The 72,089-nt window shown below is 35.0% G+C and overlaps 2 protein-coding genes across 2 annotated transcripts in view; one reads left to right on the top strand and one right to left on the bottom strand.

Moving 5' to 3' along the window:
• The window catches only part of LOC113233799, a 19,147-nt gene extending 15,160 nt beyond the window's left edge, over nucleotides 1–3,987 (top strand). Inside the window, exons 2-4 of the mRNA XM_026469005.1 lie at nucleotides 1,361–1,481; nucleotides 2,767–2,866; nucleotides 3,056–3,987. Coding sequence (XP_026324790.1) covers nucleotides 1,361–1,481; nucleotides 2,767–2,866; nucleotides 3,056–3,170 — 336 coding nt within the window. The 3' untranslated portion in view covers nucleotides 3,171–3,987. The remainder of the gene's footprint in view (nucleotides 1–1,360; nucleotides 1,482–2,766; nucleotides 2,867–3,055) is intronic.
• Nucleotides 3,988–26,546: 22,559 nt separating this feature from the next.
• LOC113233788 (extracellular serine/threonine protein CG31145) lies at nucleotides 26,547–58,784 on the bottom strand. The gene is made up of 10 exons (XM_026468989.1): nucleotides 58,443–58,784; nucleotides 48,491–48,733; nucleotides 45,812–45,936; nucleotides 43,952–44,030; nucleotides 34,341–34,433; nucleotides 33,178–33,421; nucleotides 31,530–31,610; nucleotides 28,073–28,185; nucleotides 27,250–27,390; nucleotides 26,547–26,862 (listed from the first exon to the last, which is right to left on the bottom strand). Exons 1-10 carry the CDS (start codon nucleotides 58,649–58,651, stop codon nucleotides 26,679–26,681), a joined length of 1,512 nt encoding a protein of 503 aa, XP_026324774.1. The 5' UTR covers nucleotides 58,652–58,784; the 3' UTR covers nucleotides 26,547–26,678.
• Between the last annotated feature and the right edge of the window lie 13,305 nt (nucleotides 58,785–72,089).

Raw genomic sequence — 72,089 nt, 5'->3', positions numbered from 1 at the left:
AATTAATTATTATACATAATATACGAAGTACTAATTTTATGTCAATATTTTTATGTATACATATATGTAATCTCTGTGATTTATGCAGTTTCGTAAGAAAACATAGAATATTACTATTTTACAAACTGTTTTTGGAATTACAATAAAAACTATGATAGACATCAGCATTTATGTCACCGTAGACCTGTTCTGGGCACTTCTTAGTTAAGAAATTTGCTAGTTTTTAAAGCAAACTGCGTTATGTGCGTAGATAAAAAAAGCTATAAACTAAAAAAAACAATTATTGTTCCGAAAACGGATTTTTAAATGATACTTTATTAATTATCTGAAAATTGTGATAAAAAGAGATAAATAATATAAAGCAAACAAAATCACAGTATTAAACTTTTTACTTTATTTCCATTTAAAAATTGAACATAGAGGGTTAACAGTAATTTTAAAATAACTAGTTTTGTAATTGTTCAGAATTAACGTAACTAGTTTTGCTACAACACAATGATAACTGGCTAGTTTTGTTATAATAATAGTAAAAAATACAACTTGTATCTAATTTTAATTTTTCTTTAGACCCTTAAATCCACGTCGTCAACCATCAATGTATTTTCATTATCTGTCAGTTCTCCGTCTTCGGCCACATTTGATTGAATTTGCCCGATAATATGAGTATACAATTCAAGAATTTAGTATGTAAGCCAATCTTCTCCGAAATGTTTGACGATCAAGTTTTTAATAAATGAACACGAAGGACCTCTCGGATGACAAAATAATAAATAGGAAAACAAAATAACGGATTTTGCGCGCGTTTATACTCAATAGCGCTCCTGTTTGCAGGTTGACGATAAAATGGCAACTTTTGATTAGTAAAAATAAGAAAGATAGAGGCTTTTGCAAAAGTAGTCAACATTTGACACTAATTTGTTCAGAATTTACCAAGATTTGGCACTGTATTGTTGAAGTTAAGTTAAAATAGTTACTCATCCATTTCACGCAATTACTTAAAAATCATTCTTAATGTCACATTGTGCTGTTTGCAAGTGGACTACTCAACTAACGTAATCAACATTATTAGCGAAATTGAGTTATTAACATATCTGTAAAAAGCGAAAGGAGATATGAAATTCCCTTTAAGCGGTATTTTTATATCTTATTTAGTTTCAATTTATTTGTCAAACAAAATCAGCGTAGTGACATTTTTCAAATAAAAAAAAAAAGTTGCCAATGTCTCGAAAGTTAATAAAATGGAAGTTATGTTAAAGTTAAATTATGACTAGTAGTTCACAGTTTTTTAAGCAATAGTTTCTAAAGACTGCAGGAGATTAAATAACTGATGTATTTCAACAATATTTTCTTATTATTTCAGGCACTGACATGTGCCTGTGTGGGCATCCACTACCACAGCTACAACTCGGAGCCTGACATCGGCATGCTGGTCACCGGTACCTTTGTCGGATACCTCATCATCTTCGCCGGTCTCGCTGCAGGTTAATTTCTTAATTAACTATGTTATTTTTAACGATTTAATGCCATTTTATTTACAAAAGCTGTCGCGTTGTCATAATCCCAAGTACCTAACTTTATGATCTTATAATGTCTGAGATCATCATTTTATGTCTGGCATAAACGTACAAAATTTAATTTATTTATCTCATAGCGAACTTAGGATGGACGTACTTATTTTGTTTTACATAATATTTTGTGTAGTAAAAAAAAACAAGATACGAAATCCACATAAAGATTAAGTAGTGAAACAGTGTTACTAAAACAATACTATAGTGTCAAACTAAAACTCTGCTAGGTTCAGTACAGTGTAGTGTTGAGTAAGGGAATAATTTTCATTTTGAAAAATTCATATTTTTCAAAAAAATAGATATTTTTTCCAATATTTTAAAATAAAAAAATACTTTTTCTAAATTTTTCCATATTTGACAGTTGACACCTGTCAAAAGCTGAAGATACTGAACGAAAACCATGGAGTCATTATAGAGATTTTATTTACATACGATTCTATTTTTCGCTGTTGTCCAATCATTTAAAACCTCGTTTTACTTTAACTTTCATTTAGCCATAAAATTTTATTTTATAATTCTAAATAAATAAACTTCAAAAGATATTTCGAAACAGCCTCAGAATTACATATTTCCGTTTTTTCAAAAATTTTCCGGTAAATTACCCAACTACTAAACACTGTACTAGTGTTTAGTAGTTTCATTATAACAAGAATCTTTCGGATCTCATATTTCGAATCCTGGCGTTTTGTAATTAAAAATAACGATATTTTCTGATGTAACAGATCGAATTAGCTAAAATTTTGAGCAACGAGGTAATATAAAAAAGCTTAATATCTGAAGAATATTCAAAATATAATATATCATTTTCTCAAGTTTTGCTTTCAAAACACTCAAAAATCGTGAATATGACCGTAAAATCGTGATTTTGCAGATAACCGGTTACTTTTTGCAGTTGAAACATTGATTCACTTTTCAATAGAAATATTATAAGTAATTTAAATGTACATTTTTATGTTATTAATCCCGAAAATTCCAAACCACCGAAAAATCCTTTTTGCAGCTTTTTCTCGTAATGTTGTTTTTAATATTACTGTGTTTTGGTTTGACACAATACAATAAATGTACAATTTAACATACCCATGTAAATATTTACTTATACTATTAAATACTATACTATTAAATACAATAACTTGTACTACTTACATGTATAGAGGTATGTATATAGGTACCGTATAAAAACTACTCATACATTTTCCAGGTTTCGTAATGCAGACGCCGTCACACAAGCGCGTTAATATTTTCTTCTCTCTGGTTGGTGTAGCTCTCTTCGTGGCGAGCGGGGCTGTTATCATTGACCGGTAATTAATAATTTTATTTATTTACTTACATATAAAATTTTACGTTATGTAAATTATAAAGTAAGTAATTCGTATTTTTTTCTTTCTATTTATATGGATTTAAATGCCCACAAAAAACATTGAACGACTGGTTGATACATACTTCCATAGAGATTTGTTTAACTTAATGATAATTCTCAATATTTCCAGTTACCAAGGCCAGACTAATGACCACGGCAAGAAAAACTTAGCAAAAGCTTCACTGGCCATCATCAACGGTGCGATTCTCCTAATTGACGCTGTGTTGACGCAGCGCGGTGGCTAGATGGCGCCGTTACACTACATTTAAAGTAATACTACGCAGTACCACCAAGTACCAAGAGATGACGCTGAAATTAAGTTATGACTACAATAGGGTGTAATGTCTGTTTATCCCATTCCCTCACGTTTATTTATTTATGGTCTTTTGTTGTTAATAAGTAAGTTATGCAACTCCTATTTATTGCTTTTATTTATACACTACAAAGAACAAAGTAATTAATAAGAAAACTTTGGACATTTCTCTATCGTTACTGTAATGTTGATAAAAATACTACGATTCCGATATAATAATGTGTTCAAATTGTAAGAATATTTACACAACTTTACAAAATAGGTACAGTTTTACTAATCGTTAAGGAATTACAAGCGAAATCGAATTATTACAAGGCTTAATTACACGTTAATCAAATATATTTGATACTATATACTTGTCTTTAAATGATTTTACTATAATCATCGAAACTGACTAAATATATACCAATAATCTTAGTGCCTACGCTAGACGACACAATTTTATTTAAAATAGGATATCTACTGAACGTTTATAATGTGCGTGTATTTTGTAAAATATTGTACATCATTCGAAAGCTTGACAGAATCATGAAAGAGCAAAAAGAGAAGCTTGACAATTTTGTACTGTTGTTTATTTTAAGATAGCATAAGATTTTTTTTACGTGTCTCATAAATATAAATCTCTGATAAATCTTTGAAATTATACAATTTTGAACTGCTAAGATATTTGTATCGACTTATATTATATACACATTATTAATATACAAGTGTATATTTTAATACATAACCATTGACTTACAATTATATGGACGTCGGGTCCGCGCTAAAAAATGTCCGAACTTATAGGGCGTTAAAATCGTATACAGAGCGTCATTCACGCTTTAGTCTTCGTTTGTTCGACTGACAGCGAAGCAAGCAAAATTAGACAGTAATGCGATGACATTACAATTTAAATTCAACGTTTTAGCTTTTTCATATTCCTTCACATGTCACTACGTTTAAATAGGTTGACTTGGGACATTTTTTTCGTGGTTTTTGTATTAGACCCGTCGTCCATTTATTTGTAAGTCAATGTACATAACTCAATTTAAGTTCAACAGTAGGTACCGTATTTGATCAATACTTTTTTTATATAAATTATATAAAATAATTTTAACATTGTTGTTTGATTTCATTAAAACAATTACTTAAAAGATCAGTTCACAAATACTCGAGTTATCGCGTAACATACGTACAAAAAAAAATACAGTCGAATTGAGAACCTCTTCCTTTTTTTGAAGTCGGTTAAAAATATGAATGTTTGGTGTTAAAACCAAGGAGCTTTTTTATTTTTCATCTCATATTAGCAGGTTTTGCAAATTATAGCTGGACGCTGGAATAACGCTGCAATGTTATTTTCTCTAAACTGCTAAGGCCCTGTGTACATACATCTAAATGTACAGACGGCAGCACATCAAGCTACGGATGATTGACGGATCTTGTTCTGTCGCGCTGGAGGGGTATTCGAACAAAAGTGTATGGTAATTCTTACAAAATCTCGAAATTCTTGCCCTTTAGGTTTATAAAAAAAGTTATAATTCAAATTTTAAAATTATAATTCAATTGCTACGTATGCCTACGTAAAATATTAAAATATTGTATTTAATTTAATTTAAATACTGCCTCCGTGGCCGAACGGTTACCATGCCGGACTGCCACGCAGAGGTCCCAGGTTCGATTCCCGGGCCGGGAGAAATGTTTGTATGGCCTACATTTATTTCTCTCGTGAGTTTGGGTGTAATTTGTGGTTGTCTATGTGTGTGTCCATGGCACCCGCGACACAGGGTTTCCCTAGTGCGGGGCTATGTTGAGTGTGTTCGTTATTTATTTATTTATTTATTTATAATTATAATATTAATATAAAAAGTCCCCAAAATGATTCCCTCACTGTGTCCCAAGTTCAATAATTAAACACCTCGTATGTTTTAAATTACTTAACACATTTAACAAAAATAATAACCTTTAAATTTTAAACATTCAATCAAATAAAATATGCTTCTGCGAAATTAAAGCTATCCTGTGTTAAAAACACGATTAATAAATATAAAAAAATGTACGTTTATTCATGTCTCAACTCTCAACTAATAAAATCATTCCCTCACATCATATAAAAAGAAGTTAAGCATTTAATTTTATTACTAAATTTATACACTCAGATGAGTTATTGGTAGCAATAAGCTTACATAAAATATTAAGTCTAAAAATAAGTTCATATTGCTATTTTTTCTTGGTTTATTTTGATTTCGTCATTCCCTCACCGTAATTCCCTCGCCATGTTGTTCTGACACCCTATGCTTTTTCAAAATTAATTTATTTTGAGGACCACTATATCATCGAAAACTATTTACATAAGCACTATGAAATTTACAAATAATAAATACAATTTCTTCCCAATAATTTGCATAAATATCGAAAGCACGAATTTCGGAATTTCATAAGAACTGTCCGTATAAGCTTGAATGTATATAATATGTGAAGTGATTCAGACTCCAGACAATATTCTTCCTATGATCACGTAAACGCTCAGTGTACATTAAGATGAAAATATTGCATTTAATTTTAGCGTTATACATATATTCTATATTAAGGGTATCCAGAACAATACGTTAAAAAATGGGCCTAAAGCATATATTTGGTATATTTTAACAGTATTGGGCGTTTAGAGCTTTTCCCACTGTAGTTTGCTGAGTCATAGAGGTTAAATTACGAATGGTATCTATAGCGAATTGACGATATATTAAGTAAACATTTTTATTTTCGTTTTATTAATTTTTTTAATCAGCTACCCCTTGCAATACTAGTCATAAATCTAAAAATCCATAGATGTGACTCGCATTTGATTGTATTTTTTTTCGATAATGAATTGAGATTTGACCTCATTATTGTAATCCGTCAATATAGCCATCATAGCGTGCCAGTACATACGGTCATCGCCTAAGCCAAAATGTTTGCTTAATTTTTAAATTCGGAAAATGTAAAGATAATCATAAGGTTGAAAAAGACGCCATTACATTTTAAGTTAAAATAAATGAATTTGATTTATGTGCTTTATTAGGAAATTAAACATTTTTTCTCATCTATTCGCGTACATTTGTTTTTTCAAACAAACCAACGATTCAGGCGCTTTGCCGGTCCCGTGGTAACGGCTTACTAGTTTATTTGAAAAAAAAAAAAAACCAAATATACGTCATTAGACCCGAACAAACTATTCATTTCCTATGTGTAACATTCGCAAAATCCTAAGAATCTGTTATATGAAATGTGCTAGTGAAATCACAGGCACATGGGATTTGTCAGTTGTCAAAGAGTAACGCAATGGCAGTCTCAATCTTTGCGATTTAAAGCTCTGAGCGGCATTACAACTGCTATGGACTAGCATGTCGCTTGCCACAAGACGCAGGATCTGTTCGTTCCATCACTTGGTATCATAAAAAAATATGCTTTAGTCGGTAGATGTATTGATTTAAACTAATGATGTTGGTTTTTGACTAATTTGTTTTAGTTTGCCGATCTTACTTTTTCAAAGGCAAGTATAATCAGTGTAATATAATATTTATGTTCTAATAGTGGGCGCTGAAGAGTCCTAGGGGGAATGTAGGGGCCTCGGAAGCAATTGCCGGGCGTTGATGCTGTCCAGGATGATCTTTGTGATTCACACCACCTACCACAGGAACACGTTAAGACGGTTTTGCGACAGAATGGATACAAAATAAAAACATTTAAACCAATACACAAAAGGAAGAAACAAATTGACGTACAGAGACTACTAGTTTTTCTGCCCTATGTACAAGGGGTGACAGATAAAATAGCCAGGTCGCTAAGGAAGTTTTCCATAAAAACTATTTTCACCCCCTTAACCAAAATAGGAAAAATATTACGTTCACCAAAAGACCACCTTCCTTTACAAACACCGGGTGTCTATAAAGTGAACTGCAGTTGTGGGACCTCGTATATCGGTCAGACTAAACGAACAATTGTCGATCGTATGAAGGAACACATCCGAGCAGTAAAAAACAATGATTCACAGAAGTCGGCTATAGCACAACATCTCACAGACTGACACTAACCACTGGATCGAGTTGTATAGCCCCCAGGTACTCTCGACAGAACGTCACTACATACCACGGTTGGTACGAGAAGCCATCGAGATCACGAAGTACAAAACATTTAACCGTGATGATGGTTTTAAACTGTCCAGTGCATGGAATCCGGTCCTTAGTGCAGTAATAAAAACAAAAACACCTCGAGTTCAGTTTCGCGTGTGGATACAGTGAGTGTGGTTTGTGTGAAAAAAGTGAGTGACAGTGGTAACGCCACAACAAATCGCGATGAAGGTAGTCGTCGACAGCGCAAGAGGGTAGACAGATATGTCTGCTCATAAAGCTGTCATCTGCCGCCGTCCAGTCAACCCGTGACCATGGAGCGTGCAACCGTTCCGAAATATCGGGAAAATAAAAAGAAGTCATACCGTGGTAAGAAACCTGATACTAGTGATAATCATTTAGTGACTTGTTTGTTTACTTTTTGTTCAAAATGGATTAGTAGTTTGTGAAATGGATTGAAACGAAGTATAGTAAACACATATATGTTCTACAAAATCTGACAAGAATAATATCACAAAAACCTGCACTTTGTACTATTCTGGGGAAATGCTGCTGCAACACATATGCCACTATTTAAAAGCCAGAAGAAATGTGTCAGGGCCATGTTTGGTGTGGATCAGTGAGAGAGTTGTGTGACCTTACTTTAGGAAACTAAAGATATTAACCCTACCTTCGATGTATATTTACGAGTTTTGTGTTTATGTGAAACAAAATCTAAGCAATTTTAATATAGTCAAAATTAGATATCCTAGAAACACAAGGAATAAAATAGAAATACGGCCCAAACAACGTCCTAATTTGGAATTTTACGGTAGAACGATGTTCGTATTAGCACCCAAATTATTTAATAAATTGTCGGATGCTGTTAAAGAATTAAATTGTAGACAATTTAAAATGAAATTGCATAATTTGTTAGTTACTCAATTCTATTACAATGATTTTTTACTTGATAATATAATAATGTAATATTTAACAATTGTAATGTTATATTTCTGACTTCTTATTTTCTGGTTAAATTCCAATTGTTGTAGTTTGTTTACGCTATTGTTTTAATTTAACTTTAATGTATGCTACGTCTAGTGAAATAAGTATTGTGTGAAATATTCGCATGACAAGTTTTGGTGAAATGTACGATCTAATATAATATATTTTAGGACCTGCATTGTTAACTACATTTTTTAGCTAATAAATTTCTTGTATTCTTGTATTCTGTTCATGCATGTAGCTTTATACAAGAGCTACTACAGGCTTATATAATAATACTTATATTTTACCTTTTTCAAGGATTCACTGATCGATCATCGGTGATTTTGTTTTTTCATCTTGTTGTTTGTTTTATTCAATTGTCATCGCAAAAGAACAAACATGTTGCTATATAATTTTAGTTTTTAAGTTGGAAGAAATCTCTTTATGGGATAAGCTCGCCTTTGTACACAAATATTTAAATTGTTTCTGAAAATTTGTAAATTACTTTGTGGTACAATAAAGTGTTTAAATAAATAAATAAATAATACTAACATGGTTTTGCAGAATAGTAGCTCAAAGCACATAATAATTTTTATATTTATTAGGTACCTATAGTCAAAATTTGGTTTTCCAAATGAGGAGATGAATATCTACTTATTAAAATGTCTTTGATAAGTAATTCGCATCTTGATTTTATTTTGTGATATTATGTAATGAAGTTAAGAAATCTTTAATCATATTTATTTGCGTAACTAGTCATTAAACTCGATGATAATCTAAAAAAGGGCAACCCTTCGATATTATAGATTTATTTATAGACAAAAATATATTTTATTGTACAGTTGCACTAGAGATTGTGGTCCCAATAAAGTAAGTTACTCGTATGTACGTATGGCCTGTCACACTGCGGTTGCCTGGATATTTTTTCTCCAGTGTTATTATGTATTTTTTTTTATAATATTAAGTGCCGGGATGAACAAGTTGAGCACCTGATGGTAAACTACACGTCTGTCCATAACAGTTGCAGTGCCACTCAGAACTTTAAATCACAAAGATTTGAGGGGCACTGCCTCTGCGCCCGTCACCCTGGGACATAACTTGACAAGTCATATTTGGCTGTAATGTTAACAATGTATTGGTTCTATGGTGCAATAAACACGATTTGTACTGCACTATTTCGTAAATTGTGTATTCAAGTGTGGCACATAGCTACTAGACTTTTCAGCAATTAGTTGGTGTGTCGGTGGCGATTTGAGCCAAAAGCGCTTGTCAATTATTCCATTTGCGTGAAAATAGAGGTGTGGACCTCTATAGTGTGGTCTTTATTATACCCATCTCTAAAGACTGTAGTTATATGCTCTCATAATTATATAACAATTGTGTTAGAACAAATAGTAGCTTCATTTGTTGCCACATGACGCCACTAAGGCATTATTTTCAGCTCAGGCAATCAAATATTTAAGCGGCCAGTCTGCTGCAATCTAATTGCCGTGTGTTTTGCTAGTCATTTTTCTTGTACATAGACAGGGAAAATATACAGAAATGTTGTTTGGGTTGATTAAAACTATTTGCATTTGTATATTCTAGAAATGCCTACTTATTATATACTCGCTTATCGATACTATGAGAAAGAAAAAGAATAAAAGTCAATTTTAAGAAAATGAACTACAGTTGTGGTTCAATTTTCAAGATTTTGATCTGTTTAGACGAATGTTGAGCAAAGCACGGCCTGCGCAGGACTTTAATCCGTCCTGCCAACGTACCTTCTGCCCTCGGAAATATACTTTCTGAGTTTCATCGATATCGACAGAAAAAAATAAGACAACAATACCACAGTACAATCACTACAACAAGAAAATGCATTTTTTTTAATTTTCGTAACAGTAGAGCGCCTTGTGAAAGAGTTGGTCGAGGGAAGTACTGCCACTTTACCTGTCTCTGCCGCCAAACAATAATGTTAGCATTATTGCGTTCCGGTTTTAAAAGGTAAGGGTACTGGTGAAATTACAGGCAAATGGGACTTGTCAATTCATGTCTCGGAGTGACGGGCACTGCGGCAGTGCCCATCAGATCTTTGCCATTTAATTTAAGTTATTTGGTGTGAGTGGCACTGCATTTTTTTTATAACATCAATTGACGGGACGATCAAGTCGTGCGCCTGATGGTAAGCAACACGCCTGTCCCTAACAGTTACAGTGCCACTCAGAGCTTTAAATTGCAAAGTTCTGAGGGGCACTACCACTGTGCCCGTCGCCCTGAGACATAAGTTGACAAGTCCCATGCGCCTGCAATTTCACCAGCACCCTTACCCTTCAAAACCGGAACATAGTACTGCTGACATTACTGCTTGGCGGCAGAAATAGGTAAGGTGGCAGTACTAACCTGGACAAACTCTTTCACAAGGAGCTCTACTGTTACTACATATGCAATTGCTATGGACAAGCGTGTCGCTTACCACTAGGCGCAGATTTCTTCATCCCATCATTTAACATCATTAAAAAATCTGGTATTCTGTGAAATTTCTTATGTTTCTTTTGTTTTGGCTCTAAAGAAAAAATTTTGTTTATCCCTGATTTAGATAAATAAAAATTTGCAAAAAAGTATAACTTTTATGTGAAAATAGCTATAAACATTAAAAAGAAAGCAAAACTACTCAAAGTATATGGAGAGAGAAAAACGCCTTGAATTGGAGAATAGCAAAATCAACCATTAAAATAATTGCTCCTTAAGTAAAATTTAGACGCTATTTATAATAATCTCAGCACAGAGTACTAAAAAAACCGACCTCAAAAGTACGTGGAATTGCGTCTATTTGCTAAGTTTTATTGAAATATCCCCTAATTCGCCACTATACAGGACTTGACACTGGAGATAATAAAAATCGGTTCTCACTACTCAAAGTATATTGAGAGAAAAATGCCTTGAATTGGAGAAATAGCAAAATCAACCATTAAAATAAATGCTCCTAAATTAAAGTTTAGGCGCTATTTATAAAAATGAATCTTTTTACGTGAACAGGAAGAAAATGAAATGGGACACTATGGAAGTACCCCCTTTCCAACAAAAAAAATCATGAAAATCGGTTCACAAATACCTGAGTTATCGCGTTACATACATACAAAAAAAAGAACATGCAGTCGAATTGAGAACCTCCTCCTTTTCTTGAAGTCGGTTAAAAATAATAAAGGGAAATAAATAATTCTATTCTATTCTATTTCTTCTATTCTATTCTATTCTAATAATAAATTGGGACTTAATGTATATGAGAGGCCAGTTTTCCTAACTTTGCAATAGTTATAGTTGTATCTGTGTACAACGCAAGACCTCTTGGAGCTTAGATATAATCAAGCAAATTGTGTCAGACACTCAATCGGAGCATAGAAATTGGCAAACATCGAGCAACCCCATTTGCCAATGAAAAGCAAACGGAGTAACCCCACCTTTGATCAGACTGTTCTAAACTTATACTACGGGCTGCGTGCATAATTGAAATTGCAACACGAACCTTCAGAATGGGGTTGCAAGTTTGATATCTTCCAGTTTCAACCTTTGATTTGCAATTGACCGTTCAAGCATTTAAACTTCACATTATTCCGAGTAAAACCTATTTCGGAATCAAATATCCAAAAATCGATGATAAATGTTTTTCGTAAATACGCCACAATCTAGAGTACAAAAAAAAAACAATTTGCATAAACTATATAGCTGTGAACTATTATGTTACATAACTAATTTCAGCCTTCAAAAACAACCTAGTTTAAAGCACACTTTTATTTCATTTTCGGATGCCAAAACCGGGTGAATATAAATTTCTTGTTAAATCTTTTCATATTTTCTTTCGTATCAGTGCAACGAAAATGAAATTTACATTTTGACCGCAAGAATATGTAGATAGCTGTCCATAGTCGTATTGTCCACAATTTATATGCAACACTGTGTATTGAGACGTCTTGAGGGCCCAATTGTAAAGTCGGTTTTCGTGATTTGCTAGAATAAATTGCTAAAAGTAAACGGTCATAATCATAATTTAATTACTTTTGTAAAGCTTAATATTTGAAATTTATATCTCACTGATTATTTTCACCATGATTTAGAGTTCGAAAACTGTTGTACTTTTCTTTATTGTAATGTATTGTAAATATTCATTTGTATTAATTACAATGATTAAATCATTCTGAAAATCCATTATGCTAACTTAATACTCACTTCACATTTTAAAGTACTCGTAATTTTGTTAAAACTTTGTCGAGATTTCAGCAAAAATTGCAAGCGCCTTTTCTCGGTTCGTCCGTTTGTTGGAGAATCTGCATCGCCCTCGATAACCGTAAATCTGGCCATTCAGTTTGGCCTGACTTGTGATTTTTATTTCAAATAGAGTTCTAAGAGAACATGAGTAAATATATGGGAAGAATAATCCGAAACAAAGCGAAAACTTTTTAAAATTTTTTGATTATCTAAATTTTTATGTTTGAATTAAACATATATTTTTAACCAACTTAAAAAAAAAGATTAAGATACAATTTGACTGTATTTTTTTTGTGTATGTGTGTTACGTGATAACTCCGACATTTGTAAATCGATTTCGATGATTATTTTTTGGTTAGAAAGTCCAATTCTTCGAAGAAAATATGCCATCTGTGAGGGTGACAAATTAGGGGATGAATCCTATGTACTGGATTTCATGATTTCACTCACTTTCCGTTAACCAATAAAACTTGGCAAACAGATATAATTCCAAAAACCTTTGAGGTTTTTGGTAATTTTATATAAAAAAAAATTATAATTAGTCGTTTTGCGAGAAGTGTGGACATGTGGAGGATGGTACATACTTGCTTAGAAGATTTTTGTTCACTCTCATTTTAAAAGTATTCAGATTGTGTCGTTCGGAAAATACAGACAGAAATTGAATACGAACAGTAACGGAATTATCTGCTCGGGCAAGACACGCTATTATGCATCAATGCCAAGTAATACATACATTCAGGCGATCAAAGGGCGAGGGCACATTTCCATGCAAATGAATTTTGTAGCGGCGCGTGGTATCTCCACCACGTATCTTTAATAACCATAAATCTACGAATCGAATCGGTCAAATTATTTATGGCCTAGAAAAAAACCTGGATCCCATTCCAATTTTCCTGCCTGAGTAATTGATTGTTGTACGTCAAGTTTATTTTAAAATCGATGCAGTCTACGAGAATCTTTAGTACGCTTTTTATAACTTTAGCTTCGAATTGTCACTGAAGCTAAATCAATGTAAGTTTTAATTGAGCTAATTAAGTAGTGTTTCTAGTAAACTGCTCGCTTTCGAAGGAATAAAAAGAGGTCGAAATCGGAAATGGGAAATTGCTGGTATACTTCAAGTGAAACTGAATTGCATTGATGTCCGAGAAACTCGGTAGTATAACAAAGATGCTGTAAAAGAACATAGCAAACGTTTTACGAGTACTAAAGGAAAAGATTTTATTTTATTTACAAGAATGAGTACGGCTGAATGAGTGTGGATGTGAATTTTCTGACAATACAATACAAAAATTCATAATGCACACAAAGGAACATACAAAAAAAAAAATTAAGTAAACACAATGAACAATGTATCCACCAATTCAAAAACTTACAACAAGAACTGGAAAAAATTGAGCGAAAGTAATCATAAACATCCTTAACAATATAATTAAATATCTATTTCTAGAACATAAATAAAGTGGTTCCATTGAAAATAACGTCATTCCCGACAGTCCCGACAAGAGCCGGTAATGCAGCACAGGGACATGCGACTCGTGACAGTATGGGACAATTAAAGCGCCCGGGACGTCCTTCGGGATCAACCCTGATTGCATTGCATTGGAACTAATACAGATTTACGAATTATTTCTCGACTAATTAAAATCTAAATAGTATAATCAATTAACGTATATAAGAGTTGTTTGTCAAACAGCGTGGATTACGTTAAGATTGAGAAAAAGTGCTATATACCGGAACAAAGGACAACAATGCTGATGACTTTAAACAGATAAAAAATAATTCACAAAATACTTTCAAATAAACAGGAATTTGGAAAAAATTTACAATTACGTTATAATTTTTCACATCACTTAGTAAAATTAAATTCAGCCGCTGCTGTCTGAAAGTACCACAAGGGGCCGCACAATGTTAAACTTTCCTGAAACAATTGACTGGCGAGTTATATATTAAAAACGAAAGGATTTGTGCAACACAAATAGCACTAGGCTAGGTGATGTACGATCGGTTTCATACAAGTCATTTTCAGTGCATGCCTCATTTGTAATAGCTGGACAATGGCACGCGCCGTCAATGGCTCGTGTTGTGTCCCGGTGAATTGTTATACCGGACTCCTCAAAGCTGCGTTACGATACACACAGACTAACAAGTTATGTGTTTCACGAGGTTAAATTTATGTGGGCCATCTTCAGCGCTTGCACTGTGTGATTTGTTATATGCCTGACAACGGCACGTTATATTCTTATGTCAGCGGGAATCGTTAAAATATCAGCCTGCGGACCTGTATAGTGGTAGGTACACTGGAAACTGTTAATCACATAGAATAGCAGAGAAATTAAAACTAGTGAAATGCTTTACTAGGACAGCCGAAAATCGTCGAAATTACAACTCTAGCTAATCCTTATCACTTCTACTTCTCCAGTCGACTCAAGTCAGGTGGTGTGTAGCGTTGTAAAACGGAATCTCCTACAGGGCATGTGATAAATCGTCCAAAAACAATAGCGCATAGCCTGCCTATACGTCGCGTCGCGCCATCGGACATACATAAATCAGCTGGTTTACTAACGCGCCCCGTATTGTATGGACACTCGACATGCTCCCACCGAACTATATGCTACCTAAATATCAATTTTAGAGGGTGTTGATATACGAAGTTTTGCCAAATTTGTCGTGTTATACTATACTAAAATTGTTATTATATGATTACTATAGTATATATCAAAATACAAAGATAATACGCGTTTAATTTTCATACTTTACGTCGCACACTTGCTATAAAAAAGCAACATCTGCAAAATTATAATTTTTCTGGAGAGAGATTTAAGGGATTTTAGGAAGGAAACTCGTCGATATTTTTTCTTATAAAATTTCACATGTACATAGTTTTTGTTTTATGTAGATCGTATTATTATTATGACTTTCATATGACAAAAGTTAGTGTGACAAATGATTACACGTGGCTTTATTGTCCTCGTAAGTCCTTGTGTACGACAAAATGTACATAATATGTATGTGAAATGATTCAGACCCAGACAAAAGTATGTTTATGATCACGTAAATGCTTAGTGTCACGTAAACATTATAAAGAAAATTTCGCGTTTCACGTGCGCGACCACATACTTTTTGATATAATTTCTTAGAGGATGGAAAGTATAATTTATAGCTTTATTTCTTTTAAATTTGTATTCTTTTTAACGTTTTTTTTGTTAAGTCAGTTATTATGTAAAATAGATGGATAAAATGGTTCCTTAAGATCCCAAAGAGTTTTTAATTGTATTGTCATTCTCCCTCTATCTAAAATCTACTAGGCAAGCGTCTCGCCAACTTCTGGTTTTAGCGCAATATATTCTCTATGACCATAGGGTATCCAAAAAAACACTTTGGAAAATCCTGGTTGCGCTTTTCATACAAAACGGAGGGCATACATGCTTGGGCCATAAAGCCATGATATTAGTACATTTTGTTGTAGGTACATACATTGGTCGTTTAGCGCTTTTCCCGTAATAGTTTGATGGGTCTTAGGATAGGAGGTTACACCAAGGGTACGACTTATGTCGCATGTAAACAGTAGTAGTAGAGCTTCTTGTGAAAGATTTCATCCAAGAAAGTACTGCCACCTTCTCTGTTTCTGCCATCCTACAGTAGTGCTCACATTACTGTTTAGTTTAGAAGGGTAAAGGTGCTGGTAAAATTACAGGCACATGAAACTTTTCAACAAATGTCTCAGGATCACGGGCTTAAAGCTCTGAGAGGCACTGCTCCTGTTATAGTTATAGTTATAGGCGTGTCGCTTACCATCATGTATACGACTTAGTCGTTCTGTCACTTGTTATCATAAAAAATGAAATACTGCTAAAACTGCCTCCGTGACCGAACGGCTACCATGCCGGACTGCCACGCAGAGGTCCCAGGTTCGATTCCCGGGCCGGGAGAAATAGTTGTATGGCCTACAATTATTTCTCTCGTGAGTTTGGGTGTAACTTGTGATTGTCTATGTGTGTGTCCACGGCACCCGCGACACAGGGTTTCCCTGGTGCGGGGCTATGTTGAGTGTGTGCGTTTAGTGTGTGCGTTATAAATGATGGCGAAGCAAGAAAAATTCAAATCTTGGTATCTCTACGTCACTAACTCAAAATAACGAAATTTTATTGATTGCTAAAACACAAGTCTTCTCCGCTCCACTTTGGGTAAGTAATGGGTGTATGTGTGTCTAGTATTGCAACAATCAGAAACTATAGTCGAAATGTTTCTGGCGTTGGCAGGGTTAGACTAACTGTAACGTATGTTGAGTTGCACGTAGTTGAACTCAGTTACACGTTGACTCCCAGTTGAGCGCTGTCGAACTGTTTAATGCTTGCTTGTTTACTTCTACTCGTGTTCTGCAAAGAACATTAGTTGTGATCATCGAGTATATAACCAGATACAGAGACGAAATGTCATTTAATTTGTTTGAAAACTATTCTGCCAAATAATTACGGTGACTGCACTCCGATTGGCCAGCCCAAATTCGAAACAACTGACGGGTGTCGTCAATTGTTTCATTTCAAATCGACCAGTTTAACATGAGCTATGCTGTAATGAACGAAAATTGAAAAATTACATATTTATTATTTAATTACCGATGAAATGTGATTCCGTTTGTTTTGTGATTAGATGTTTTGTTGTTTTTCCCACACCACCGAATAGAACAATCCCTAAAGATAGAGATATTACCTTTATTACAATCATTACAGAATATGTTTGGAATATACGGAGACGCGCACTGTCCTCAGAACGGAAAAAGGCACAACTGCTGTATAAAGTACGCACAGTTGTGCTTTTTTTCGTGTCGAGGGCAGTACACACAGGGCAGTTTTTGGCGCTGTACTATTTCAGCTTTCTAATTTGTGATTTCAGCGCAAACGAGAGTTGATATTTAAAAGTGATGTAAGGTCCATTTGCCTGATGAGTTGCCAGGGATGGACTTATTTCGTTTCTATTTATGGTTGGTGGTGGCACATACGTAACTTTGGTGCAAAGGTCCTGATCTCGTTCCCAAATTTTATTTTTGTGTTACAAATTGATTAAGAACCTCCGTGGCCGAACGAACGGTTACCATGCTGGACCGCCACGCAGAGGTCCCGGGTTCAATTCCCGGGCCGGTAGAAATATTTGTATGACCTACATTTATTTCTGTCGCGAGTTTGGGTGTAACTTTTGGTTGTCTATGTGTGTGTCCATGGTACCCGCGATACAGGATTTCCCTAGTGCGGGGCTATGAATGTATGCGTTATTATTATTATCATCATTTTCCCGTTTTAAAGATAAGTCAAAAACCTTGAATGTGGATGAAATGCAATCCGCGAAAAGTCAAGATAAAATTATAGGACTGCCGAACATAAATTGGATCAAATACCATCTTCGTTTAATCGCTCATTTTGAAGAGTCAAATTTTAATAGAACTTTGAATGTAACTAGATTACATGATAATGCAATTCCATCGTTATATTTACCAATCTAAATAATTTTATATTTAATTAGCGATAATTTATCATTATTATTCACGACACGATTATATTATGAGTTACGAACTTACGTTTCAATAGTTGAAAGACAAAACCGAAAATCTCGTAGAACTCGGTTTTTGCTTAGCTGAAAACCGTGTTCGAAAGTGGACGGTTAGTTGGTTTTCTCTGGTAACCGAATAACTGAATTGCATGCCCTAAATGTGTGATAAATTTTTTTCACAATTTTAATTGATTGATTTGTTTAAGAAAACCGGTAACGTGTATACTAGAGTCACAAGAAACTCGAATAGATTTGTACTTGACAATATTCCTATGACTGCTATACACAGCAAAAGTCATTATTAATATAAAGATGGAACACTTAGAAAAAACTGCTATAATCCGGCTGGATTCGTCTTGCCGCAAATCGTGCCAGACGCCATGCCAACTAAGCCACAGAACGAACTGGTGGACCCTACGAATTTTCCTCACTTTAGTGTAGAGTGAAGAAATAGATTTCTCACTGATGGCGCTACGGCAAAAAAGTGTGAAAAACCAAAAACAAAGATCTGCAACAAGCACAGAAAAATTCGTAAGGCCCGCTGGTTCGTTACGCGGATTAGTTGGCATAGTGTCTGTTACGGTAGACTGGAAGACGTTGGTTCGAATACAGCCGGATCGTAGTAATTTTTTGTAAGTGTTTGATCTTTAAGAAAGTAGTGGAGCAATTTCACAAAAATAATTTAATATCATGATGGTTAAACATCGTCACATTCAATCGACTTTAAAATTACAGAAAAAGGAATTTAAAAATGTGTGTTGACATGTATAATACAATACTACTCAAGATTAAATTATTAGACTCATGTTGTTTACAACGAAGTTATATAAGTGATTAAATGATAACATTTTTCTGTTATAAACGAAATATAGGACATAAATAAGATGTAAAATTTAATCTTGATTTTAATAATTCTTGGCAAATTTAATTTGTAACTTGTGACCATTTGTTGTGACATTTTTATTGTTGTCGTAGTTTAATATACACTTATGTATTATAACATGTTTGTACTGACACTGTCTCTTACTACATCTTCTGTTATACCATGTTTTGGGCAAATGAACGTATCTATTATTAATATTTTATCTGGTTTTATGATTATCGATAACGTTATTACAATTATATAAGTAAGTAATTTTATTTATTTCAAAAATTAAATGGAAGTGTCAGATTCATCCAAATCAAAATCACTGATTAATACCAATACAAAACAGCTTACACTATTTGGAAACCTTTAAAAAATGTAATGTCAGTCTTGAGATAGGAAATGCATAGAGATCTCCAGATTTACATTACTTTTCGTAATATGTGAGCATTTATAAATGCAAAATAATAATTTCAAAATCTCCTATGACATCCCGGAAATTCCCATATGACAAAACATTTCCAAATGAAATATTGATCTACTTTAATTAATCGTTTTAATCATACTTTGATTACAGTAAACTATACAAATTACAAAAAAAAAAACAATTTCAACATTCAAGCCTTACATTTGCAAGTCGATATTGGCTTATCGATGATTATAGTACAACACTAAAGAAATCCACCATTTGTGGTGTTCAATTTTTGTTCAAGTGTGCACGTTTATTCCGTAGATAGGGCAGCTCCTTTCCTTTATTTTTTTTCCATCCTCTAAGCGTATAACATACGTTTATGGACATAGGTATTTCAATTTCTGCTCCTGAATAACTATATGACACTTTTATTGACAGGATGTTCCGTTTTAACTACAGTCGTTAAATTTTTATACACGTTTTAATATATTGTACCTATACGTACCTTAATGGCGTAAAATAGTTTTATGGACAACCTATGCCATTAAATTGATAATTTCAGTTTATACTTAACTCATAAAATATGTATTGGTTGTGTCGCTGCTTGTTCTATATTTTAGTTGTCAAATTATTGTTGACAATAAATAAGAAGTAATCCGTACGTGTATTGTTTGCTGTGGAAGTTTCCGCAATTAGTTTTTTTCATAATACCAAGTGACGGGACGAACAAGTCGTGCGCCTGGTGGTAAAAGACACGCCTATCCATAACAGTTGCAGTCCCATTCAGAGCTTTAAATCGCAAAGATCTTATAGGCACTGCCATTGCGCCCGTCATTCTGAGATATAAGTTGACAAATCCCATGTGCCTGAAATTTCACCAGCACCCTTACTCTTCTGAACCGGAACACAGTACATAATGACTACATTACTACTTGGCAGCAGAAATAGGTTCACCATTTTGACACACTGTTTCACTTCAGAAGTTTCAAGCAATACTGAATGACAGCACGCGCGATGATGTCGCAGCTTTATTTCCTCAAAAAAAAAGTTTGCATACCTAAGCAAATTACACTTGAAATAAAACGTTATATTGATGAATAAGTAGCAGAGTTTACTCTACTGCTTATTTGTAAGGCAGATTCCCAATGAATGAGCAAGAAACTCTAGGCGCTGTCCTTTGTGCACAAATATTTGTACACATTATCACTTACAATATTTATTTCAAATTTCATAGATCGATACAACGGGTCATTATGACTGATTTTTGTCATATAAGTACGCCGAAGCTATACATATATTTTGTATAACGATTTTGATTCACTATACTTTTAAACCTCTTGAATGGCAAATTTCGAATACCAACTGGAATCTTATTATTGAAGCGTATAGATTACCCCTTAACTGAAATTGTGACTTTCGGAATACGACTATCAAGAACAGCCAGTTTCTTTTTAACCAACTCCAAAAAAAAGAAGATATCTATGTTTTATGTATGTCTTCCGATTTCTTCGTCAATTGTGAACCGATTTTGAAAATTCTTTTTATGTTTGAAAGGGTGTACTCCGTGGTGGCCCCATTGTCACCAAGTCAGAATCTTACGAGGGGATCCATGGAAATCGAGGAAAATCCTGAAATTTTATAAGCATTTCAGTGAACTTACCGATTTCTCCTTCAATTGTGGACCGATTTTGAAAATTCTTTTTTCGTTTGAAAGGGTATACTCTCGAGGTGGTCCCTAATGCCAAAGATGCGGTTGCGGGTTCGTTTCGGTTATCACAAATTAAAAAATCATTTTCCACAAATAAAAGTCGATTTTTCACTTGACACAATACATGTAATCAACAAATCACCGTCACCATGACAACCAGAAAAAAAGTATAAAATGTACAAAAGAGTCTATTATAATCCCATTATTACGAAAAATAAGTAAACTTTTGAGGTCGGGGTTTTATTCATTGAGAAAGTTACAATTATTATTGTTATTTTTTTATTATATTTATATATATTAATACATGTAGTATATGTCTGTCACTATTTTCATAAAATTTCAATCAAGAAATTACATTTTCGTAAATGTACTGTGACGCTAGTTTAAGAATGTTAATTTCTTTGAACCTCTCCCTCAAAGACACTCTGAGGCCCAAATTATAAATTGCATTTACCGACTGTTAAGCATTCACAAAAGTTAATGCATTTTTACGTTACAGTAACCTTCAGTAGGTATAAATAATTAAATCTAATACAATATTATGTCATTAAAAAAATAAATATGCCAAATTTCATCGTCACATTTTTGGTCGAAATAACATGCCTATTTAATAACTTAATAACCAACGTAACAGGATTAGAGCTATAAAATGTTATAGCAAATATCCTTACCATTCATATTCAGTTTTTATAGGGGACCGACATATCTTTGTGTGTCGAGGGGTTTATATCCGACCTTTATGTGACGTCTTTCGTTGACCCGCGAAATTCGTTCTTATTTTACGTCTTTATAATTTCGTTTGTTTATTATCAAAATTCGGGTAAGGGTTACGGATTTTGAACTTTTTTTAGCAGTAGCAGAAGAGCTCCTTTTGAAAGAGATTTTCCAGGGAGGTACCTTACTTATTTCTGCCGCCAAGAAGTAATGTGAGCATTACTGCGTTCCGGGTTTAGGAGTGTAAGGGTGCTGGTTAAATTACTTGACTTGTCAACTCGTGACGTCTCAGGGTGACGGGCGTAGTGTCAGTGCCTCTCGAATCTTTGCGATGCGATGTAAAGGTCTGAGTAGCACAGCAACGTTATGGATAAGCGTGTCGCTTACCACCAGGCACAGACTTGTCCATAACCTCACGTGGTATTATAGAAAAAAAACTTTTTTTTGTGAACAGATAACCAACATATTGTGTGCTTAAGTTTTAACGATTGTTACAATGAAACTATTTTTCCGGGTCTAAATCGCGTATATTTGTTTTATCAAACAACTTTTACACGCCCACGATTACACGGTTACTCAATGATTAACAGTCAGCCGTGACCGGGACCTGTAAATATACGCGATATAGATCCGAAATAATTATAACTTTAAAAAAAAAGCCGCCTTCAAAAGTTTGTGGAATTACATCCATAGATATAGAAAAAAAAGGGAAGATATGGTATGTGGGCATGGCTCGTGTCGCCTCGATATGGTCAAAATGACCATATCGAGGTGACACGCCTGCAAACATCGCCACAGTGACATGGCGATCGTTGTACATACAAGATCTCTCGTAAAACGTGAAAATGCGAAGTTGTAGCGATACACCTTGTAAAAATTGGAGTGAAAACAAAAATTTTAAAACCAGGGAGATAATATTCCACCGGCTATTTGCATTTTTAGTTACTATTTCTATTATTATTCAATGTTTTCTTTTTGTCTCCATAGAAATTTCTAGACTCAAATATAGTGATGTTCATTTACGAAGTCTGATGTTTATCGACAATAAATTTTTACTGAAATGTTTGAATTTCTTACTATGATTTTTAATTAAAGTCCCTAAAATATCGAAGCGAAAAGCATTAACGTTAAATTGATTTCTTTTATTTTATTATTATTATTATTATTACAAAAATTTTATTTCGAGTAACTTTAACGCAACTCATATTTCGGACAACCGTTTCAATTTCATGTCAATTCGGATGTTGCTGTTGCTTGAAGAAAAATTTATGTGTTTTAGATATTAAAGATATTTAAATTCCATGATACTCGTAGATGAAACGTAGAATATTTTTAATTTTTAAGTTTTTCCAATGAGTTCAAAATAAAAGAAGGTTGGATTGAAGCTGCAGGAAAATCGAAGGATTGGTTTTCTTATTACTATTTCTGAATTTGTTTCAATTTCCATAGCAAATGCATTTAAAAAAGAAATAAAATAAAATCGGCTTCATTTTACTTGTGCATGCAAAATAAATTAGAAACAATTATAGAAAATTACATAAATCCTTAATAAAAAAACAACATAATTTAATTTATTAAATTCGTTGATGGTTCGATTTTACTCTTGACAGTGACAGCTTCACCAACTCGTGCTAACGTATAATGGAAAATTGACACTGGCGACAGTCGCCATATTTTTTATATTATTCTTATAAAACTGACACTGGTCCAAGCCTAGTGGCCGCCATTAAGAAAATAATAATAATTTATATTGTATATTAATTTATAATACACCAGTACCAGTGCAGATATAGTATGAAAAATGGAATATTTTTTAATATTAAAAACAGCCAACATGGTTTCCAACTATCGATTAGGTAGGACCACATCACTCGTTGAGTAGCGTCAGTTTAAGGTTAATAAGGTTAACAATTCACGGAGCGGTTTCCATCCGCGCCCGCCGGTGCTGCTAGACAGCGGTTTTATTTCAATACTCACGACCCTGCAAGTTTGTGCAGGCACGTAGCTGCCGCGGTTGCGGGCATGAAACCATTGCGATTGGGGAACGGACCGCGAAGTTAGTGGGAGTTAATTGCAAGTGGCGCGGTTAATAGAGAACTCGCCCTGCGTGCGCTTGCACCACATTGTGCCTGAACCGACCGCCAAAGTGTGCGGGCGACGACGGCAGCCAAGCGCGCAGGTCATCGCGTCCTGCGCGGTTCTACTAGAACCCTGCCGCGGCAACCGCGAACAACCGTCACCACTACAGGCGTAAAACGCGCTGTGAAATGTACTACTAATTTTACATACTTAACTGTTACATTCTACAGATACCGCGGTCCCGCGGGTGAAAACCGCTCCGTGGTTGTTAGTGTAACGAAGAATGAGTTTCAGCGTCATCTAACGTGTAATAGTTAGCTATTATATACTAGTAGTATTTTTACTAAAACGCCACCTATTGGTGAATGGCTGGACCAGGATGAAAAAAATACTGTAAATACTGGAAATATTGTAATGTAACTCTTATTCAAGCAACTGTAAGTTTTTGTTAAATTTTAACATTGTTTTACGTCGTTTTCACGTTTTAAGCCCTACCCAATCAAAATCTTTAAGTTATGGTAGTAGATAATAGAGCGTAAAGTTTGAATTGCACACAAGCTAAAAAGTGGCGACATCTGTACCCCGATCTTACATAGCGTCATTACATATCACCCCTTTTTTTCTATATCTATGATTACATCTATTTGCCAAGTTTTATTGCAATCAGTTAACGGAAAGCGGATCAAATCAAATAAACCGGATACATCCCCTAATTGTCACCCTTAGAGGTGGAATATTTTCTTCAAATTTGAATAGAACTACTACTGAGGTACCCCCTTTCCAGCAAAAAAAAGAATCATCGAAATCGGTTCACAAATGTCGGAGTAATCGCGTAACGTACAAAAAAGAACGGAGTTTAGAACCTGCTCTTTTTGTAAAGTCGGTTAAAAAGAGTTACATTTCCTAAAATAACCAACAATTTTTACTTGGTTAAAGTAGTAGTAGCTTTGTCATTTTGTAATGTTGTGTATATTGTGGTTTATAATATAAAAGGAAAACACTAATGCATTGAAACATGTACGTTTTAATTTAAAAACAATCAACAGATCCACGCATTCTATCAGCGTCACATTTTTCCTATACAACACTTTAACATTAGCGCAGTTGTAGGTACTTCTTTGGCAAGTCGACTCTAACGTACATTACACTTACATATACCAAAAAGCGGCTATGCCTGCCGTTTGTAAATATTATTTAATAAATATAATGATCATCCATCAGCTGTTTCAATTAAAGATACCATTATAATCAACCTAAAAGCTTGGCTACGAGTTAAAATAAGGAGCAAAAATCACTCTTCATACTTCCGTAATGCAATAACAACGCAAGTAAACATTAAATACAACCAACAATAAGTTTATATGTATTATAAATTGATAATGAATCTCATGAGATCAGAGAATGAAACATAAGGCGACTAAGCTATTAGTTCACTGGCTTTACAAAATTAGAAAGAATGTAGGCGATTTTATATTTCATGCATTTACACTGAAAGTCAAATCATAAATAATAAGACAAGTATGGTAACTTCAAACAAATGTAGCAGCGTGACTTGAATGTGTGCGCGCCCGTAACGCGCCGTGTACGGACGCACACATTCGCATAATCTCGTGACGCATTCTGCCATCCGCTGACTAAAAGTTTGTAGAGATATCATACAAAACCATAACCCAGGATAAGAATATTGAAATTGTTTAAGGATATTTCAGCTATGCATCATTAGAGTAAGTTCCGATAAGTCGAACACGTTAACTAATTTTAACTGTTTTTAAAAGAAAATTTTTTGCTTTGTCTTTTGCTATTTAAAACGGATATTTGACCATTTGTCCCTTAGTTACGTTTTAGTTAGTGGACGGCAGCATTCGCGTTGCAAAGGCTGGTCGTCTCACGCGGCTCTCATTATATTCGAATGTATGCGTCCTCCTTGCACGCGTTTGGGCACGCGGCGTGCGTGCACACATACAAGCCTTGCAGCTAGGTTTGTATGGAGTTACCATACTTGTCTTTATATATTATGGTCAAATCGTCAATAATGAAAGTAGTTAATAAGGTAGGGTTTGGAAAGTTGATTGCATTGCCTATTATGTAGCCTCATTAAAGAAAACGAATAAAGAGAGACGACCTAAGTTATCACACAAGCATAAATTTATGTAATGATATGTGCCTTCTTGAGCGTCGAGCCATGGTAACTATTATATAACAAAAATAGCAAATAGCAAATGGTTTATTAACTTATTTTAACATTACAATAATAGTTAAATCAAAACTGCATTTAATATATTATGTACAGTACAATTGCACTTTCTTACAAATAAGTCTCAGACTTGATCTGCATATTTAAAATTAATCATATATTTCCATAATATACACAAAGTAATATTCAAAAATATCTACAAATTTATTGATAATTTCACCAATACTGATAAATTTAATAAAATCATCATCACTCACATTTTAATAAACAAAATAATGAATCGTAAATTCCTCATTATTTGGCATACAATGGCTCCCATTCAAAGTTCAGTGGAATGATACAAGATTATGCTGAACAATATTTGGACGATCTTTGGCACTAAAATCTTACGTCTAATAGTCTCACAGTAAGAACCAAAGACGGCGTCAATTTGCTACGTTGCTGCATTGTTTACAACTTCTAACTTACAACTAGGTTTGTCTTAAGTCACGGATCATACGAGAGAGTTCGACTAGCTAGTCATTTTCACTAATTGCACCACCCCTATACTTTTGTCTTTATACCCCGGGTATATCACATCATATCACTTAGTGTAGAGTACATCACAATTATTGTTAGATGGTCAATGTTGTCATACGATGTCGTTGACTTCGATAGGGTGGTTGGCTTTTTGGGTGCACTTGCGTATTGCATCGAGAATGATCACAATTCGCCGGTCCAGCGCAGCTAAGTGAGGTTCCCATAATATAGGTGACACCGGGTCTGCTTTCATTGCCTCTCGAAGAACTTTTGATAGAGGCTCCCCGTCATGAAATCTGTAACAGAACCACGTGATGTTTAAGTCATGACGGCATCATATTATACTCCTAGAATGTGTTTTGTGTGAAAGTGTGTTACATTTGTGACTCACTAGGTTTACTATTCCCTATGGCTTCTAAACTGAACGTTAAAAACTGTTTATTTTCCATTATATTGACTTACTATTGCATTGAACAGCTATTAGAAAAAATCCTACACCTGAAAATTATATACAATAATTATAGCATTATGTCGTGATTATGTAACAAATTTAATGATTGCGAAGATTTGTCGAAAAAGCGGTTTTTATTCTACTCTGAAGTTGCACTATCGTTCGCACTTGTTTTTTTTCCAAAAGAAGGGGGCAAAGAAGAAGTTACTAAGCAAAACTCTACATTACATACTTGATTAGGGTAGCGAGCGTAGTATGCCGAACGAGGCAGCACTGCAGCAGCGGTGCTAAGATACTCAGTTCGTCATGATACGCCTTACCGAACGCGCGACCCTGGTCCAGATGGAGCGTGAACGACTCGTTGCCGAACATTCTGCAATGATGCGTCCGGGAGTTAGTAAATTGGTCATATCCACATCAGACTGTGATGATAGTCTGCTACCGGTCAATGGTCACTCTAAAATACAGTATTGGATGTTGGAGCCATAATAGTTATTTTTTATTGTTTTTTTTTAGTTTGTTTTTTTAAATATAGGTCGGTTTGCATTATTGCAATTTTTTTAATTGTACTATAAAACACTTATAAATCCAACTGCGGAGCATTTAAGGAGATTAACAGTTGATCTCTTGAAAGTAAAAATACTTGTGATTAAAAAAGTTACAGTTATACTTTACTGCGTTTCTAAATTATACACAAGAGACGATCTATTTTATTTATGAAAAATAAATTGTAGCTACTCGTACAACCACCCAACTGACCCAACCAAGTGAAGCGAAAAGAAAATAGTCCACCTCTAATTGGTTCACTCAGTTTGCCGGGTGGGTGTTCTCTATACTCGCCTTCTCAGCTTTATCACTGATGGAATCACACCATTAAGCTCCTATTGGGGAAAAAAATCCAAGGCGAGTACTTCGAAAAGAGATGGGTCAATACAACTGCGAAGGTAATTATTCACATAAATGATGTAAACTTAATATTCAAGTAGCGGGCATTAAATTGTAGAAAGGGTAAGATAAAACCTGAAAAAAAGTGTCAATGAAATATAGGTACTAACTTGAAGGTCTCGTAATGATGACGGTCCATGTTACCAGTAAGGAAGTCGAAGATGGACATATCCATCAGGTCTAGAAGTCGCCTACCCGAATCGTACGGTGCAGTCGTCCTGACCTATGTAAAAAAATAAAGAATGAGCGAATGGAGTAAAATATTGTTTAAGCGCGCAGACCTCAGGTTATCCTCCATCTGAGTCATTTTAATTTTTTAAAGGTTTTAATTTTGTTTTAGTAAGAGTAGGGATCTTTGATGAAGTATTGCCACCATACCTATTGCTGCCGCCAAGCAGTAATATCAGCGTTATTGCGTTCCGGTTTTGAAGAGTAAGAGTGCTGGTGAAATCACGACATGTCAACTTCTTTCTAACGGTGACGGGCGCAGTGGCAGTGCCCCTCAGATCTTTGTGATTTAAACCTCTGAGTAGCATTGCAACTGTCATGGACAGGTGTGCCGCTTACCACCAGGTGCACGACTTTCCCGTCCCGTCACTTTGTATTTTTTAAAAATTCAACAAGGTACTGTGGCTGCTAAAGAACTATTTTGTAAATGATTTATAACTGAAAACACATCCGTCTAGGTCGTTCCGTGATTAGTGGATAGTACCTAAATCAAGAAATGCAACCAATGAACCCTTTTTGACTTTTTAATCGACTTGAAAAAAAGGAGGAGGTTCTCAATTCGACTGTATGTTTTCTTTTTTCTTTTTTGTATGTATGTTACGCGATAACTCCGGAATAATGAACGGATTTTGATGATTCTTTTTTGTTGGAAAGAGGGTACCTCCATAGTGGTCCCATTTGTGGTGGTGGCTGTTCACGCATGAAGATTCACTTTTATAAATAGCGCCTAAATTTTACTATAAGGAGCAATGGCTGATTTTGCTATTTTCCAACGCAAGGCCTTTTTTTCTCAATATACTTTGAGTAGTGAGAACCAATTTTTATTATCCACCAAGAACCAAGTTTTGTATAGTGGCAAACCAGGGGATGAATCCGGGATTGGGCACTTTCCGGTAACCGATTTCAATTAAACTTGACAAATAGATGTAATTCCACGAACTTTTGAGATCGGTTTTTTTAGCACTCTGTGCTGAGATTATGTAATATGACTTTTCAATTCAAATACTTTTAATGTAAATTTTAAACTTGGGAAATGGTAATCTGAATATATGCTCCGGAATATTATTGTAAAAACGTATACAGTTCCCCTTAAAATAATCGTTTACCTTAGCTAAACGAAATCGTGGTACCATGAGTTTGGACTTAGTTCTAGAATAAAGGTTGATTTGTATTTGCTAGTTAAAATGTATTTTTAACCGGCTTCAAAAAAAAAGGACGAGATTCTCAATTGGACTGTATGGTTTTTTTGTATGTATGTTACGCGATAACTGGCATCGCGGCATTTGTGAAGCGATTTTGATGATTTTTTTTTAGTTGGAAAGAGGGTACCTCAGAAGTGGTCCCATTTAAATTGGAAACTTAACTAAACTAAAGTAAACTAGGTGATTAATGACTTTTGAGGTCGGTTTTTTAGTACTCTGTACTGAGATTAGGTTATATAAGTACTAATTCCTGGCCTCTATTTACTTCGTTAAAGCCATTGTGCTTCGTGCTCCATGTTTCTGCGAAACGGCCTTAGTGGGAAACTCTTGTTGATGGGAACGGAACGGAATGTTATGTAGTGAATATTACGAAAAATTTGATTGAAGTATTCATCTTCTTCTTCTTCCCTATATTTAAGAGATATGCAGGAGGCATAAAATTACTTTGTCCTGTTATAATAAATAAGTCGGAAGCTGATGTCGCTCTCAAACACGTTACTAAAACTTGAAACTTATAAAATGTCGTTCTACTTCTTCTATCATAACTGATAATTATCCGACAATAACTCATGCTGATTTGTAGTATTAGTATGTTCCACAAATCCCCACTAAAAATCCCCACCGGTGAAGATCCTGAAATTTTATTTAATCGCCTCCGTGGCCCAACAGTTACCATACTGGACTGCCACTCAGCGGTCGCGGGGTCGATTCCCGGGCCGAGAGAAATATTTGTATGGCCTACACTTAATTCTCTTGTGAGTTTGGATGTAATTTGTGGTTATCTATGTATGTGTGCATGGCACCCGCGATAACAGGGTTTCCCTAGTGCGGGGATATGAGTGTGTGCGTTGTTATTAGTATTATTAAATTTCATTCCACAAATCCCCACGAACGTACTTGTTACTTAGTACTTGCTATGCAGTGGGGATTTATGGAATAAAAATCTCCACTAAGATATTACTTTATATATTAGGGATATTCAAATTGTAGGTCTCGCCGTAAATACCGATATCTCTTTAATTTTTGAATAAAAATGATAAAAATGAGAAAACTAAACAAACACTAAAAAAAATCTTTGAAAAAATGATTTGGTTTGTGATTTTTTTGAAATCAACATTTGACACATTTAAGCACGTGTCTGATATAAATACGTTACACAATGTTGCTAGCGGTAGTATCTTGTTGTTCCAATTAATTTTGTAAATGTCAAGATAATTATAAAGGTATACAACAATGATAATTATCACATCGAACCCTGATTTAATGGACAAGATTATCTGAAAGATTTTCAAGTGTTTTTGGCTTTTAGAGTATAGTCTTTTTTGTCAATTTTAATTTAATCAATAAGTCAAGAACTATGTAATTAAAAATTATTGTATTAACAATTTGAAATGTGTAAAAAATTCTGTTATTATGATAGCTCGCCTGACCTAGATGCTTCATTTTCATGTTGTGACTCCCCATATTAGACTTTTAACTTGTCTACGTTCGGAATTTGGTTTTATTTATCTTATAAAATATACATTACTATTAATAATATAAATTTCGGAGATAAGAGAGATTTTTGTCAGTAAATCAATAACATAGGAACGAAATTTTTTTTGTTATGGACTCCATATCCCAATTGACATAAATCAAATGTACTGCTACTACCAAAATGAGTAATTACACTGATTCTATGCCTACCAATTTTTACAGATAAAAAAATGATAAAATTATGATAAAAAATAGTACAAAGAAATAACTTTTTTTTATTGAAAAATATCCCAACCTCCATATCGCCGATGGGAAGTGACGTTGAGGTCGACGATGGAGCATGCACAGATAAGTAATGCCCATTCGTTCTCGCCTTGAAAAGACCTAAATCCTAATAACGAACTAGTATTTTTTTTTAGACTTGTGAAACGAAATGACGATGTCCCGTAAAACCAGTATATGTTACATCATTTTAATTCTTAAGCTAATTTGTAATCTGTTTGTATAATAAATTTAAAAAAACTAAACCTCTACGAAATAACTGATTACAATGAAAAGATACATGCGTACGTATGCCTTTATAAACTTGTATTCATTTATGAGAATGAAAACGATATGATAATAAAATAAAATGCTATAAATGTAAGAATAGTCAACTTACAGTATCGCAGTAATCAGACTGCAACTCCCATTGCGCTTTTCGTCGTTTATGGTAAGATCTTCTCCATGGATGCCGCCACACCTGCAATTAGAAGGATTATAAAAATACTAGATTTAAATCGCATATATTTGTTATTTCAAACAAACCCACATTTCTCAAACAATAACAAGTCATCGGTTCTCTCGGGTTTGTTTAAGAAAACAAAAATATACGCGATTCTGATCCGAAAAAATAGTTTCACTTTCAGTGTGTGACAAACGCCAAAAGCTTAGATTTCAATATTATTAAAATTGTTACATAATAGGGCATTACTGTGCTATAGAAAACAAAGTTAACTTTTAAATTATAGCACCTGGTTCTGTACCCTCCGTGAAAAGTGCGCTAAGTCAGAATTTCCTGTTTTGAGAAAATTGATGAATTTTTTTGGTATGTGTTGTAATTTTGAAGTAGTTACATAGAAATATTTTTTAATTACAATTATATGTATATACAATTACAATGTCAATAGCTTGGTTTATCAATAATTGCATTTAACTTTATACATTCTCAACAGGAAAGCATAAAAGCAAATTGTATCATTTAACACTTGCGTTAAACGTTAAAGTAACCTGAATGATAATATTAAAATAAGTTCAAACAGATTTAATTAGTTATTATTATTAAGATTACAAGAAAATAAAAAACAATGGAAAAGCTGCAAACACCTTCTGCCAATGTCACTGTGGTCTATTTTTGCTATATATTTTTGCATTGTTAATGAAAGACTTGTAACATCAATCACAAGTGATTTATTTTCATTCAATTGTGTGTAAATAATATAATTGCCTTAGAATAATAACGCATAGAAACCTAGTCCGCACACGCTAAGTGAGGCAAATTGAAGCGCGCCAAAAGGGCCTACACGAGTGGGCGGGCCTTCAATGCTCAAGGTCAACTTGCACCGCGAACAGATCAAGAATTTTAGTTAAAAATGACGAAATATGCGGTAAATGAGTGTAACAATACGTCAGACAAACATAAAATAGATACTAACATCACATTGCACAAGGAAGTAACACGTTTCAACTTGTATTTTCATATAAATATTCACAAAAACCGATAAATTAACCTACTACTAAAACTAGCCTACATGAATTTGATTTTTGCCTCACTTGTGACAGTTCGTTTGATATGAAACTATCATTCTATGCGTTATTATTCTAAGATAATTGCAATAAAATCAGTACTCACAGTCGCATGCGGCTTAAATTTTTTTTAATAATACGATTGAGGCTGTATTGCTTTACACTTAGAATTGAAGTATGACTACGAAATTGTATATGTGTGTGTACATTTACATTACAGTACACGAGTAAATTGTCAGTTCTGAAGCAGTTAGAGTAGTGGCTATTAGGCGAAAACATACAACATTTCACACATTTGATGAATTATATGACGAGTATGCTTAATATAACGAATTTGACATAAGTCGAGTCAGCGCACTTTTCATGGAGGGTTTAGAGTTGTAGCGATAGTGACTTTAGTGATAGATACAACATTTTAGTAAATAAATAAGTAATAGTCGAGTTTCAAAGATCTGACATAGGCTAGTACAGCTCTTCTACGAAGAAAGGATCAAAATATCTTTTATTATTCATAACCACGCTACCTTTCGTTCTGCCAAATCAGGCGAAGGTAGAAACGCAGCAAAGCTCCCCTCAAGCATATCAGGATTTCCACAAATCGCATGTCCAGTATCGCAATAGTAAGAGCATTTGCCATGGAAGCAGAAATTGTTTGCCGGCGACACGAAGAAAGTCTTCAAGATGTCTCCTTCGGTGACGTCGTAGATTTCCGTTGTCATGTTGAGCACTCGGCCCACGACGGGCATCGCGCGACGGAAACCCAGTATCCTGAGATGAGTTCACAGTTAATAGCTGCAATATTCTGTTTCTAAACAGGATCAATTTGTAATGCCACTCGACCTACATACTAATAGATTTATCGCAAAATCAGATACTGGCGGGAATGAGATCTTCCCCTTTTCAAACTTGTGCCAATAGAGTTTATTGTTTACTGTGTATTTTACATAATAATAGCTGAAAAGTGTTGCTATTCCATAAATTATTTTCTCAATGATAAACACTTAAATTTAAATCGTTTAAATGATACGTACCTATTGTTTTGCGGACTATATAAGTATTTTGATTTTAAATTAGAATTTAATTTGTTTTTAGCTATTTGTTTCAATTCCATTGTAATTGACAATTGTAATAAAATACTCAACTTAAACGTATATATAAAGATATTCAATGAACAACTAAAAAAATACAAAAATGCTAATTACAATTTGAATGAATTTTTCGAAAATAAAAATTAAAAGATATGAATTAAATCTATTATTATAAAATACTTACATAGCACAGAAATAAAGTAAGAGATTAATTATAACTTAATAGGCATATTTAAATTTTTAACATTGTTCAATTTTTTTGAGAGATTTGTTTTTATTTATAATATAATTTTCTTCAGCTTTCTGTTTTTTTTTTGCTATTACATTACACGGTGTCCAATAAAAAGGATTTATATGTTATTTCAGATCTTTGTCTACTTTGTATGGAGCGATCACGTATTATGTAATGTATTTAGCTTGATTTGTTAGTGTAACGATGCAAATATGCATGCCTTTTCTCTCAAACGTCTTAAATCATTCAGGTCATGGTTAAAGGCATTGACCCCGAAAGGGTGCATGTCACTGTGATATGTTTAAGATTAAAGAGTTGAAAATACAGAAGCAAAAACATGTATGTCTAGTAAATAAATGACACTTACTTGTCTAAATGGAACGCGGCTATCTCAGCATTGTGTCGTTCATAATCCGAAAAGTAGAAATGATTTAGTAGTGTTTGTACATTTCTTGGAAACCTGTAAACAATTTTTTTTTATATAACACCAAGCGACGGGACGAACAAATCGTGCGCCTGATGGTAAGCGACACGCCTGTCCATAACAGTTGAAGTGTCACTCAGAGCTATAAATCACAAAGATCTGAGAGGCACTGCCACTGCGCCCGTCACCCTGATACATAACTTGATGAGTCTCATGTGCTTGTAATTTCACTAGCAGCGCCTTACCCTTCAAAACCGGAACGCAGGAACGCTCGTATTACTGCTTGGCGGCAGAAATAGGTAAGGTGGCAGTACTTCCCTGGACGAACTCCTTCACAAGGAGCTCTACTGCTGCTTAAAATATGTTTATATAGTACCATTTTTTTACATTACTGCACGTAGTAGTTCGAGGTTCAAATTTCGCTGACCTCCAACAAAGATGGCTGTCTACTAAAATCAGAACGTAAAGTCAATTCTTTTAAAACTATCCACTTGCAAGTCTCGCTAGAGACAATAAATCGAGCTAGCATTGGATGCCGTATATTACGGAGATCGTTGCTATCTAACCAGATTCACGATTTAAGACCGCTTTAATCGTTTTGTTCCCATGAAATTGATAAAGTACCACATTCGAGTCATTAGAGCCAAAGCACTTCTGACTCCATTTGTTCCAACGAGTGTAAGTAACGTTTCCTTTTCCTATCTTGACGTTTTTCATTATAATAAATTATACTGGAAAGGACAAGGGTCTCCATCAAAAGGCGATATTTGATATTGCTCTTTAGGGATTTATGTCACTTGGTTTCAATTTTCGTCGCGGATACCTGGAGATCGAGCTCAAGTTATGCCCTTGTAAATTGCAAAATTGTTACTGTTCTATGTTCTTTCACAAAAATCGCACTTTCATATTTTAAAGTCTCCAAGAAGCGTCTCAATGAAAGCGCCTACGTCGTATTTTAAGATAAGATAGCATGACACCAAAGACTGTTGACCCTTAACAACATTATAATTTGAACACGTACATAGGCACTGTAGTTAATGGCATCATGTTTATAAATTATCTCTACGTTACCCTTAAGTTAAGGAACATGGATGATACGTGTGTATCTTGAAGTACACTGGTACTATTATTATGACTAGCTTGATGCCCGCGTTTCGATTTGCTTCTTGGGTTATAATCGTTTTTGGTTAAACTAGATATAATTATTTCATTACTTAAGACCCCAGTTCATAACTGATAAGAAAATATAAACACCCTACTCGTAGTGTGAAACTACGGACCGTTTATCATCTTTATCTGTCTCATTACGAAACCTTTCCTAGGAAACGTCCTTACTTTTCCTGATTCCTGAAAGAGTTCTTCAACTAATATTTACTTTAATTTTCACTTAAATTACCCATTATAAGCTATTTTTCCCACTTTGACAGTTTACTCACTTTTCATGATCTTCTCTTTTTGATCTTCAGACCTTGGCATAGTCTATTGCACTGATAGTATCTCCGAACTTTGCCGTTCGTTTTTCGAATGCCAATTACGTACTATTTCATCAATTTCACTTTATAAACACATTTATTTCGTATTTAATATTTTGGTATGTTGACATTGATTGACATATCTATTATTCCTCTACAATCTATTCTTCCGTAGACTATCCTATAAATTCCTCCTTCCTTTGATATGCAATCTTGGCAGTAGAAGCGTCTCCGCTCTTGGCCGCTCACATTTTGGGTCCTCATTATAAATTGAAAATTCGCTATTCGAATTTCGATGCTCTTTCTGGCTGTATCAATCGCTCCTCATTCCTATACCGACCTTCGAGCTATCAAGTCTTCAGAACAAAATATACGAAGCCTCATCTTTCTTACGCCTGGAGTTACTCCTGCCGCGCTTATGCGTCTGCCTGAACTAAGTTCCTCGATTACCCACTTAAACCTGCTCTTACCTTTACGTTCTGCCTATCTGAACTGGGCGCTTCGCCTTGCCTTCGCCTAACTGCAACCTTCACCTCGCCACAGTAGCAGCTGAAGCCTGTGCTGCATAACCGCCTCTGTTTCTACGACAACCTCTCCTCTCTCCACCTCTACGCCAAACCCGCTGCTCTCCGGCTGTACACCTCTGCCCTCGGTCTCCAAACTTGGAGGGCACAGGCCTCCAACACCGTGTATATTACTTCAATGTTCCTCTTCCTCTACACATCACACAACTCTCCTACATAACATTCTCAGGCTCTTTTTGATATAAACGTATTGTTATACTTTATCATTCTCCATCCTTTTGATTTCTCTCTCTCTAAACCGACCTCACAGCTCTCCGACATACTCTTTTCTTTTACAACCCTGTTTTCTGCTTTCAAGGACACGTTTGCATTACTAACAATACCGCGTTTAGTTGATTTCAAGAGTGTTGCTATTACACAAAACGTAAAGTGCATAAGACCTAAATAATAGAATAAAAGAACCGGGTAATCCGTTTTAATTAAAATCCATTTAGCCGTTTTGTAGCCTATTTTGCACAAAGACCATGTTTTAGGCAAATAAATTTAATTTAACTTCATCACAAAAATCCAAACAGAACCCCAAAAACAATAATTTATGCTTAGATATCGTGTCAACAGCATTGATATGCTAAACGCAGTCGCTTAGATATTGGTATGAATTCTTAATCACAGACATGTTTGTACAGTCCAATTTTATATACATTTGCAATATTTTTTTCATTTTGATACCAAAGTGTTGGGGTTCTTCATTCATAAATTGATCAATCCCTCGTAAGTAAAAAAATCGTAAGCCCATATTCTCAACTTTACAGGGGAACGTTTTAATGCAACAACTGAAAGGACTAAAATGAGCTTAATAACTGCGATTTTCGATGTATTGCAACAAAATGAGATACATAGTGATTATTTTTCGTGCTTTATAATTTTGCTGCTCCGTGTAATAGACCTACATAAAAATAAAATTGTTTATGATCATAGGCACATAGTTGCATTTTTGTGACTTACGAAAGATTATGTAGAAGGAGTCGAAATGATCAAGCCGTCTCATAGTTAGTCTATATACACACATCAAAAGTGTCTAGGGATCAAGTACGTTTAAGAGTATTGCTGCAATTAGGGTTAATTATATTAACTTTTTTGTATCGCTATTGATACTTTTTAGTGAGTTTTAACATTTAAATAAGGAATATTGTTTAAAATTCGATAATAAAAAGAAAATCGATTGTCAATGTGGTTTTGTATAAAATTGAGTTATAGCGTTTTGACAAAATCATTACAATATCTGAATCGGAACCGAAACAATTTACATTATTATGGAGAGACGACATCATTTAACCCGAGAAGTGATGATGCGAGCCGTCGGAATGTTGGAAGCTGGTTCCAGGCAACGTGCTGTGGCTTTCGCTCTTAACACTACACAGAGCGTCATAAGTCGCCTCTGGACGCGCTATCGCATGACGGGCAGCGTGGCCGAGCGACATGGAGGACGATCTCGCATCACGACTCGCAGACAGGACCGGTATATCCAAAATACTGCTCGACGGAATCGTACCATGACCGCCATGATGTTGGTTACGAGGCTCCACAGCTCCTCAGGCTTGCTAATAAGCGATCAAACAATCCGAAATCGTTTACGTGAAGTGGGTCTGCGATCCCGAAGGCCGCTCAGAGTTCCACCTATTGCACCCTGCAATCGCAGGACCCGTTTACGATGGGCTCGCGAACACAGAAACTGGGAGGAAGAAGACTGGCGCTATGTGTGCTTTTCGGATGAATCCCGCTTCGGTATGAGACCGGATACAAGACGTACTCGAGTTTGGAGAACATCTGGACGTCATGAACGTTTGAGATATTGTCAGGAAGTTCATCCATATGGTGGGGGAACAATAATGATATGGGCCGGTATTTGGATCGGCGGAAGAACCGATCTCATTTGGATCAGGGGTAACCTCAATGCTCAAGTTTACGCAGAGAGGATTGTTTCAGATGTTATCATCCCTTTGCGAGGCCAGTTGGGTGATTCATTTCAACTAATGCATGACAACGCACGTCCACACACGGCTAGAGTCGTAACACGCATTCTTGCCGAAGCTCGTATCAACGTTCTGCCGTGGCCTGCTCAATCGCCAGACCTCAATCCAATTGAGCACGCATGGGATATGCTTCAAAGAAGAGCTGTGCCGAGTATGCATACCGTACATACTCTACAACAATATTTTGACTTGTTACAAAACACATGGGCGGCCATTTCTCAAAGTGATTTTGATGAACTCATCTTAAGCATGCCAAATCGCTGTTATTGTGTGATTCGTGTTAATGGTGGAAATACAGATTATTAATTTTCTTATCTTTACAATAAAAATGAGCACAATCATCATTTTCGTCATTTTTTTGTCATTTAATTGACGCCGTTAATTTGAGTTTTTTCCCACAATTTGCAAAAACATCAATTTTAGTATATTTTAATTAAATATAGGGGTAAGCGGTTAAATAAAACATAAGCATTAAAGTAAGAAGTCGTCCTGGAAGACTGGATTTGGTAAATATTGCTTAAATAATTTTTATTTCAAAAATATTCACTTGATCCCTAGACACTTTTGATGTGTGTATTTTGAATTTGTTGGAATATCTACTTATTTTCAGATTTTTAAACTAAGATATTCCTGGAAACGAGACAAAGAAACAGACGCATTGACAACTCTAGTTTTTTCAAGTTGCTTAAAAAAGTTCCATATTCCACATCGCAATTTACTACATTGAATACAAACTATGGGCGTTGTTCCATAACGAAAGTGAACATGAATCTCAACGACATTTAAAGCAATTTCAATCGTTCCAAAAACATCTTACTGGAAATGAAATGATGTTCTTTCGAATCAATTTTTTAACGTTTATTTTTGTCAAACAAACCAATGTTCCGGGCTCTTTGCAGTGTCCCATGGTTCAGTGATTATTCAGCATGGGAAGGGATATTCTTTCAAGAACCTGATCGTCGATTACAATGATCGATGGCCGGGCGCCAACTTCGTGTCTTATCTCACTGCATCTTATCGTCTTTTGCACTTACACGTTTGAGTGCAAAATTTCTGTGTACTTCTCTTTGTACGAGGCGGTTTGATTTTAAGTTTAAATAAAAACTTTTTCGGAGTTTATTAATATAATTTATGAATATATTAAACCGTAAGGAACTGGAGTTATTTTTTTTAAATTAGCTTGAAATGTAAAAAGATTGAAATAAAAAAGTTAGGTGAGTTCGGTATATTTTAGAAGATGTAGAGAACGGATTATTATAATATTAATTATTACAGCACCCCCTTATTCACGGGATTTGGCCCCATTTGACTTTTTTATCTGATTTTTTACCGATTTGCATCAAATGAGGAAGTGAAAGTTAAGAAAGTTTCAGATATGAAACATCAAAACTTATTCCCTGAATTGTTGTTTGTTGTTGTTGAATTGCCTGCCGCTGCCTGCAGACTTGTTCCCTGAACGTTATAACTTGTACCTAGCCAAGGCGAGAGTGAATAGGCATTATTTAGGTGTGCATGCTCCATCGCCGACCTCATCGTCACTTTTCATCAGGTAAGATGGAGGGCAAATGCGCACTTACATTTTTATATAAAAAACACAGAGGCTTATTTTCAGTTTGACAAAAAATTTTTTTTTCTTGGGTTTAAGGAGCTGGAATATAGCTGGTCAAGGTGAATAGAGTTAAAAGGAGAATACACAGAAAAATAAACAAAATTAAAATAATCTCAGTACTAAAAAACCAACATCAAAAGTCATTCATCCCCTAGTTTGCCACTCTTAGAGGTGGAATATTTCTTTCAAATTTAAATGGGACCACTTCTGAGGTACCCTCTTTCCAAAAAAAAAAATGATCAAAATCGGTTCGCAAATGCCGGAGTCATCGCATAACATACATACAAAAAAAAAACACAGTCGAATTGAGAACCTCCTCCTGTTTTTTAAAGTCGGATAAAAAAATGTTTTTTTTCTTCACAAAGTCACGAACTCATCAAACCAGGGGTTTGTACTATATATTGTACTAGCCCAAAGGCAATCTGTATAATTAGCCTAAACTCAAAAGTGTTTAGGACGGAGTCTTAGTTACTATGACAACTTCGTTTTCTTCTATTGTTATTGAAATCAATTTTACTACCTATAAATTTGAGATCTGCTATTATTAATTGTTTTATTAGTTTAGTATTAAATCACTGGAAGTCAGAAAATGATAAATAAAGTTACTCATAACTTTTATATTTTATTTTATAGTTAAATATTTTTCGAAAATGTTCTGCGACGATGTGACTGATGATGGTACTCGTTTGTCTAAGAAATATGTGTTCCTAAAGTTCCATTCGTACCCATGGTATAACAAAGCCACATGTGGTTATACGTCAAAAGTGCTTCTAGCACATGAAAGTCACAGCAATAGTATAACTATATAAAACAATTTTTTTATAATATCATTTATATATTATGTGAAATTCTCCTATTTAAGCGTAAAAAGTTGTCTACTAATTTCGTTCCAAGAAATTTTAAACCTCCCTCCTGAAAAGTTATCATTTTGCATATGTAGTCTTATTATACCAAGGGTGCGATAAAATTATGACCTATTTTAGATTCGTGCCACCCCTATGGCTTACTTGACTTTTCACATTTTTAAATGAGAGAAGCGGTATAGATAAAATATCTTGTTATACCAATATCAACACGAAGGAGTACGAACGCGCACACTACACATAGAAATATTTTTGAACGACGAATGAGCGGTATACGGAAAAACTTAGTTAAGTTTATGTTATACTGGAATGTTTTGTTTTTTAATACTTTTAAATGTAATAAATACAATAATAATAATACCTTGGTAGTTTCTAAATATACACAATATATATGTATATTCCATGACAAAATGTGCGTTTCAATCCAATGCACATTACGGGATAAGTTTATTGAACGTGAGTTCCTGACCCCACGACAATGTCATTTGTCGACTAATACCACTTCTCCTATAGCCATAGGGGAGGTTTACTTGAATTTTCACATTTTTAAATGGGAGAAACGGTATTCATCGACAAATGGCATTGTCGGCCGTGGTCAGGAACTTACGTTCAAGAACCGAACGTTACGAGCAGCACCACTTTCAATATTTGAGGTGGAAGCTAAACGCAACAAATCCAACCGCCTCAAGTTGCAATATCTAGCTGGGTGGAATTAATGCGTTCGCGGACAAAACGACAAGATCTTTTTCAATGGAGACCACACCCGACATATCGGTGGCCTCGGTATTATTATTATTAACTGAAATTACTGTTTCATCTATAAATATAACGTTGTACCATATTAACCGACTTCAAAAAGGAGGATTCGACTTTTTTGTGTTAGGTATGTTATGTGACTACTCCCATATTTGTGAACCGGTTTCGATGATTCTTTTTTTGTTGGAAAGGTACCACTACTGAAGTACCCTAGTACTGGTCACATTCAAATTTGAATAAAATATTCGTCCTCTAAGCGGATCAAATTAGGGAGTGAATCCGGTTTATTGGATTTCACTTTCCGTTAACCGCTGTAAATAAACGTAAAACCACAAACTTTTGAGGTTGGTTTTTATTTTTGTAAAAAAAAATATATTACTTTAACATGTTTACAAGTAAATGTTTACGAGTCTACCTCGCAAACATACAGAAATATGTCTACACCGATGAACTCAAACTAAAAGGTAAAAGTAATAAATACTAGGAGGCAAGGGTTACTATCGAGTGTCGATGTCACGTAATTTATAGTCCCCTTGTGAGAAGATCCACTGGACTTGATGTGTCGTCGGCTTAACCCCTCGAGTCCATAATTTTACCTACAAACCTTCTATCTTGTGGAAAAGCTAGCTGGTTATCTCTTCGGACATCCGGTTGTGGTACTTTTTAGGAACAGAAAGATCAACAACTTAATAGTTAGCTATTGTAAATATTCGACGTAAGTATATTATGCACACACTTGGCTGCAACGATCAGTTAGCACTAATTACACACTATCAAAAAAACAAATACGCACGTAATATAGAAATACATAAAGTGATCGCACAAAAGAGAAAGTGTTAGACAAAAATGACGAATAGAAACGTTTGTTACCCGATACCTGTCTTTTGGGAACAACTCGTACCTCTCCAGTGTTGACATTTGGATGTCTTTGTCTTGACGAAAATTTTATTTGATAGTCCCTGAAGTAATATCCGTATTGACGAGTTAAGGAACTACACGGAAAGGAAATTTTGTGTCATTTTTATTTGAAGTACAGTAATCTCTGGGGATAATAACAAAAACAACTGAAAATCGCTTTCAGATAGATTAAAATAGACCTTGGTAGTTTCTAAATGAACACTATATATGTATTTAGTAGCAGTGGAGGTCCTTGTGAAAAAGTTCGTCCTGGGAACGTTGCGATTGTACTGCCACAATACCTATTTCTGCCGTCAAGATATTACTATGTCAGCATTACTGTGTTCCGGTTTTGAAGGATAAGGGTGCTGGTGAAATTACAGACACATGAGACTTGGCAACTTATGTCTCAGGGTGACGGGCGCCGTGACAGTGACACTCGGCACTTTGCGATTTTAAACTCCGAGTGGCACTGCAACTGTTTGGACATGTTTGTAGCTTACCATCAGGCGCCCGACTTGTTCGTCCCGTCACTTGATATTATAAAAAAATGTGTACTCCATGACAAAACACACATTTCAATCTAATGCACAGTACGGGATAAGTTTATTGTGTATAACTTAGAACGCAATCCGTCCTTAACAATAGTAGGAACTGAAAACAACTTAAGGAAACTTGCTCTACTTCTTACCTATTTCAATAACACTTGTAGTTACGAACAAGCAAGCCGCTAAGCCGATCGTGCAAAAGAATGTTCTCGAACGTTCTCGAAGTTGTTGAATGGAAGCAACGCACAACACTCCAACAACAAGGTGACAGGAAAAAAGTTCCCTCAAGTCCTATAGAAGCATGCACAACTCCAAACTACACTTACACTAAACTTGCGAAAACCATGTATAAATAACCGGGTACGATGTGAGTTATGTAGATAGGATTTTGCTACTACTACTTGCATTAACACTACAATGCAAGTAGATTCATAGTAAAACCAAGATAGACTATAATAGAAGATAATTTTCTTCGTAAAGAAACATCATAAAAAATATCAAATACATGTCATACAACACATAATTACATTTTAGTAGCAGTAGAGCTCCTTGTGAAAGAGTTCGTCCAGGGTAGTACTGCCACCTTACCTATTTCTGCCGCCAAGCAGTAATGTTAGCATTACTTCGTTCCGGTTTTGAAGGGTGCTGGTGAAATTACAGGCACAAGGGATTCGTCAACATATCTCAGGGAGACAGGCGCAGTGACAGTGGCCCTCAGATCTTTTGCGATTTAAGGCTCTAAGTGGCACTGCAACTATTATGGACAGGCGTGTAGTTTACCATCAAACCCACGACTTGTGCGTCTCGTCACTTGATATTATAAAATAATAATAATAATTTGAATGTACTTACCTCATTGGTTTAAAGAGTGCTTGAATGCCATTAGGATAGTCAATGATAAGTTTCAGCTGCGTTCCACCCTCCTTTTGCTCTGTAAACAAAAGTATTTATTATAATTTCATATATTCAGCTATTAAATATAACCTTCATTTTAGAAGCAATTATCCTAACGATCGGATCAAATCAGACTACCTATAAATAGTCGTTGATCTATGCAATAAAGTCGGCTTACAATGAAATCCATTTAGGTGGTTTAAATATTCAAGTCCAATTGAAAGTAAAGGGTGAGATTGTTGTGGCGCTATTGTCCGCCGGACCCCACAACTGATTGCGGACCCGACTTCATTTAATATACATAACTTGCCTTGAGCTTTTGTATAGACACAGGTAGACTGTGCACAGCTTGAGACTTTGAGAAATTGTTAATGAATGTCTGTACCAAAAGTGGATATGCGCAAGTTTTGAGATTTAACATAAGATCAAGATCACAAGTTATCGTACATCCATACTGTTGAAAAGTTCACAGTTTGCAGCCTGCGCTCTACCAGCGTGGCTCACCTAGGTTTCTCGTCAACAGTGGAACGTACGTGGGCTCATTTATGCCGTTCAATGCGCTGCAGTAACTTAATAATTCGGTGTACCACTATTAAAGTTATATATTTTATACCGTTATTTACGATGATATCTACTTCAATTAATGTTAAAATAGCTATAATATCAATTCTATATTTAAAGTAAAAGCGTCATATAAATTAGGGTTCATAAAATCTTGTATCGTAAATTGTGTACCTTACTAGGTATTGTGGTGAAAAAATTTGTTTATATTGAATATTATTGTGTGTTAGTGTACCATTCTGGTAATACTTTTGTACATCTAACTGAATGGATTTGTGGTTGTGGGATGTCCATGTGTCCGTCTGTCTGTTCGGACGTAATTGCCTTTCTAAGTCTAATTAACGCAAAGTTGAATATTTTATTACTTACGCACTTTAATTTGAGATCGGGTTTAACGAAGGCGATTTGGAATTCATGTTACTTAAATCTATTTCTTTGCGATCTTTGGTCTTTGGATAATAGGTATCTTTATCTTTGGTAAATTTCTTACATTTCCAGTTGTATATTTTTCGCTGTTTAGTGAGTAAATTCTTTAACGCTCTGGTAGTTAAAAACAAATTATTTTTTATAAAAAATAGCAACAAAACCAGAAGTTAGTACAAATTGTTATTTCTGATTAGAATTGACAAATAACGTTCAAGATTTTGAACGTTATTTGTCAATGTACATTATCATGTCCATAATGATTTATTGCACTCTCATCATATTCACCTTAACTATTAAAACAAACTTACTATTATTTGGGCCATTATGCAAACTGTCATGTAACACACATGCGGTCAGGCAAGCACGCACGTGCATATGCACGCACACACGCACGCAATCACACACGCTCACACCCATATTAATGCACCACAAATTAATTTGTACAAACATCTCTCGCCGGGACTGGTAGCTGTAAAGGTACTAACTGGGTGATAAATCTGTCATAGATTTCTCATAGATGGCGCTACGACTAAAAAGTCGTTGAGAGACCAAGTACAAAGACACGACGCAAGCACATAGAGAAATTCGTGAGGTCCGTTGGTTCGTTCCGTGGCTTAGTTGGTATAGCGTCTGGCACGGTATGCAAAAAGACGTTGGTTCGAATCCGACCGGATCGAAGGAATTTTTTCTGAGTGTTTTTTCTGAGAGTTCGATCTTTGTATTAATAATTATAAGATCCATTGTTCTGCTGTTACAGTTTTGTGAAGGAAATAGAGAGATTTATTATTAAATGTATAAAAAAATGTAAAAAAACTTGCAATAAATACTTACCGGCGTGTAAAATAGGTAGAGTGGCCATGTCCTGAAGTACCGCTTCCACCAAAGGCTCCCCATCTTCATATAATTCGTGTTGAGCTATTTTCAGTTGAAACTTCTCTAAGTTTGACGCGTTCACACTACCGAGAAAAGTTATGCCGTTACAAGATATTATCAACAATGACTTAAATTATTAACAACAGTAATTTTTAAAATATTTTTAACGTTTTCTCTATTGGCAAGCTATTTGAAAATCTAAATATCTATCATATGTACTTCGACGATTACATCAAAAATGTATATGTGCCACATTATTCGCGATCACTTGGGAGAAACAATGTTTTTTTTTAAATTGGCCTTTAGTCCCCAATTCTCTTTGCTTAGGGTCATTGGAGATCAATGTTGCTCTGATTGTCAAGTCACCTTCTGCGGCCTGCCCCGACACCGGTGGGCGTCTTCTGGCCCTGTTATCCATAAAATAATGTACGCTTTCATGTTTGGCGGCCGTTTAGTCCCTGGCTCTTCTTTATTTTTTAAATTTCAATAAGGTACCATCTGCAACAAGCGGATTGTAACGCTAAACGCTCATACAGTATTAGCACGTACGAGTCTGTCCTGCTTTTGGCGTGCTATGAATTAAAATTGATCTCGCGAGACGTGGGAGGAGTAAAAAGGTCGATTGATCGGAACATTTTACTGCAGAGCTTTAGCACATACTCGTAAACCTGGTCGTTACCGTCGAGATTTACATGGAAGATTTTCCGCCGGTGGCGTGTTGGTTTTGGCTGCGTGGAACACATAAGTGGACGTGATTTGCCTACTAGAAGCGCCAGCGAGACTCCAGGCGACACGGTGTAGGACGGAACTGAATACTAAGGAGCCTACGTGTAACGTTCTCGATTTGTGGCATGCTCTGATAACCTGCATTTAGAAATCAAGCCGCCACCTGGTATAAAATTTATTGACTCTCTTTTCGTGTGAATCGTAGGCGTACCACCAGGGAATTTAAAGCTAGATTGTTCCGGTTTACGACAAATGACCTCTTAGAATCTAAAACGACTATAATTCAGTTCTATAGTACAGTAAAGTGGTGTACTTTAAAACAAATACCAGCAGCACAAATGAGGATCGGTTGAAAGTACGCTCATATCGTCATGTTTATGAATATGACAGAAACGAACTCGGAAAACAAGCGCTGAAATGATCCATGTATCAAAGTAACCCTTCCTACATGACACAGATCCAACCGTACGAGATCCCATCATATCATAAGGAAGCCTTCATGAATTCATTCCATTTAGTTTTATTGTCAAAGGACCGCGCCTATCTCGGCGAGCCCCGTAACTGGATTTTAAATAAGATGCCCTGTGAAATTTGCCTTACAAGATAAAGAAAAGGTCGCCTCCTTTTTCGACGCAAAATCGTCCTGTCGTGTAAGTATGATATTATGTTCTTTTTTATAGTTTTGTATCAAACGAAATCCTTTCAAAACGTATCTGAGCATGAACGATATGCGATATTCTTTTCATTCCTATCACAGTGTTCCTATGAGATTTGTCCTAATATTTGCTTTGGCGAAATTACGTCAACCGCTGGAGACCGGCGCGAGCCGCGACCAACCTGTTTGATTTTGATGCATACTTCAGAGCTTGGAGCGCTGCGCCGCGCTGCGGCCACTGGCGCCTGAAAGGTCCTCATTCCGAAACAGCAATTTTAAACCTAATAATGGCGCGGAACATTAAACATTCAAAATTTGTCAAGAGAAGCTATTCCTTGCAAGTGCCGATTATGAGGAAATTAGAGGAGTTCTCTCCGCTGCGACGTTCGCGTTATCAAAGTTTAATTGCAGCAATAACAACGAAGTAACTAACAATTTAATTTGGCGACTCGCGGAGCGGTACATAAATCGTACTTGTGGATGTCAGCTGTCGGGAACTTTGGAAATTTTCCTTGTAATGTCCCTAGCGCGTCGTTTTTCGCCGGAACAATTTTAATTAATATTTCTTAACGGGTTGGATATTCCTGTTATTTCGTACTTACATTGAACATAATGCGCTTTCAAAAACATAGAAAACAACTGCTGCTATTTATTCAAGGAACTCGGTTGGATTACTTATTATGATTCTTAATTAAATCCAGCCGCTATTGTGCTAAAATAATTAATTTCTGAAATATTATTAAAATCTTGCCCGTACCAAATTGTTCGAACCGTTTCAATTCACCCTCGAATTGAAAAATTTGTTACTAAGAGTAGTGTTATTTATTCCCTTGTTGTCCGTACATTATTTTTAGTGTGCAATATTTTTGTTGTATTTTACTCTTAACTATTTAAATCTGTGCAGTCCCAAATTGCGTAGACGCGATCGTAAGCCTACCTATTGATTGAGCTGCAAAATGATTACTATAATTGAGGCTATCAGCGCAAAATGGCGCAAACCACATATTTTTTTTACTTTGTTACTTTAAATGATAATTATAATGTCAATTAAGATATGTAATAATTATGTATATCACTTTTGCGCTAATAGTTTCAATTTGTAGTACCCAAAGCTTGCAGATTTAAAAAGTAAGTCCTGCTGAACACTTTCCCAGTAATGTTATGTCACGTGTTAAAAAAAACTGTTTATAACAATGAATAATAATATCCGAAACTATTTAAAACTAAAAAGAAAACACAACTTTAAGCAAACTCACCTCGGTTCCAAATCTTCCATATCGCCAATGGTTGGGTTTTCAGGCCTCAACACATTGAGATCTCGTTGCGGTGGTACAATGACTGCGTGGAGCTCCAGTTTTCCTTTCGATTGCTGCATAAGCACTTCCTGTAGATCATGATAAAGATCGATGGGGGGCAGAGGAGATCGCGCATCGGTGTCCGTGCCACTCAACTCGCCGGGAGCCGACTGCTCATACTCTTTGGACCCATTGCTGCCGTTACTGTTAAAAAAGTTTTAATGAGGCGTCTGCGTTAGGAAACAATGAGACACCGCTCAACTCAAGGAAATGTTAATGTGATGAAGCTTTTAATACCGACTTCGGTATAGCAATGTTTGTAGACAGAGCTTTACGTTTGTCACGAAAGCATTAAAGAACTGGCATTAAAGTCTTTAATTCTGATTTATCATTTTATTTCAAATTATCTTTATTATCTTTTATATCTTTCCTTACTATTATAATTTTTATATAATAGAGACGAAATGTTATTTCATAATTTGTTTGAAAACTATTCTGCCAAATCAAACTGCGCTCCAATTGGCCAGCTCGAATTTGACGGGTGTCGTCAATTGTTTCACTTCAAACCGACCAGTTTAACTTCAGCTTTGTTATAATGAACGAAAATTGAAAAATTACATATTTAATGTTTAATTACAGATAAAATGTGATTCCGTTTGTTTTGTAATTAGGTGTTTTGCTGTTTTTCCCACACCACCGAATGGAACAGCCCCCAGTGTTAGAGATATTATCTTTATTACAATAAATACATAATACTTTTGGAATATACGGAGACGTACACACAGGTCAGTTGTTGGCGTTGTACTATTTCAGTTTTCTAATTTGTGATTTCAGCGCAAACGAGAGTTGATTTTTAAAAGTGATATCGATGGGTCCTATGTATAAGGCCAAAGCGCAAAATTAAAATTTTACAGGAGGCTTCCAAACTTTCAATCTGGTATATTTTCAAGATTTCCTTGTATTTCGAGGTTTCCTTGAACATGTTTGATTTTGTTTTAACGCTACCTTATAGATCATAATGAAATGAAGCATTTGCCACAAAAAAGTGAAAATGATCAAATTGTTACTTTGGCCCTTATACTTAGGACACATCGGTGTAAGGCCCTTTCCGGTTCCGGTTTTGAAGGGTAAGAGTGTTGGTGAAATCACGACATGTCAACTTATTTCTAAGAGGTGACGGGCCTCTCAAATCTTTTTTTTATGTTATTTGTGATTCAAACTTAGAGGATGGAATTGGTTCCCGTAGTCTAAAGAATTAGAGCTCTAAGTGGCAGTGCAACTGTCATGGACGCGCGTGTCGCTTATCACCAAGTGCACAACATGTTCGTTTCATCACTTGGTCTCATAAAAAAATCGGCTTATATAGTTCTATTATATATTGTATCTTCAATTGAGAGGTGTACAATTTCTTTATAATTAATATAAAATTTAAACAGTGAAATATTAATTATGATTGAGCATTGTGAAGTTACCGAAGCGTATCTTTAAAAAGCACTCAAAAAGCACTTCTACTAAGATGCTTTTAAACTCAATACAATTAAAAATAATTCACAAATAGAAGGATCCGCAATGAAAATAATTAACAGCTAAATAATTGGCAATATTTGGTGAGGAGTAGTTGACTTATGCTTTATTGAGACATTGGTTTTGTTTCTTGAGAAAGAAATATACTAAACACATAAAGAGAAGACAAACTAAGTAGAACAAAAACATAGAATAAGGTAAATGTAATAAATAATATGTAGGTATATATTATTTATCACATTGAAATAATAAAATATATTTTATCACATTGAAGTATACTTTTAAATATAAGAAAATGTATACAGACTACGTATTTATTCTTTCTTCTTGTATTTATCTATCTACATTGCATTACATAACCTCTTTTATCCAAATAAGGTTAAAACCAAAACGAGTGATACGGTACAGTTTTAAGTATAAATAAAATAATTACAACTAGAGGCACGTCAAAGGTCTTTTTTTCAACGCATACACTCATAGCCCAGCTCCAGGGAAACCCTGTATCGCGGGTGCACACATTGCCAACCACAAATTACACCCAAACTCAGGAGAGACATAAATGTAGACCATAGAAAATTTTTCCCGGCCTGGGAATCGAACCCTGGAACTCTGCGTGGCAGACCAGCATGGTAACTGTTAGGCCACAGAGGCAATAGAAAATTAAGGGCCTATTTGAGACGTCTTAGTGGTCGTCGACTAGTTGGTTAGTTCAAATGGAGGTCCCGATGGAGGGACGAAGCGGAGAAAACCTCCGCGCCCTGAATGCAGAGAACTGTGGGGAGATCGCACGAGGCAGGGTGCGCTGGTGTCAACTCGTAAGGGAGGAGGGTTGGGTTGATTGAGGGAAGGGTTGTCAACTTAAGGGTGTCTCAGGGTGACGGGCGCGGTGTCCCTCAGAACTTTGCGTTTTAAAGCTCTGAGTGGCACTGCAACTATTACGGGTGGGCGTGTCGCTTACCACCAGGCGCACGACTTAGTCGTCCCGTCGTCACTTGGTATTATAAAAAAGTCACTTTTCAAACTAAGACCTGCGCTGCGAGCAAATTACGAAGACACTATGAAGTACAACTACGCCATACACAAATTAAGATCTAAACTGTTTTCTAATTTGTTTCTTCTGAGAATCGAACATGAAACCCGGAGTGCCTAACATTACTTAACCACGTAGGGTTTCAATAGACACATTTCTTGCTCCACTATCAGATTAGGTAATTAAAAAATTCCTTACTAAAATGACGGTTGTATGTAACCTATTCAATTTCAACGAGTCTCTCACAGTTTGATTGATACGTTGAATAATACTGTACATTCATTTTAAAAGAACTATAATTAAAGTTCGCTGATTTACTTAAATGTTTTGATCCGAGTAGAAATGATATGAATCTATTGTATTTTAGACAATTCTACGAAAATATATACTTGCTAGATATGACCGTAAACTCTTCAAAATTATTCAAAGAATTATTCTAGGAACGCATTTATTTTATTTAGTAATAATAGATGGTAATAACATTTGTCAAGTAGTTTACATGTCTTCTTTCAAAAGATAATAACAATGCTCACTCTCTCTCAGCCCTGTGATTTTACTTAATTTTGTTATGCCGCTTCGGACGTAAGTACATTATGCACATGCTTATGCAACGTACAAACATTACTACATTTATGAAATGTTGTAGAATGACAAATCTAACGACCGTACAGCGTGTCTATCACCATATCGAACCATAGTTATATTCTCAGCGGTTCACACGTCCCTTATAATACGATGCAAGAAAGCTAAGTTTTCTTTTTCCGATGAAAAGTTGTATACAATTATCACAAGGTTGCATTACATTACAGAGTTATGATAAACTTTAAGCGTTTATCGTTCGAACCCGATCTTATCGAATCAAATACGATGCAAAAAATGACTATGTTTTTGGGCTTCAGTCCTTTATTAGTAATTCTTTCTGTACTTCAAAGTTCATCACAATTAACAAATAATTCACAAAAAGTATACTCAAATTTCTTCCTATGCATGCAATTTAAAGCACCTTCTTATAGTATTTGCCATAGGATACATTATTTATTGCGACGCGTGCGCGTTTCAATGAAAACGCGAAATGGTGAACGATTTTTTTTTGCTTTTAGTTAAGATTACAGACCGTTGATTACTAGTATTGTTCCGCCATTGTTCTATAAAGCGTTGAGTACGGAGCTCATATTTCGTTTATTTAAACATATTTGTCCAGCCGAAACGACAAATTAATTAAGCATTGTTATAGAACAAAAGCATGTCTTTTATAGAACTTTTCTTTAAATTACTTCAATAGAAGTTGTCGACGTCTATGAGGACGACATTCAAACAAAAAAGATTTGTTTTGTTGCTTAGTAATAAAATATTGGCGCTTTTAGATCCTTCTACTTTCTTGTCTGACATATGACATATTGCAAACTCAACGATATTGGGTACTTTTACGGATTCATTAAATATATATACCAACTGACTTATCAACCCATTGGTTATTGGGTAGTGGAGGATGTTGACTTAAAAATGATGGTCCAGTACCGATTATTATTATTAAAAATGTATACTGCAATATCATTCAAATAGGAACTGATTCAAAACTAAATATTCTTGGTCTCGGTAGTTTATCACTTCGTATTATCGAATGAAAGGCATAAAAACTGCGTCAATACACTTAGGGCACAGTTAAAAATGATATAATTTTTTTTTTATCGCTTTCATATAAAAATATTACTGTGTACCCATGTCATTTGTTTGTATGTCTTATCCTTATCACACGGAATAGCGCTACGACGTCGATTTGCTACGAAATCCATACCTTTGTTAAAAACCTTAAATGATAACCATACAGTGGTGGTGGTAATAAAGAATGTGACTTAGTTTTTAATGAAATTAAACCATGACTACCAATATCGATTTAATTCCGCATGTGAATTTGATTTGTTAAATTTCTGATTCTGATGATCTGATTGGTTAAAATGAAAAGGGCTTTCTGACTTATTATTTCGCCGGTCATTGCATTATATGATAGACGTTAAAGAGAATACGTAAATCAGCATTTATTACGAGTACTCGTGCGAATTTTCTGGTAAATAGATGTCCTATACAAATTTTGTGTTATTGTGGTTAAGCTGTTGGATGGATGTTGAATTTTACATGAATCTAATATTTAAGGCATTGGCTTGGTTTGTTCGTTAAGGAGATTATTGGTATAGGTTTTCGTTTCTAAATTGTTCTGAGAAGGGATGAAACGGTACTTAGATTGTTCTTCGACATTACAAGGAGAAGGAGGGTTGTAAGTGGGTACCTTTTGTGAAATTCCTATACCTCTACATTCAAAAATTTTCCATGAATACTGACTTATTATTCTAGGATTGAAATTCAGCAATAAATTGTATTTAATTTTAAACTTACAGTTTTTTGTTGCATGAGTAATAATCGATAATTTTTTTCATTTTCAATAACTTAATTTTTTATTTAACTTAATTTATTATTGATTAAAATGCAGGGTTATAAAACATAATACTGTCACATATTTAAAACGGTAAACTAATTATTTCTATTAGTAATTTTTTTTGTCTGTAGTTTATCAAAAACAAATGGTTCTATAGTATTTTCAACTTTGATGATTATGTGAGATTCTATATAAGTTGAGAATATTAATGAAAATACAGGGTATTATTTGTATTTCGAGAAATCTTTGGTTATTTTGTGTTGAGTTACTAAAGACAGCAATAATAATGAAACTTATAACCCACTAAAGTATATATATAACTTATCGATAAAGCGGATCGATCAGAATGTGTTTGAATATCCGATAAATGGAATATAACTAATATTAGAATCTTATCTAATCAAAAAAGGTTATCCACATATCCATTAGATATAGTTATACCTATAGCTTAGCTAAATAAAGATTATGATACGGAAAAATTAATACACTTAAATGATCTTCTATTATCATTAATAAATAAAGTTCAATATAGACTGGCAAAATCATTGTTCGCGACCAGCTGTGACGCAGCCTCCGTTGTTTTTGTACTTCTTTTTTTTTTACAATTTTCATTCGATTTATAAAATATTTTTCGACAGTTTTTGCTTAGCAAAAGTTTGAGCTTTTGCTTTCGCTGCGCTGCCTTGTTCGGTTTTGAATTCAATGTTTCAAATTAAATGTGTTTTAATCTGCATAAAAGGTGTTTCCATCATACATACTCCACCAATCAACCTCCTGCAGTTCATGAAACATAGGCCTCTTCCAAGTTGCACCACAAAGGATCGTCAGCTTCATATATTAGGGGTTAAAGTATGAAATTGCCGTCTTATTGCAATAGGTTCTTTGAATTTTAAATATATATAACACACACACTCAACATAGAATCTTTCATAGAATCTTCATGGTTTGAGGTTTTCGAATGACACTTTTTTCAAATGGTTTCTGTGATTTTTTTTTTTTAATTTGAAACATTTGAATATCGACTTTCAATTGTTTTTGTTATTCAATTTAGACAAGAAAGATGGATACTGCGAAAATTCGAGTGATTTTTGAATACGAGTTCCGACGCGGAACTAACGCGGCAGAAACAGCCCGCAATATCAATGCTGCGTTTGGAGAGGGGTCTACTAATGAACGCACCGTGCGATTTTGGTTTAAACGCTTTCGTGATGGAAATTTCGACTTAAAGAACGAGCCACGAGGAAGACCGCCCACACAGGTGAATAACGATGAATTAAGAGAGATAGTGGAAGCCGATCCTAGTCAAACTACCCAGGAATTAGCGGCATGGTTTAACGTTACCTTACCCACAATATTGACTCACTTGCGTGAAATCAATAAAATAAAAAAATACGAAAAATGGGTGCCTCATGATTTGACTGATCTGCAGAAAGAAACGCGTGTTGAAACTTGTGTTGCCTTGTTGAACCGGTACAGAAATGAAGGAATATTGGATCGAATTGTAACATGTGATGAAAAGTGGATTCTTTATGATAACCGGAAAAGAAAAATGCAATGGCTGACCCCAGGTCAAATGCCACAACAGTGTCCTAAAGCAAAACTTACGAATAAAAAGGTAATGGTAACTGTTTGGTGGTCTCAGCATGGTGTTATTCACTATAGTTTTCTCCGATCTGGTCAAGCAATAACGGCAGATGTCTATTGTGCCGAACTCCGAACCATGTTGACAAAACTAGCAGTAAAACAGCCCCGACTCATGAATCGATCTTCACCATTATTGCTCCACGACAACGCGAGACCTCACACAGCACGAGAAACCATTTTGACCCTTCAGGAACTGCAGTTAGAAACCATTCGTCATCCTCCGTATTCACCAGACCTTGCTCCAACGGACTACCATTTTTTTCGTGATTTGGACAATTATCTACGTGACAAGAAGTTTTCTTCCCAGGAGGCAGTACAAAATGCTTTCACACAGTTTGTGTAGTCTAGATCGTCGGAGTTCTATCGCAAAGGCATTAATAACCTTCCCATTAGATGGCAGCAATGTATAGATAATAATGGCAACTATTTTGATTAAATAAATTTGTTAAAAATTTAAAAAATAAACAATTTAGATTTTCAGTACAAATCGGCAATTTCATACTTTAACCCCTATTACATTATGCGACTCAACTTTGATCTGTTCTTTGCGCCATCTGACCGCAGACCAAATAGGGCTTGGTAAAAAAATTTACAGCTTTTACTAGAATTTAAGCTTGAAAAGCGTCTTTATCACACGAATTACTGATATAACACATTCGTATTGCGTGGCTGTGAAACATACATAAGTACAGCACCGACTATGACTTTTATTTGTTAGCGACAAGCACTGCGACCATTAGACAAACCGTAGGTTTGAATTACTTTGGACAACAATGATGGTATATGATAGTATGTCTATATAACGTAATTTTTAATTAACGTAATTTGCAATTGAAATATACATATATGATATTTATATTTATGATTGCTTTAAACCATAGTTTCCCAAAGTGGTCTCTGCCGCCCTCCAGTAGGCGCTGAAGAGCCCCAGGGGGGCGGTAAGGACCTCGGAAGCAATCGGGGACGCGTTGATGCTGTCCAGGTGGTGCTACCGCATTTGAAAAAAAACCTAAACTATCTATATTATCTATATTGTTTTTCCCTTTGATTTTTTGTGTTAATTTAATATAAAAAATACGTGTTTTCAATTATTTTTTGTGGTGTTGGGCGTTGAAAATTTTTTTTATCTTGCTTAAGCCAAAACGTTTGGAAACCTATGCTTTAAACCATAAAAATTTAAGTAAGATCAACAATAATTATTATTTCTAATTTTGTTATTCAAATGTCGAGGTTTGTAATAGACTTTTATTTTTTTATGTTATTTGGTATAAACCAAATAACATAAAAAACCGCTTACCGCTTTTTTTTAATTATAGCTGTAAACCTTCCTAAAATAAGTAAAATAAAATACAAAATAAAGCGTGCGGTCGTTATATATAATGAAAAAATTAAAAGCAAATCATAGCTTTAGAATTAAGAAAAAGTGAAGTTTAATCCAGTGTGTGGCAACGCTTAATATGGGGTATAGGGTGTAATATATTATTCCTGCGGAATATTTTGTAATTCCTAACTACTTATTGGACAGAAAAACGTGTCGTTATCATCATCACCTATTACTTAACGCGGTCCTTCGCTGGACATCTGACATTGTTAACGTTAATTATTTTTTCCCTCAGAGTGAGACGCCTGTGAGTTTCTTATTGTTTTAAAAACAAAATACATGTTTATATAATTATAATAGTTACGAAATGTTTAGCGATTAAAAAAATTAAAAAAAAGAACTAAAAATATTTAATGATTAAATATTAAAAAAATTGTGTAATCTGGTGGGCTTGCTTTATATATTTTTCGCTTTCACGCTATTTTTTTTTAATTAATTCATGTCACGTGTGCTGTTTTGTCAAAGCGGGACGTTGTTAAATTTTTCGGGCACAGCGGGAAACGAAGCTTAAAAGCGAGACTGTCCCTTAAAACCGGACGTATGGTCACGTTAGACATAGTACACACGACTACACGTCAAGCTTGAAAAACTGGTACAATTTTAAAATTAGGGTCGCGAAGAGCTGTGATTCAATAACCAATACTATTTGTTATTTGACGTTTCCACGCTGCTTAGTAAAAATATCAAAGTTTATTAAATGACATTTGCAAGCTGTAACCAACCGTAAGTGTCGAAGATGCACCTAAAGAAGCAAATATGTAACATAAATATTGAATCACAACATTTTGCGTCCTTCTTACTATGTTATCTGCGCAGACATAGTTGAACGAGTAAACACGTGTACGTAAAGATAATGCCAAGATAGCGCATCACAAATAACATCAAGGTACAACTAATTGTCGAATATTTCTTTTTCTATAAAAGGTCTATTATGTTCAGTGATACGTGAAATCCGAATTTTATAAATAAATACGAAAGTATATCAATTGGTATTATGAGTCTTTGCTTAGTATTTATTGGTTTCAACTGTATTTGAGTTGGTCTTATCTATATTAAATATTATACAGGGAATAGGTTATCGGTTTGTATATTTTGTAAGGCCTTGCTTATTATGACCATTGATGCGACATATGAAAAGGAATTATATGAAAATAACCATCTAACATTTACCATTTTTCTTCTAGAAGCTTTACCAACTGCGCGATTAAAATATACTTCGTAAATAATTAGAGCGAAATGCCAAAAATGGTACTGAGAAAAGTTGCACCTTCTAACACTTGCAAACATGTCGCAGTAATTAAGTATTACAAGTTATATAATTATTTAATTATTGACAAATATGAGCAAATCTCACAAAACAATTAACGGTACTTTTTATTCAACAATATTGCCCTTTCTAAAACGTGTTTATTTGGAATTTCCAGGATAGAGTCTACAAACGATTTATATCGTGAACTCTATTATCATAATCGATTGATTTTTAATTGTCACCAACCGGTATCAATTTTGTAGTAGTTAAGATTTAATTGTTGGCCATTAAGAAGTAGTTAGTAGTATGTAGTGTCTCTAGAAGTGACGAGCGGTGTATGACTTTCTCGTCGGTATCGCTCAACCGCTATCAAAGGTCCTCCCTATCCATTTTTGATAAGATAATTTTAATGTGTTACCGCTTCCATTCGATATTGAGACTTAGATCTACATGTTTTAAAAATTGTTTAAAATTAAATTGTTTTCGCTGTAGATAATCCAATTGAAAAATTTGTGAATGATTTACGTTTAGTTTCAAGAGAGACAGAAAAAAGTCAAAACATACCTTAATAAATTCCAATAATAATCCAGAGAATTGTTTTAAATAATTGTTAAAAGCACACTTAAGCACTGAGAGACACAACACAGCACCAACCTTTTCTGTAGAAATCTTTTCCTAAACTCGATGTATGCCGATTTTCCTTTATCCGTATCGTCCCCGATGTGCACCCGGCCATGTAAAGGAACCCTGTGCCCAGAGATGCCATAGTCCATTTGAAGATCGACGACGAGCATCAAGGTGAAGAGTACGAGGAAGGCGCTGAGTGCGAGCGCGAGGCGCTCCTTCAGTTTCATGTTGAGCATGGTGCGCGCGTTTTGGCGGCGCGGCGCGTGCTGACTGCGCGCATGGTCGGCGGCGGCGCGCGCCGCTGGCTGCGCGGGCGGCGTCGGGCTGCGCTTAGCGTCGCGCCACCGCCGGCCCCAGCCCCACCGCGCCCACCGCGCCCACCGCGCCACGCGCCACCGCCCTCGGGCCCACCCTCGCACCCTGTAACACACAAAAAAAAACTCCAATTTACTACTTCAATACAAACGAACAGTATAACTATCCGCGTAAAGGACGTAAGCAATTTACATTTAAAATCGTCATGTTGATTAAACTCTACTACTCATTCTTAAGGCAGATTCTCCTGAGTAAGGAACTATAGGAATGCTCTTAATAAGTAAACATTTGCGTACATTTACCATTTACAATATTTATTACAAATATAATACATCAAGACAACCTGCAAGACCTAAACGGGTCACTAACACGAATTTTTGTCCTTTAGTGTAAAGTTTTTGTTTCATTTACGTGGTTTAACACTATAGTTAGGTTTTAAATAGCTAGTTTATCTATCACTAGTCACACACATATAAGACTAAAGTGTATCAAACTGACCCGTGGTGAAATGTATATTGAAATAATTTATGAATAAATTAATAAAAAGTAATCATATTAATAATAGTGCTAGAGCCTGGTCTGCAGGTCTAATGAAACTTGCTTCCACCATTTGGTTAGAATTTTATGCAGCCCTCAGTCCAATTTAAACGTATAAAGTTCGCGTAACGGTGTTTCAAGAGCTACGACTATGCCAATACTGGCGCTCTTCTGGTGCTACTCTTGGGAAAGGGTAAAATAATATATGCTTTTTAGTAAACAAAAATTCTTTTGACGTGTATCAGTGTATAAAATAGTAAACTTGTTGTTGTTGTGTTTAAATTACATATATTAAAAATACACATTTATAGTTTTCATAAAAGCCGTGACGTTTAATGGTGGTGTAGTGGTTTGACCTACCGCCTCTCGAGCAGAGGCCGTGACGTTTTTCAGAATTTATGTGCGTAAGTTTAATTTAAAATTTATCATGAACTTTCGGTGAAAGAAAACATCGTGATAAAACCTGGGAAGAAGGTTCACAGCTTTCTGAAAACGTGTAAAAAGTCCCCAACGCGCAATGGGTCAGTGTGGCAGACTATGGCTAAAACTTTCGCCTGAGAGCGGGTTGGGTTGAACGGGTTGATGACGATGACAAATATATATTTGATATACCTTTTACCTCGTTAAGATATAAACGACCACAAAATGCTTTTAACAAAATGATTATTCGAGTATGTTAGTCATGAATTTAATATATTATCAAAAAGTAAACATTTTTGTGTGTTAATTTATATGTTATTATGTATTGACAGCGTACTACTTGCTATTAGTTGTTTGTATGTAGACTAAAATAACGTTAACTTCATTGAACTATATATATCACGACCATTAAAATTTCAAAGTAAACAAACAAATCTTTTTCGAGATTATGTTATTAGTGCATTGCAGTTTCCATGCAAATGGAAATTTGTGCGGAACCTGCAGTTTGAACTCTTCTAAAGCTCCAAGTAAATTTATTTTTTAGGGCCTAAGTCGCGTATATTTATTTTTTTTAAACAAACCAACGTTTCCTTTGTATGTCTCACGGGTATATAAGCGAAACGTTATTTTGTTTCAAAAACCAAATAAACGTTTTAGATCCGAAAAAATAGTGTAATTTCATATAACTTTCGCGAAAACTTAAGAACTCTATATCCAAGTGAATTTGTTTGCCTAATCCAATTCACGTTTTCTAAAAGCTGTAATTTCATTCTTTTGACAGGCATTAGCGGTTTACCTCTATTATTGAAGTACTAAAATCAGGATAGTGTTATTACATAATATATACACAACAACATTTAACTCTTCTAGGCAATTGGGCAGCATATAACAGTTACTAAACCATCCCGTCTTCAGCCTTTAGTAACCAAATGCCCTTTTAAAAGCATAAACGGTTAAAAGGTTCTAAAATGAACTAGTCAGATTTGGATTCGCTATTGCCACTTTTAGTTACTTTAAGTACGGCTATCAGCCGTGACCATGGGACCTGTAAAGGGCCCGAAACGTTGAGTTTGAAAGACAAATATATTTTTAGAAAAAATTGTAATGCAACAAATACGTATGCAACTATAAACTGCTCCTTGAGGTCTTAAGCATCTATTATGCAACTAAACTATACGTACTGGGGGCTAGGTAGGTTTTTGAAGGATTACTGATTTTGTGTAATATAGAGTCACCTTGACAAAATTTCCGACGCAATCAGGATGAAATTTTTGCCATTCATATTTTTTGCTGGCATTACGAGAAAACTAGGGTATGAACATTTACTCTGATAACACAAAAATGATAAATATATTGATTATCCTTCTGATTTCATTATGTATGTATGTACTCTTAGAGAACAACTGAGTCTACATAAATGTGTGCGGTATAGTTATCTAGTTTACATAGTAATCGGAAATTCCAGAGAGCATACCTCTTCCACGTGTGTGTGTTCCTACATATATAAGAATAAATGTCGCAATCGCAATGAGATGAAAATTCTACAAATATGACATAAAACGACACGTTGTTTATTTCAAGGAAATCCAACTACATAATATTTTTTTAATTTCTTTATCCTGGTCGCATAAAATTACATGTGTAATCAGCCCCTATAGATGACGAATTATGGATGATATGAAAACAAAACATAGGTATTGTGTAGTTAGAAAATAGTGTTCGTCGACACAATAAGAATGTCGGAAGGGCATCGTTTCGCAAGACTTGTTTGCAAGCTTGCGGTGTCGTATGCACCGAATGCAAAACATAAAGATAGACACGACCATTTTGCACTCGATAGACATTTGTTCCTTCATTTTTATGCGTTCATTTAATTAGCAAAAAGTACTAAGATAGTTGTTGTCCTTTGTCGAGTGGTAAATGTTTTTGAAAAAGACCCCTAAGCGTTCCAAACCCGAGAAATGACGGTCCGAAATGTCACAGGGATCATTTTGAAGTGTACAAGCGTTATTTGTATTTTCTCGGATTTTAATCGTACTTGGGTTCGAGTTTTCTAGATTTGTATAGTCGCGGATGTCATCTAGACAAATATGATGGTGCCCTCCATGTATTTATTACTTATTTGAGAAATGATTGTTTCTCCATACAAAGTTTTATCTCCTATTTCACCAGCTTTAAAATTTACTTTTGTGACAAAAACTAGCGTATGTCTTTCTCCTAGGTCCAATCTATTTCTATACAAAAATTCAAAATTCATCAAATTCGGTTCAACGGTTTAGGCATGAAAACGTAACAAACAGACTTACTTTCGAATTTATTATTACTTTAGATATATTAACATGTACAGTACAAGTACAAGTTTCCTTCACATAGTCTAAGTAAACTGTATCTAATAAATTTATAGATCCCATTGGCTGAAATAAAAAAATAATACATTTCAAAATCCAAAAAATCCAATTGGAACAATTAGATATTCACAATATATCAAATTTTCATAGCGATCGGCCATCGTGGCCATATAAATACATTCGAGTAGATCATATTATCGATTTGACACTTGCAAAATAGCGTAATCTAAGTATTAAGGGCCTAAGCACACGGCGTATTTTACACGCGCAGACGAAGCGCAGAGGTCGCGCTGACGACACCCTGATGACGCACGTTAACGCGATTCAAACGAGATTCAGTTGTAGTGACTGACCTTTGCACACGTTTACAAATTCATACGCGCCGTAAATGCGCGTTTCACCCGCGTTTGTGAAACGGACATTTACGGCGCGTACTCTCTATAGTAGCACAATGGCGTCAGTCGAGACAACACTGCTTACGCTAGCTTTTTAAAATAAATAAAATTAAGCGTAGCCACTTCCCTGCCCCTTTCCTCAGTCTTGCAACGCGATGTCTGATTCGATGCGAATGCGCTTCGAACGCGCGTTTGATCACGGTTTACGCGCGATTGAATCGATACAAACGTAACAATCTGCTTTTCGAACATCTTCGGCACCGTAATCGCGAGTTCAACGCGCGTTCAAAGTTGCGTTCGTGAAAAGCGCGTCGTCTGCGCGTATAAAATACGCCGTGTGCATAGGCTCTTAGAGACCGTCAGAGTAATTTTATCCACCTGTTGTGTATAAGTACAAAGTGCAAGAATAATTTCTAGATAAAGAGAATTTGATCCGAAGTTCTACATTAGCGTTATAACGTGGGATTATGTCAATACTTTATTCGGGTGCTATACTATATCCGGTGTGCAACGACTTTTTTCTTAGAAACGAACAGAAAACAGAACTGGAAATCTCTAAGGGGAAAATGAAAATAATATTTCCAGTAAATATTTTTTATTTATGGATTTTTATTTCAAACCATTATGTATATATATTAATTACAGATAATGTGATGTAAAAAACATGCCAGCTAGCAGTAGTTGACTACCTTCAAACTAGGGAATTCTCTGTACTAAGATTACCAGACCAGAACCACTTTAGAAACGTTGATTTCCCAAATTGGTTTCATCGGAAATCGAACCCGAGACCTCCTCATCCAGCGCCCATAGTGCAAACCGTTGTGCCACCGAAGTCGTCATTATTTCGAACTAGTTGTTTCATGTTGTTTAAGATGTAAGTGAATAGGTGTTCCTCATGGTTAACTACCGAAAATTTCTAGCTTCTGTAGGAACGGGGGAATGAGGCCATTTCAAAATAGCCAATAATAATAATGCAGTAGTGAAAGTAACATGTAGTGCGAGATTTTGATGAACAACGACATCACAGTTGGGGGCCCCCTGGTACGGCAATTCCGGGTAATTATTAATAAATAATAGAATTCCATCACAGAAACGATAGCAAGTGCATTTATATCGAGTAGCAGCAGTAGAGCTCCTTGTGAAAGTGTTCGTCCAGGGAAGTACTGCTACCTTACCAATTTCTATAATTTCTATAACTGCCTCTGTGGCCGAACGGTTACCATGCTGGACTGCCACGCAGAGGTCCCAGGTTCGATTCCCGGACCGGGAGAAATATTTGTACGGCCTACATTATTTCTCTCGTGAGTTTGGGTGTAATTTGTGGTTGTCTATGTGTGTGTCCATGGCACCCGCGACACAGGGTTTCCCTAGTGCGGGGTTATGTTAAGTGTATGCTTTATTATTAAAAAAAAATCTGCCGCCAAACAGTAATGTGTGCATTACTATGTGCGTTACGTATGTGTATAACGGGCGCGGTGGTAGTGGCTCTTTTGAGATCTTTGCGATTTAAATATCTGGGTGGCACTGCAACTGCTATGGACAGGCGTGTCGCTTTCCACCAGGAACACGACTACTTCGTCCCGTCACTTGGTATCATAAAAAAATCAAGTTCTTAGGTATTAGCCGTTGATGGACACAATGGAAAATAAAACTATTTAAAAAATAATACCTTATATAATTTTTAAAGTATAGTTTATATTAACTTATTAGATAATTTTACTTAACCCTTACTTCGTAATCATAAATCTGAAAAAAAAAATTGGTTGGCTGAGAGCCGGTAAAATTGTTTAGTTCCCGTAACAAAGTCTTTCTTGTCATAGAACTACGAAATGATTTCCTATAACAAAGTTTTGTTGTCATGGGACTATAAAATGATTTGCACTTTGTAGTCCCATGACAATAAAAAGTGATATGGGGACTAAATGCGTCTGCTTATATTATTATATATTTTTTTTCTTAATGTACTTTAAGTGAATAAATAGAGTAGGATTAAAACAAAATTTCGATACATCATTGTATTCTCAGTGTTGCTTTTCTTTGACGAACGAACGTATTTTATGGTTATATTTGAACCATTTTCGACTGTTAAATTTGGCTGTAATTATACTTATAAGTAATTATAATGTAATTTTACAGACAATTTAGCTAACTTGAACTGATAAATAATTTTCCACAAACTTTGTTTTAAATTGGTGTCTTTCCTCCACTATTAGTTCCACGTTTTGTAAGATTTCATTCCAATTATGTTGTTTCCTAGATGAAACTGTATCAAGAGTAAAACAAATGTGAAGACTAGCTAAACAAATAGAGTTCCAAGTACACACAGCATTATTTTTGTGCTTTAAAAATTGTGTAATTTAATATGAAATCTTTGAAAACGTAGAAGTCATAAAATTTTACTTCAATAGAAATTTTGCAGTCCAGACGTGCGGCACCAGATGCACAAGCACTTCAAGAAAAATACAAAATATTTTTAAAGAAATAAAATATTATAAATTTTATGTAACACTACACTCGTAATATTCTGTAATATTGAAAGTTGTGTAAAAAAAATAACTAACAGCTGTCGAATACCATTTATGCGTTTTGCGACTAATATTTTGATTAATATATTGTTCAACATTCAGTCCATATCTTACTCCATTGAAAATGTTATAGAGATTTGTAGATAACACTAAAGTGACGGTAAATTACTTTGTGTTTTATATAATGTTAGAACCTTGTAATCGAATATAATTATAATGAACAGTATAATGGAACAGCATTGTCATGTCCACTATGGTGTAAGCCGAAAATGATTTTCAAGAAAAGTAATACGTATAATTAATGAAGTTGCATAATCTTTGTAAACAATTTTGATGGTCTAAATAGATAGTTTGTAACATTATTTTCAACAGACTCTCTCTTTGACGTTATTTAAATGATTAAATAAATAAAAAAATAATTAATTTTTTGTCAAATGATTATTGAGTTCGTTTCATAATGAAATGAGCAAAATAATTGTGTTATAACACCTAAAATAATCAGTAATGCAGAAGAAGGTAGCATGGTACGTATGCTTAATATTACTAAATTCTACGAATTGTTTTTGACCTGTAACATGCAACAAGGAAATTTTATTTTAATAATATTAAGTTTATTGAATATCACAATGTTTTACTATCATGACATTTAATTTTCATTCTTTGAAACTACTCCAGTAGTTTGTTGTAATTATTAATACAAAGATTGATACATTAATAACTTAAAAACCAAAACGAGGAATCATTATAATTTCATTCAAACTTTCATCCCATTAACAGTAACTTATTATCGCAGTTTAAAGGTGCGCAGTTAATCTATCAAGTTATTATTCGCCTTTGTTAAACGAACAAAAATGCTTTCATCCCCCGACGACCCTAAATGTGTTTTTGAGAAAACGCGCCGCGATCAAGTAAAAACAATTTTTGTTTTTTTTAAATACGATAATGGACTCTAAGTAACCCTTTTTCAAGACTGTATATGCCCATTGTCGATTAATGTAAGTGAATCATCAAGTTAGTCTATATAGTAATCATTTTATTTAGGTATATTAGACAAGGTGAGGCAGTAGTCGTAAGTACTATTCTAATCATTAACAGGCGGGTTGTCGATTGTAGTACACAGAATTTCTGCGATGTCCTCGATGCTTCCACCATGCTCCCACCACTTCAATATGGGGTTGTTCTATATTTGACCGGGCCGTGTGGAATTACGACAACAGTGTATATGCATGTAATATGGTTTCATTGTAATTTTACTGCCACTGCGAAGTTTGATTTTGATGATGCTTTGGTGATGTTTTATTTGACTCGGACTACAGTCCGAGACAAATAAGGTAGACCTTAAGTTTTCCTCTATTTTATTGTACAGGTAAGAACTCACACAAAGATCACAAAATATAATTCTGTAAACTCGCCCATTTTTGCTTTTTACATCTGTGCCAAATTTCAAGCAGTAATAGTTGCTGAAAAAAGAGAAGTGACTTGTGTACATCAGACAATGAGAATTCCTTTTTCGCCGCTTAGGTGTGAAGAAGAACGCGTAACCATGTCACTCGTCATCAGTTAATATATCATACGTGTACATATGAGAAAGGGTTTTCAATCGTAATCCAACTGTATTACGATTGGAAACCCTAAAATCTAAATTAAGTAACTACTTAATTTAGATATGTAAAGTTTAATAAAGCAGGGTTCATTTCCTATAATCATTTTCCTTTGCAAGGTATATCGTACATGATAAAACAAAATAATGTGCAATGCGCATATTATTAAAGAAACGCGTCATAAGGCGGTACGTAATGTCGGCTTTGGCTAAATATTACACGCTAAATAGAGACTAGCAACTTCTTACTTATTAAGGTACACGAGGAACATAACTTTAATACGGTTTTATATTAGCTTGACTTGTACGTAAACGTATGCACTGTGGTCAAACTTTGTACTCTTGTCCATATTTGATGACAATACACTATATATGTATAAAAATGAATGTATGTATGTTTGTCCCGTATGCAGTTCACTATTGTTCATCCGGTTCCAATAAAACTTTCGTGTGTTGTTGTGCTCACGCCCGCAAATGTTTCTGAAGGGTATAAGGTCACCCTTTCTTAGAGGAGAATTCCTCGTAGAGTCCACCCTACTGGCTTAATGCAAGTTGGGGACTTCATATGTTTTCAATTGCATTGTAACGCATGCCTGGTACAGCTAGTTACATATTACGTAATGTGGGAACTCAAAAATCTTTAAAACGTACTCTGACCCCTAAACTCGGTGAAGCTTAGTGTCCAAATAAGCTGTTAGAGATAGAAAGTTGTCGCCCAAGCAAAAATAGTTCAGAACTGCCAAAAATGAGCAAAATTTAAAGCCGGAAACAATTGAGGTGGAATCCCTGCGGTAAAGTTATAATGGTGGAGATAGTAAGTTGTTACTCGAACAAAAGTACAATAGAAATCTGGGTTAGACATTAGGTCAAAACATTGGAGCCCGAAGGAACAGAAATGGAATGCTCAGCGGTCTAGGCAAACTATTGGAGACAGAAATGTTATGTTGCTTAAAAAGTAGGTCAGAACTTTGGATAATTGCTGGAGCCAGGTGCTTAACCTAATTGCTGGACCTTACGGTCCAGTTAAACTGTCCAGGAAACAAAAGAGGTTCAGAAATTATAAGTTGCTGCTACTTGAACTCCTTGTGTAAAAGTTCGTCCATGGAAGTACTGCCAACTTACCTATTTTTGCCCCCAAGCCTGTGTTTTGGTTTTAAAGGAAAGGGTGCTGGTGAAATTACAGGCGCATGGGACATGTCAACTTATGTCTGAGGGTGACGGGCGTAGTGGTAGTGCCCTACAGATCTTCATGATTTAAGGTTCTGTGTGGCTCTGCAACCGTTACGGATAGCCAGGTTGTTTACTACGAGGCGCACGACTTATTCGTTCCGTCTCTTGCTATCATAAATAAAACTCTTTAGTACATACTGAATGTTTTTGAACTGTTTTATTGATTGCATCGACTATGTTTTACTCATCGAGTTCTTAGGTTTTAGCGATTGTTACGCATACAATATGAAACTCTTCTAAATCGCGTATATTTGTTTTTTTTTTCAAACAAACAAACGTGAATGCGAACCAGCGGAAAGGAAAAATTGTTGAAATAGTAATTTTTTCAAATGAATGATTTAGTACTATTTGTTTATACATATGTTTTTGATCCGTCTGAGCTTGGCAGCGATGGAGCATTAAAAGCAATTTTCAAAATAGCCATTATTTCGTGTCGTGTCGTAAGCGATATAAATGCATTATAATGTATTTTTTGTAGCTGTAACACAATCTATCGCATTTATCTGTTGGCCATAGAAAACGGTTACTAGATATGAGTCACGGATACAAACAACAATGACCAACTGCGTATTAGATTGCATCTTTTCTGCGACAATCAAATTCATGATAACACATACCGTAGCTTGCAGTCTTTAACATATTTTACATTATAATTAAAGATTCTATTTTTCTTGCAGCGAAATGAAATGTAAGACTAATACCATCACTTTCAGTCATTAGTAACCATGATTGTAGAGGCGATGGGAAGTGATTTACCTAACGGCGATTTCACGGCGCGGGCGCATCGTACGCGTTACCGCTCATTAAGTGCTCATACGCATGTTGTCCCATATGAACGCAATAGCTGCATTTAATACGTTCACTCACTTTCCTGGAAATTTAAGTAACACAAATTGGATTGATTTAAAAACATGTCGATGGTTCACATTCGCTCTGTTTAAAGTAGTATATAGGATATTAAACTACATGAACAAGTAAAACGAGAATATCAACAACATTCTGGTTGAGTGTAGAAATCATTGAAAGACATCTTTATCTGTATAATTAGTAAATTATCGAAAATCTAAATGTGTACGTCGTACATTAAAATCAGTTTTATCAATCATTCTGAGGCCTATCAATAAAATTATTGAATTATTCGCACATTCGAGATGTAACTGACTACCACGTCAGATATTACACAACAAAAATATTTACAAAATTTATGGAACAAAAGATATAATAAAACATCGTTTGAACAAAAGCTTGGTCTGAGCGGCAAAAGGCACGCGATGGTATTTAGCGCTCCATCAAACAATACTGCAAATGGCAGATTCGTTTGATATCATCTTCATTGCCTGCTAAAGCGAGGTACTTATTAGATAGAGGGACATGTTCGCATGACGTGCAGACAGATAATTATCTACTATAAATAAACAACCTTGTATGCGGGGCTTTCAGTGTCGCTGCATTTCTGCGTCCAGGAAAAAAATCAAGACTCGATGCGGTCTCGAAAATCCCGGGATAAACAAGACTTTCGAGACTATTGCAAAAGTAGGTTTCCATAAAGGCTAGGCATTTAGGCAGTCAAAACATGACATTATAATCTAGTTATTTGTTGGCTCAAATTATAAAATCTAAAATAATTTATGAAATTTTTTTCATTCTTCTAATGGGTACCATGGGCACGGAAGAAACAAATTGCGTTTTGTGTATTTTCAGAGAGAGAAAACCTTATTTTATTATTATCGTTCTGCTATGGTCACAGATTATACTAAGCTCCACTCTATAGTGTTGCCATGTCTACTTAACCAGAATAAATAAATTCTGTTGATTTAATAGATTTTTTAATATTGCTTAAATAAATACATTTAAAACTCAAAAGTATCTTTTTTTAGTTTATATTAATGACTTACCTAGCCTCGTGGAGGGTATAAAACTAAGATGGTATTATTTGCTGATGATACTTCCTTATTATTTAAAGTTAAAAGGCACCAATGTTCCTGAGACGATGTGAATCGTGTTATATCTGTAATAGATTGGTTTGCAGTTAATAACCTGCTTCTTAATGAGAAATAAACAAATTGTTTGAAAATCACATTACCTAAAGTTAGACAGACGGATACAAACATTATAGTTAGAAAAATTGAACCTTGTAGATATAGTTGTATTTCTAGGTACAACTTAAGATGCTAAATTGCAATAGGGTCCACATGTTAATAAATTATCAAAACGGTTCAGCTGGTAATTGGTAACAGGTTATTTAACGCACATAACATTAATATGAAGAATAAAAATAAACTAGCTGTTTTTGACAATCGTCTTCATGAAGTCTCAAATTCATTTAAGGGGGAATATGTACGCTTCTATAATAAGATTCCGACCGATATTCAAAATTTGCCATTTACCTATGAGGTATAAAACTATAGTGTAACAAAAATTTTATACTAAAGGTTATTTACACAGCTTCTGTGTAGGTACTTGGAAGACAATAATCTCAGTACAGAGTCCTAAAAAACGACCTCAAACGTGGAATTACATCAATTTGCCAAATTTTATTCAAATATCCCCTAGTTCGCCACTATACACAGGCATGAGACACAGGAGACCATTGACTTACAAATAAATGGACGACGGGTCTAATACAAAAACCACGAAAAAAATGTCCCAAGTCAACCTATTCGAAATTTAAATTGTAATGTCATCGCAGTATCGCGCTGTCAGTCGAACAAATGAAGACTAAAGCGGAGTTTGGCGCTCTGTATACGATTTTAGCGCCTTACAAGTGCGGACACTTTTTAGCGCGGACCCGACGTCCATATAATTGTAAGTCAATGCAGGAGACAATAAAAATAGGTTCTCACTACTCAAAGAACATTGAGAGAGAAAAACGTATTGAATTGGAGAATAGCAACCAACCATTGAAATAATTGCTCCTTAAGTAAAATTTAGGCGCTATTTATAAAAATGAATTGAATGAAAAGAGGGTGTTCATGCGTGATCTGCCACCCTTAGAGGTGGATAATTTTCTTCAAAATGAAATGGGACTACTATGGAGGTACCCTCTTTCCAACAAAAAAGAATCATGAAAATCGGTTCACAAATACAGGAGTTATCGCGTAACATGCATACAAAAAAAAACATACAGTCGAATTGAGAACCTCCTCCCTTTTTTGAAGTTAAAAATCCGTGATAGTGACCCGTTTAGCTCTTGCATGTAGTCTCCGTCTAAGATGTTACAATTAAATATTGTAATGATAAATTTATTCAAATGTATATTTTCAAAGAGCAATCCTTAGAAGTTCTTGCTCATTCATCTCAGCAACTTGCCTTACGAATGAGCAGTACAGTTTAATCAGTATGACGATTTCAAGTATAATTTGCTTATCTATGAAATAAAGATTGACTTTGACTTTGATTCGAAATTCCCGAAACTGAAAACATCAGTCTCGAGTCTCGATATAAAATCCCTAGTTGTATCTAAAATGAGACAACTTACTGAAATGTTTCGCTTTATCACTTCTGTACATGATTTACTGTAAAATTAAATATCATAAAAAAAATCTCATAAAACCAAGTACGGGTTTTATAGTAAAATTTTCATGAACTTTTTGTGTAGTTGCCGCTTACTGCTTCTCCGTAGAGAAGTATCAATAACATTCAAAAGAATCAAACATTCAGTGATTTATGTATGTTGAACATTCTACATTGAATCAATATAACTAGACTCATAGTACCTAGTATCTTTTAACTACTTATCTACACGGAAAATTAATTAAATTACAGTGAGAGGGATTCAGGAAAATCGATTAACTAGTTCAGATGTTGTGGTTACTTAACTATCATAGTTTGTCGACTTGAAAGTTTCCAATAGGCTATAGACACTTAAATAGTTATAAGCAAGGTCAAGATACGTTTTCTTTGATTTCACAGCTTCAGTACTCAAAGATATTTGTATGGAATAATGTATTTGTCGTGTTAACGCAAAGGGTAGTATACTATTTTAATCTCCTTCCAAAAAGGAGGAGAGGAGAGAACTCGACTGTATTCTTAACCGACTTCAAAAAAGAAGGAGGTTCTCCATTCGACGCGATTACTCCGACATTTGTATACCGATTATGAAGATTCTTTTTTTGTTGGAAAGAGGGTATATCAGTATTGGTCCCATTTAAATTTGAAGAAAATATTCCTCCTCAAAAGGCGGCAATCTAGGTGGTGAATCTGGTTTCGCGCACTTTCCAGTAACCGATTTCAATAAAACTAGGCAAATACATGTAATTCCACGAACTTTTGAGGTTGGTTTTTTTTAAGTTACGATTATTATT

Source organism: Hyposmocoma kahamanoa, unplaced genomic scaffold, assembly GCF_003589595.1.
Source record: "Hyposmocoma kahamanoa isolate Upper Pololo Valley unplaced genomic scaffold, ASM358959v1 80, whole genome shotgun sequence".
NCBI classification, from domain to species: Eukaryota; Metazoa; Arthropoda; class Insecta; order Lepidoptera; family Cosmopterigidae; genus Hyposmocoma; species Hyposmocoma kahamanoa.
This window is presented reverse-complemented; position numbering and strand designations above follow the sequence as displayed.

What these genes read in the sequence shown, in the direction of transcription:
- LOC113233788 (XM_026468989.1), bottom strand. Translation starts at nt 58,651, where the DNA reads ATGCTCAACATGAAACTGAAGGAGCGCCTCGCGCTCGCACTCAGCGCC. An exon ending in TCTACCTATTTTACACGCCG is followed by an intron (nt 44,031 to 45,811) that starts GTAAGTATTTAT and finishes TTTTGTTTACAG; the next exon opens with AGCAAAAGGAGGGTGGAACG. An exon ending in GCCGCGTTCCATTTAGACAA is followed by an intron (nt 33,422 to 34,340) that starts GTAAGTGTCATT and finishes AACTCATCTCAG; the next exon opens with GATACTGGGTTTCCGTCGCG.